At 42.8% G+C, this 72,089-nt stretch overlaps 2 protein-coding genes and 1 long non-coding RNA gene across 3 annotated transcripts; 1 reads left to right on the plus strand and 2 right to left on the minus strand.

The window, feature by feature from the left end:
- Positions 1-3,465: 3,465 nt before the first annotated feature.
- On the plus strand, positions 3,466-9,014 carry dusp6 (dual specificity phosphatase 6). Its single transcript, XM_034175891.1, has 3 exons — positions 3,466-4,248; positions 5,075-5,503; positions 6,779-9,014. Exons 1-3 carry the CDS (start codon positions 3,846-3,848, stop codon positions 7,090-7,092), a joined length of 1,146 nt encoding a protein of 381 aa, XP_034031782.1. The 5' UTR covers positions 3,466-3,845; the 3' UTR covers positions 7,093-9,014.
- Positions 9,015-31,859: 22,845 nt separating this feature from the next.
- Positions 31,860-46,196, minus strand: LOC117515046. The gene is made up of 3 exons (XR_004562013.1): positions 46,186-46,196; positions 40,876-40,890; positions 31,860-31,932 (listed from the first exon to the last, which is right to left on the minus strand). It is a non-coding gene; the product is annotated as an uncharacterized LOC117515046 (long non-coding RNA).
- An 8,126-nt stretch (positions 46,197-54,322) lies between these two features.
- LOC117515047 (THAP domain-containing protein 2-like) lies at positions 54,323-56,305 on the minus strand. Its single transcript, XM_034175582.1, has 4 exons — positions 56,172-56,305; positions 55,593-55,788; positions 55,215-55,361; positions 54,323-55,033 (listed from the first exon to the last, which is right to left on the minus strand). The coding sequence occupies exons 1-4, from the start codon at positions 56,279-56,281 to the stop codon at positions 54,995-54,997; spliced, it is 492 nt and encodes a 163-aa protein (XP_034031473.1). The 5' UTR covers positions 56,282-56,305; the 3' UTR covers positions 54,323-54,994.
- Between the last annotated feature and the right edge of the window lie 15,784 nt (positions 56,306-72,089).

Raw genomic sequence — 72,089 nt, forward strand, 5'->3', positions numbered from 1 at the left:
TCAAAATGAGCAAATATTTGCACAAAAACAAAAAAGTTTATCAGTCTGAATATTAAATATCTTGTCTTTGTGGTGTATTCAACTGAATATAGGTTGAAGAAGATTTGCAAATCGTATTCTGTTTTTATTTACATTTTCCACAATATCCAAACTGCATTGGAATTGGAGTTGTAATACTGCGGCTTTGATGGCGGACTCGCTGCTGTTTCGCCTCCTAATCTGATGAAGTTATTAGAGTCTGTAGAAGTTAATTAAACCTTGTGAAGCAGCCGTCACACTGTAATATCAGATCAACAAGCTGTCAGTTAATCCTCTGTGGACATTTACACGGCTGTGAGGCACTGATGGTGATTAAACAAAAACAACCGGTGGAAATGGTTCTTTTGTTTACTGTTTAAATGCATTTAGTTTGGGCGGACACCACATTAACAGGTCGATGGGAAGCAATCAGCTGCCCTGATGACTCTACCAGGGCTGATGGCTCATTTCTGTTTGCGTTGAAAGGGTGTGAAAGAAGAGATCCGGTCTGACTGAGGTGAAAACATCCACCAGGACTGAGGCAAAAATGTCCTTTAACCTTATAAAAAATAATCACAGCAATCCTGAAACGGACTATGACAGAGGTGCCGACCTTCAGTGATGCCACGGTCTAATAATGGAACATATTCACATTTATTCGAGAATAAACTGTGATCATATGTTCTTCAATAGCATGTTGTAAGTTTTTAAAATAGGTGACAGTCTTTATTATCAGTAATTATCGAAATAGTTTTATAATATTAAGAAATAAAATTTTAATGGTACAGAAAAAGTTTTGAAATGATGATATACATTCATTGGTTGTACTGTTTACAGCAACTTTACTGCAGAAATCAAGATGTTTACAGCCTGGTAAAAAAAAAACAACTGTCTGTCTGTCTGTCTAGTTTCCCTGTTCATGACCACTGAGGGGTGTAAATAACTCATCAGATTATTTTATGCCATTATGAATAATTAGGGATGTATTTGCTTTGAGTGACAGCTAGTGCACCAGAGAGTCCAGGGTCCTGCAAGCTACGCTGCTGCTAACCGTTGCCGCTAGCTGCGGTGGAATTAACTGTGCTTGTCTTTTGTAGACTTTAATTACAAATATCTGAGATAATAGGGATAATATGGCTTACTGCGTAGTTAATTGTACACCACTAATTAGCAAGTATTGATATCTTCAAGAGATTAGCGATGGCGTCACACTTAAGCAGTGTATGAGGCTGTACAGTTTTTAATACCTGCACTCTAGTCACTGACAACCAAATTCATCACCCAGTCTAGAAATATATGTGTTGAACAAGCACCCAATCAAAGGTTAGGATATGTCAACCCAATCTCTGGAACTTCAAGATGGGGGTTTCATTCGTCTTACCCAAGTCATACCAGTCTTGACTGTGTTCCACCTCTATACCCATTTATGGGTTGGCTGGCAGTTAGTTGCAGTCAGACACAGGCAAGATGGCTACAGTTGGACCTGTCCCAAGTGAGCTTCAAGTCCACTCTTCAGAAAATGATGACATGCGATGTCAAAGTGATGTCATGGAGGGTCTAATATACGCACAGTCTATGGATATCACACAGGCAAAACAAAGTTACTCTTTTGACAGATGTGAAGCATCAAAGGCCACCAGACACAATAGTGTTTGATTATATTATATCATTATATTTTATTTAAATTTTTTGAATTACAAAATGAGATAGAATAGACTGACTGGCCAAGACTCAAAAGGCAAGTTAAAGTTCTATTGATCCATGTCCAATATCCGCAGGGTCACAGGGGCATTGGAGCCTATCCCAGCAGTCATAGGGCGTGAGGCAGGGTACACCATGGACATGATGCCAGTCTATCACAGGGCCACATACAAACAAACAAAGACATTTACACCAACACACACACCTATGGTCAATTTAAAGTATCCAGTTCAAAACCAAAGAAGGCAAAGAGCTATGTCTGTCTTGGGTTTTTAATTTTATTTTTTGTTCTTTTTGTTTTCTTTCTGGCCTCCACTTTCACTCAACACACATGCTGTACTGCACATCCAGGTACTTTGCGTCATGCTTGCCCTCTTTGGTAATGGCGGCCATGGGCCCATGTAGGCACGGCAGCATTACATTAGTGGTATAGGGAGTGTGCACTCTAGCTTTCATATATGAAAATTCAGTAAGGTATATCTTATATATTATATTCCAATTCTAAGGCGGAACTATGCTAGTATACTAAGGTATATCTAAATATCTAAAAAGGAAGAGTAAAATAGAAGAGTAGGAAAGAGTAGAGTAGAGCCACTTAGGTGCCTGGTCTTGAGAACTAGGGTTGGTAGGTTGAAAAGCTTTTTTTATCCCATGGGAACTCTCCCTACCCACCCAAGTGGCTCAAGAAAAAAGTATACATAATAAAAAATAATAAGACATAAGAAAGATAAGACATCACAAGAGAAGATTGTAGTATAGGTAATTTAGTATGTAGACTAGTAGCAAAATTAAATTATATTTAGTAGGCTGAGCTATAAATCTGGGATTTTATTTTAGAAACAGAAGCTATGAATGTATGAGTGTATTGGTATCTATCTAAAGTCTCTCTGCTAGCATACTATAGGAAAATAAAAAGCATAATCATCATGCTATCAAATGGAAACCTAAGAACTTAGGTACTATATGTTGATATCTTTAAAAGAACACATAAACTGATGAATCATTAAAAATCTACACCATGTAAAATAAAATTGTAAATAAATCTGACAGTGACTTATATACAAAAAAAATTATATATATATATATATATATATATATATATATATATATATATATATATATATATATATATATATATAAGTTAAACAAGTTAGAAAAATTACCATATACTTGCAACAGGATATAAACTGATTAATAGTACAAATAAATGTCTTGGCTAGCTTCAATAAAATGAGAGAATAAAAACTCCAGTTATTTTTAACAAACTTTGACTCAGGCAGTCTAATGGATAGCAGGAAAGGTCACACCGGATATTTATTTTTATTTAAACTTTAATTGTCATTGTTCTTTTTTGTAATATTTTATATATATATTTTTAATTTTTTATGTTTGGGGACTGTTTGATAAAACTGGATTCAGAATTATTTATTTATTTTTCTTACCGTGTGTAGAAAACATTTTGGCTGTTGATTTGATATTTTACAAATGTAATAAGAGGCCTGCAGTCTCTCTCTCTCTGAGTTAATCTATCACTCGCTGCCTGCGGTCTTTCTGTTTGTTTGCACTCACTTGATCCGGAGCGGAAATTCCTCCCCGTTTTTGTGAATGACAAACTCATTAACAATTCGTCAACAAACGGGGGGTAGGGGCGCCTCTCCATCCAGCCCTCGTTTCCAAGGCGACGGGCGCTGGGCCGCCTCTGATTGGCTGCCTGTCCTGATGTATCCTGTGAAACGCCTCCCTCTCGGAGCCATTCAGCAGAGTCCGTGTCGCAGCGGCGGACAGACGCAAGAAGCGGAGCCGCACAGCGTGAACGGCGCGCACACGGCACATGCACGCTGCCGATCCACGGACCCCACTCTGAGACACGCAGGAACAGGTCCGCATGTGATTCATTGAGAAACGACACGGACAGAGCGCATGAATGGACCGAGAGGAGCGCCGATCGGCCTCAGCGCACAACGCTCAACTTCAATTTTTTTGATTTTATTTATTATTATTTTTTTACATTATTATTATTTTTACTATCCAGATCTCAGTAACCCGCTGAGGAGCTGATTATTCGCTTGTCAGATTTGTGCGATCCGCACTTCTTCTTGCTGATTTTTTTCCTCTCCTGCTTCTCGATGCTTGACAAGCTCAAGCCCGTCGTCCACTTCGACTCGGTTATGGCGATCAGTAAGACGGTGGGCTGGCTGCGGGAACAGCTGCAGGCGCGGAAGGACGGGCTGCTGGTCATGGACTGCCGGGCCCAGGAGCTCTACGAGTCCTCGCACGTCGAGACGGCCATCAACGTGGCCATACCGAGCCTGATGCTCCGCCGCCTGAGGAAGGGCAACTTGCCGGTCCGCTCGCTGCTGTCCGACGGCGAGGACCGCGAGAGGTTCGTGCGCCGCTGCAAGACCGACACGATCGTCCTGTACGACGAGTACAGCCGCGAGTGGAACGAGAACGTGGACGGAGGGTCCGTGCTGGGTTTGCTGCTGAGGAAGATGAAGGATGAAGGCTACAAGGCCTTTTATCTGGAAGGTGAGCGCCCTTTATTCAGCCTGAAATCTTATTTACCACATAATCAGAAGTGAAAGTTCACAAACTCTGTCATTTATTATAAATTAATTCTTAAATAAATAAATAAATTTCCAAATTTGGCACGGCTGTTTTTTTTTTTTTGTTTTTTTTTACGTGGCTGTAATTGAACGCCTCTGCAAGCTATTTTTTTTTTTCCTTTTTTTAACGTGGCTTTGAACTCACAATTTACATTTTTTTTCCTTGTAGAAAAATTTGCCCCTCCAAAAAAACAATGTTTGTTGATGTTGAGATTCAGTTTGAACTTGAAGGCCGGTATGTTCTTGGCGGCAGAACACTGAAGGCTTTTATGTTGAAAATTCTCCAAATGCTCACGCGACCGGAAATCATGCAAAAATAGATTGTTTACCGTCATGTAAAAATATGGTTTTTCACGGAGCCACAATGCAATGCGCGTTTGGATTAGGTCCTTCAACAGGAGTTAACATTAATATTAACATTGTTTCAAAATAAAATTTAACAGTGGATACTTGAAACAAAGATAATTAAAAAGAAACAAACGTTTCTTGCAGATTTTTGGATGTCAGTGTGATGGAGGCCAACTTGTTGAAATTTCAAACACCTTTGTTGCCTCAGAAAACTTAAAGAGACCCAATTTTCACTATTCCCCACATGCAAGGAATTATGGGTCTCCAAAATCAGGAATAGCCACAACCTTATCAATTGTTACGTGCATAGGCTTACTTATTGTTCATGGATTTGTTTGTTTGTGTTAATATTTACAAATTTCTTGCATGTTGAATCTCTTATTTTTGTCTTTATTTTAAAGGTGGATTTAGCAAATTCCAAGCTGAATACCCGACGCTGTGTGAAACCAACTTGGACGGCTCCTCCACCAGCAGCTCCCCCACCGCTCAGGTGCTCGGCCTGGGTGGGCTGCGGATCAGCTCTGACTCCTCAGACATCGAGTCGGATATAGACCCCAGTAGTGCCACAGAGTCGGACGGAAGCCCGCTGTCCAACCCCCAGCCGTCCTTCCCCGTGGAGATCCTGCCTCACCTCTACCTGGGCTGCGCCAAGGACTCCACCAACCTGGACGTCCTGGAGGAGTACGGCATCAAATACATTCTGAATGTGACTCCCAACCTTCCCAACCTATTTGAAAACGCAGGGGAGTTTAAGTACAAGCAGATCCCCATCTCGGATCACTGGAGCCAGAATCTGTCGCAGTTCTTCCCGGAGGCCATCACCTTTATTGGTAAGCCAAAACCAACGGAACAGCCAGTTCTCACATTGACTTTACACTTTCTTATATTATTGTTATGTGCATATTCAGACAAAGTGCCTGAGCCGGAACTGTAGTGTACTCAAGGACATAATCTTATTAAGGAGATAGGCCTTATCACTGCCAGGAAGTTCTTAGGTTCTTATTGTGCAGTTCAGATTAGATGAGACGCCCCTGACTGTGTTTTATCAGTCATTCAGGGAGACGCACACGGAGTCGACAGATTAAGGCCATTGCGATAAAGCAGGGGAGTAGAATTGCGCATCTCATCTGGGCTAAAATGTGACATGTTGAAAATGATTTGACTTCAACAGGAGACATCCTGGCCCATCTGTTGTGTAAATGCAACACAAAGGGCAACACTGAAACAGGAGAACGGGGGAGAGTGAATGAGGGAGGGCAGTAATTTGAGTGCAACAGGAAGGAAGTGGCATTGAAAAGTAATCTAGGACATGGCATTGCCCCTGTCCCCCTCCCTCTCCCTGCTGCATTACAAAAGGAACCATTTACAAGCGCTGTTAACATCCTGTTCGCCTTGACAGGGTGCCCTCATGACTCCTACGTTTACACGCCCAAATGGCACCATTGTCAGAGTAACCCCGGCAAGCGGAAGAATGGTTTAATAGACCGTAATAGTCAAGTTCCCAGCCTGCTACTCTGGGCCAAAACTGAAGAATGCTGCCTCTGTTTATGTGCTGTTGCCATGTGTTGACTGACATGCCTGAGAGATAGTCAGGGTAAAAACATCCACCACAGCTTGTCTGAAATGTCAAACACTTATTGCAAGTATTGTCCTGTTTGTGTTGCAAAGGGCAGTGCGTTTTAGACAAGCCAGTCTCACGACAGTTCGTACGACTAGGTTACGAAAAGTACATAAATCTATGGGTTCGTGATGGACAGAGGTGGGAGTAATTCACCATCAAGTCACTCATGAATTTTCACTCATGAATCAGAAAGTCCCAAGTCAAGTCTCAAGTCAGCTGAGACTTGACTTTGGACTTGCTAATTCATGACTTGAGAGTGACTTGATGGTGACTTACTCCCACCTCTGGTGATGGGGGTACGAAAATAGGGTGTTTTTTGTAACAAGCGCACACATTCATGGGTGAAGGGTGGGGGGGGTATGTGTCACGAAAAGCGCCCACGTTTCATGACGGGGACACGAAAAAATAAAAAAAACAAGATGTGAGACTGGGCAGTGTTTTAGAGGACTTATATAACCTCTGTTCATTTTTTTTCTTCTACCAGATGAAGCTCGAGGCCAGAAGTGCGGCGTTCTGGTGCACTGCTTGGCAGGCATCAGCCGCTCTGTGACAGTGACCGTGGCCTACCTGATGCAGAAGCTCAACCTGTCCATGAACGACGCTTACGACATTGTCAAGATGAAAAAGTCCAACATCTCCCCCAACTTTAACTTCATGGGCCAGCTCTTGGACTTTGAGCGCACCCTGGGCCTCAAGAGTCCATGCGACAACCGCATGGCGGCACCCAGCCAACAGCTCTACTTCACCACGCCGACCAACCACAACGTCTTCCAACTGGACCCTCTAGAGTCGACGTGAGGACGATGCCCCCTCCCTCTCTTTGATGGAGGTGTTTAGGCCTCTTAATGGAAAAAAATCTGCAAAAAAAGTTCCTCTTTTTCCCGTCGGCTGTCATTTGATGGCGTTTTCGCAGTTATTGATGCAGCTGGTTTGAGGCAACAGCTGCCAAACGCTGCTTGTGGAGGGCCAATGTTGGCTGGCGAACACCACGGTGCAGCTGCCACACACAAAATGAGGAGAGAATAAAAAGGGACAAGTTGTTTGAACAGTGCAGATACTTTCTACAATCCATTGATGGACTCGTGGTCTTTTCTATTTGTTGTTGTGTCTGAGGAATATGATTTGTTGGACATCTACGTGCTATGTTTCAAAGGTCCCAGGCTGGTGTGCCAAAGAGACGTGATTGTTCAACCTGGACAAATCAGTTTTTAATGTTTGTTTTTTGAGGATTTTTGAATCTAGTGCCGGTTACCTTAAGACTTTGGGGTGTGTTGTCTCCATCGTCTTCTGTGAAGACTTGCCTGTGTGGGTTTACAATGGCCCAGATTTAGATGGCCCACTTTAGTGAACTCGATTTTACACTTGTGGAGTCTTTTAAATACCTTTCTACATTGTGTGTATATATCTTAATATAAAAGACAATACAGTAAAGCTACAGTAAAGCCTTTCTCTACCCTTTGCAATAAAATCAAATCTTTGTTTTTTTTTCATATTCTATACTTTTATGGAAGGAAAAGTGAACTGAATTACTGTTTTATGTTTGGAGTTGATCATGCCAAAAATTAAGCCGGCTTTCTGAGAATTGTGCAAAAATCTGTACACATGTAATATATTTGATAATTGCTTTATGTGTGAAATCAGCCGGAGGGCCTTGTTTTACACCCGCCCTCTCACCAGTCAGTCACCTTGGTTGTTTGCCTTACTTTGCGCTCAGAAGGTTTTAAGGTACATTAGCCTCCAGAGGAATCCATCATCAAACAAAGCAAAACAGCCAAACCTGGATCAGTTTTTAGAAGTGCTGAAAAAGTTTTTAATTTGCTTGTATGTGATCTCTTATTTTTATTTAAAGCTACAGTGCGCAAGATGTGGGGCTGTTTATTAACAGAAATGGAGGATAACATTCATAACCATCTGTTCTTTAGTGTAGAATTACTTGCTACAGTAAATCAGTGTGGTCTTTCACATTTTACAATGCAACCAGAAGACCGAAGGAAAAAAAAGAAGAGAAATGAGTATTTGCACCCCTGTACACTGTTTGCTGGTTGCTATTGTAGGCTAACAAAATTTGACAAACCAAATTTTTGTGTAATGCAGGATCATACATATTGTTTATCACAAAAGAAGGCAAATGAGCACGAATCCCCATCACCAAAGAAGCAAAAAACATGAAAGCAAATAAAATCATGACCAATAATGCAATCTTCAACCTTACCACTAGATAGCAGTAAATCCTACACACTGTAGCTTTAAAGAGACACTCCCTCTTAATCATTCAAATGTAAAAGTTGTAGTTTTTGGGTTTGCAATGTTGCTTTTGTTTTCAAGTAGTGCACAACCACATTGATTGTTGCGAAACAAGAAAAAGATGATGATTTGGGGACGCTGTTCTGCTTTTGAAGACACGCGGAACAGGATGTGTGAGTCAGAGAGGTTGGCTTTGTGTTTTCTTGTCAGGGTCTCTGAAGGCTAATGTGAGTATAGGTAATTGTGCAAGGCTGAAACGTCTCTGACAAAGCAGGACGCCTTGCTAATGTCTTCAGGGAAAATTTTGCAAAATGCTTTTTTTTTTTTGGGTCAATTTGAAAAAAAAAATCCACAAGTTGTGAGGGTTGTGTTGCTCTTTCCACAGAGGAAGCCATCTGGGTGACCTCTGCCACCCCCACATCCCTTACGAATGTAAAGAAAAGATAAATTATTAATAAATTGTTATTTTGTCTATACCCCATGTCTCTTTCATTGACTTTGGTGTTTTGACTGCGTCCACAGTGACACGTTTGTGTAAACATGCCCTTGCTGGCAAGTACAAGTTGAGTGTGAACCAGCAGGCCGAGTCACGACACAAAAACCAGTTCGTGGCCGTCGTGAATCACGAGGCAGTCCACAAAGCATTTATTATTCATTAACCACGCCGGTGACACATCTCACAAAATACTTACCAATTCCGGACTGCAGTGTCGTGTCACGCCACACTTTGATAGCAAAGTGGCCCGCACGCTGTGCTCCCCGGGTTAGCATGACAATCATTCACAAAATGTGAACTGGTCCACAGCCAGTCGGATTTTAGTCACGCTGAACGCAACCTGACTGGTTTTTCCAGATGCTGTGCTGCAGTGAGGCCTTTGGGTTCACATAAACACGCCCCCAGGCCCTGACTGATGGCGGCGCACAGCCAACCAAACGAGAACACTGCACAGGCCCAGGTGGGGTGTTACGTGATAGCTGTGGTGCTGGTGTGTACCTGTTAGACCTGGAGGCCTGTGAGGTGTTCCTGGAAGTGACAGAGAAGGAGGCGCGGGTGGAGCAGCGCCGTGCTCTCACGCGAGTGGCTTCACAGCTCAGGACATGATTCTCACACACGCTGGTGAACGCTTGTTAACCCTCTGCAGTGAGGAGAAAGTGGTAATCTATCTATCTATACAGTATATAGATATATACCTATATTATATACTATATCTAGATATAGATATCTTTATCTATACATAGACAGATATAGATATCTATCTATAGATAACTATAAATATATATATAGATAGATCATTTCAGCAGTAAAGATGCTGCTTGATACTGTTTTGTAATTCACATGATCCTCCTGAGACACAGAGAAATAAAATTGCTGCAGTTTTTGCTTTTTTTTTTTGCATTATTTTGGGTGAAAACAACATGACACAACAGCTTTTTTTTTGGTCTGAAACTTGTTTTTTTTTTTTTCCATTTTTTTAAAGTAATGTCTGAAATAAAACAGAACTCCTGTCGCTTTCTGTAAAGTAATAACAAATGTAATACATTTGTTACATTTTTTTCTTTATGTTTTGCTTTGGAATAGAATAAATAGAATAGAATCGCCCAAAACAATTTCGATACTTTTGTCAGTGCGGAAACCTCGCCTACGTTACTGTTTCCTGAATGATACTTTTCTACAGATAGTAATATTTACATTCATGATTTTTAACAATAAGAAAGTCATTACACGTTAGAAGCCTTTGTTTCATTTTTGGGCGCCATGCACATACAAAGCAGTTTCAGAACATAAAATACAGAAATTGTTTGTTTCAGCCCTTATGTTTCACCATCACAGCATTTTTTTCACCTGACATACAAACTATATCGCAAAACAGATACTTATTTATCACAAGTTGAACTTCTGATAACATAAATAAATAAACAAACAGAATTGGTAAGACATTACCATAAGAGTAGATTAATTAACATGGTTTAATACAGTAATAAGAATTAACAGTGAATTAGGAGTTAACTGTGTTAAGTATTTATTTATTAATGGTGCTAATGATAACTGAGGTATTTATTATGTACATCATTTATTACCGCATAAAGATACTGAGCACCATTCATACATTACTTAACATTAATTAACTCTTAATTAATGGTTAGTTAATGCTTATTACTATAATAAGTCATGTCAACAGCTGGCATCAAACAGAACTTGAAAAGTGAGATGACTGCTGAACCTCCTGAATTAAAACAACAACACAAACATGTGAGTCTGTTCACTGGTGCAGGGTTTTCCCTTCATTGACGTGTTTGTGTAATGTTGTGTTAGCCACCCAATCACCAGCATTCTTAGATGATGCTACAAGGGCACCTATGTGATTATATTGACCCATGGACACAGTTACTTTAAGAAGTTACTTTATACAGTTACTTCATTAGCAGCTGTGGGCAATGGTGAATGTAACTAATATAGTAACTTGTATCTAACTTAGTTATTTTTAGGATTGAGTACTCAGAAAAGTAACTATTAGTTACTTTATTTTGTATCACCAGTTATCCATCTTCATGATGAAGTGGTATAGAGGAGGATTTTCTTAAAAAGAAGACCTGAAAGTTTAGCTACAAATTGCCAGAAGGTACATCTGAGATGCAAGCCTGGATTTGATCTGTTTTGGTGATAGAAAATCCTTCTCTGCTCTACTCCACTAAGAAGCTAAGAGTAGTGATGCAAAATGCAAAGCTTGCACTTGTGCATAATTTCTCCAATCACAGCCACGTAAGCCCATAACATCTGGGTTGTCTGGGTGTCTTGGTGGCTTTCCTCACTCTTCCACTTCTTGCACAGTCACTCAGTTTTTGAGAACTGCCTACTCCATGCAGATTTACCATAAAGTGCCATACTGTTTGTATTTCTTTGTAATTAATGTAAATAAAGTCCAAGACATATTCACTGGCAGCTTTACCATCAGAGAGCCTCGTCCACAACTACCACAAAAGACTCCAAGCTGTCATTGACGTTAAAGGGGGCAATACACAGTATTTAGAACAGGGGTATGTAAACTTTGGATCAGGGTCGTTTGAGTAGTTCTCTTGTCATTTTGATTTAAAAAGAGGAAACACAGTTGTTTGACAATAAATGGCTTCACCCAACCACTAACCATGAGTGAAAAAAAGGTTTTGTGTTGTCATGCATATTCTCTTAAAAATGGCCAAAAAAGCAAAAATTCTGCCAGGGTATGTAAACTTTTGAGCACAACTGTACCATTATGAAATTTTTAGAGGTTTCATATGATAGACAAGAACTGATTCAGTTTTCAACATCATAGGTCAAAGTCGGAAAAATTTTAGCATCCTTTAACATTGAATAAATTTGAAAAAATTCATAACTCTGTTAAAAAAGATCAAATTACTTTTATATTTGACAGTATTATATAGGATGTATCCTTTATAGATTGACAATGTTTGATCTGGATCTGATCAGGATTATAGATTTTGTGGCCACTTAAATTTATCATTGAAATCCCCATTTAATGTATATTTTACCTTATATCTTAATCAAATGTGGCCCAATCACGCTCATATTTGAAAGTGAGGTGCAGACTGGCACTTACTATCGCCTGACAAAGTTTGATCCGGATCCAGTGATGCCGGTAACGCGTTACTGTAATCTAACCACTTTTTGTTAGTAACGAGTAATCTAACGCGTTAATCTTTCCAAATCAGTAATTAAAGTTACTTCTCCAAGTCACTGTGTGTTACTATTATTTTTGCATTGTGGGTCGATAGCAGCATTAAACTTGATCCGTGGGCAGGGGGTCGGGGTTTGACTGAACTGCCCACTTTAAGCGAGCTGTGAGCTTTTCATCCATGGTTTTCTGCAGCAGCTCGACTCGTCCTCACCTCTTAAAGCACGGTGACAACAGCACACCTGCACTTAGCTTTACAAAGACATTTTTATGCTTTTTTCTCATTTATTTAGAATTACGAGTTGAGCTGCTCTGTATCTGCTGCTAAAAACAGCTGATCCTCCGTGACCCATCAACAACTAACACTATTTTCCACTCAAATGCACCTAAACACTCTCTCTGAGGACCACATGATGTGAAAATGCAATAAAACTTTCTTCCCTGTAAATCTGGTCATGTTTTCTGCATAAATAAATGTTATCCATTCTTTGTGCTCAAACGCCAAAGCAGGGGCAAATCCAGATGGAATGGGGGGCATGGGGCAAGGATGTGCCCCCCCACAACACCTCTAGATTAAAGGTCCAGTTTTGAAGCCTTTTTTTTTATTATAACTACTAATACTACTTATAATAATAATTTCAACAAGTAAAATGTTTAGAGAGAATTTAAATGTTAGAAAAATGTTAGAAAGAATTTAATAGTTACATTTATAAACAATGTAGGTTAGAAATAGCAAGTTTTACTGTTACAGTGCTGTCAACAGTTAAATATGAGGTCAAGAAAGAGGTCTTTATTTTACTTTTTATAAAACAAGTATTTATTTTCATTGAAGTCAAGAAAGGGTGACTATAAACTGTGTTTTGGCAAAATAAGTATCGTTGTCATGTTGAGTTGGCAGAGGGTTGTTGTCAGCAGCTGGGGAAACTAACTAAAAAGTAACTAGTAATCTAACTTAGTTACTTTTACAATTGAGTAATCAGTAAAGTAACTAAGTTACTTTTTTAAGGAGTAATCAGTAATCAGTAATTGGATTACTTTTTCAAACTAACTGTGGCAACACTGTCCAGATCTGATCCAGAGTGTGAATTTAGTGGAAATTTAAATGTAACGCTGAAAATGTTGTGAAGGTGTCGTAGCACGGACCCACAACAGGGGGCGCAAATGAACGGACAATGAGTAAGCCAAAAAGTAACAATTTAATGTTGTGATAATACACAACTAAATTCACAGAATTTGCACAGTCAATTAACACCAGGTGACGTGTGGGCAGGCTCGAAGATAGAAGACCCCCGATGAGAGAGAAGCCGCGTCCCACACGGCTTCCACCACCAACGGCCTGAAGAACACCGGAGCCGCCAAGTCCCAAGTCCCCAAGTGGCCTCTGTCTTCGGCTGTCGACCCTGGTACTGCTGGCAGAAAGCAGAGATAAGATGTATGAGTGTGAGTCCGCACACTCAGTAATCCACAGTCCAAACACAGTTAGGAGGGAGCACCTCCACCTCCAATCACACACACTCGTGCAGCTCCTGGTCAACCACTTATCTGGGTTGGGGTGTGAGGCGAAGCTGTCGCTGTCACACCAAACGCCAATCCTCCAGATAAGGCAACACTCCAGGAAAACGGCTGCAATAGAAGTTCAGGTTATTACACACAAAGTGTCTGTCAGCAGAGAAATTACCTTTCCAATGGTAGTCGATTTCTCGGCGGGGAGGTGGAGTTGCAGTCCGGCTTATGTACTGGTGTAGATGAGTGACAGCTGGTGCGATGAGTGACAGCTGTCACTTCTTCTGGGTCTGGCGCCCTCTCGTGCTTGGAGCCCGCACTCCAAGCAGGACGCCCTCTGGTGGTGGTGGGCCAGCAGTACCTCCTCTTCAGCGGCCCACATAACAGGACCCCCCCCTCAACGGGTGCCTCCTGGCGCCCGACCTGGCTTGTCCGGGTGTCTTTTGTAGAAATCGTCCAGGAGGGCCGGGTCCAGGATGAAGCTCCTCTTCACCCAGGAGCGTTCTTCAGGTCCATACCCCTCCCAGTCCACCAGATATTGGAACCCCCGGCCCTTACGATGGACGTCCAGGAGCCTGCGGACTGTCCAAGCAGGCTCCCCGTCGATGAGCCGGGCAGGAGGCGGCGTAGGTCACGGAGCACAGAGGGGCGAGGTGTGGTGTGGCTTCAGACGGGAAACATGAAAAACAGGGTGAATCCGCAGTGAAGCCGGGAGTTGGAGCTTCACTGCGGCCGGGTTGATGATCTTGAGGATACGGAAGGGACCAATGAACCTGTCTTTCAGTTTTGGGGAGTCAACACAAAGAGGGATGTCCTTGGTCGAGAGCCACACCTCCTGCCCGGGCTGGTATGTGGGGGCCGGAGAACGCCGGCGGTCCGCATGGGTCTTGGCCCTCGTCCGGGCCTTTAATAGGGCAGAGCGGGTGGTCCGCCTGGACCGGCCTGGACCGAGGGCACACCGACCTCTCCCTCCACCAGCGGGAACAATGGGGGCTGGTACCCCAAACATGCCTCAAAAGGGGAGAGGCCGGTAGCAGACGAGACTTGGCTGTTATGGGCATACTCGATCCAGGCCAGATGGTGACTCCAGGCCGCTGGGTGCGCGGAGGTGACGCAGCGAAGGGCCTGTTCCAACTCCTGGTTAGCCCGCTCTGCCTGGCCGTTTGTCTGGGGGTGGTACCCGGACGAGAGACTCACGGTGGACCCCAGCTCCTTACAGAAACTCTTCCACACCTGGGAAGAGAACTGGGGACCACGATCTGATACAATGTCCGATGGTATCCCATGCAGCTGGATGACGTGGTGGACCAGGAGGTCTGCCGTCTCCTGGGCTGTCGGGAGCTTCGGGAGGGCCACGAAGTGGGCCACCTTGGAGAACCGGTCCACTATCGTGAGAATAACGGTGTTGCCCTGGGATGGCGGGAGGCCCATGATGAAGTCCAGGCCGATGTGAGACCAGGGGCGATGAGGCACCGGCAGGGGTTGGAGGAGTCCCGAGGTCCTCCGATGGTCTGCCTTGCCCCTGGCGCAGATGGTACAGACCTGGATGTAGTCCCGGACGTTGGTTTCCAGGGACGCCCACCAGAAGCGCTGCTGGACTACTGCCACGGTCCTACGCACTCCGGGATGACAGGACAGCTTGGACCCGTGACAGAAGTCCAAAACGGCAGCTCTTGCTTCTGGTGGGACGTACAGTCTGTTCTTGGGGCCGGTCCCCGGGTCTGGGCTCCTTGCCAGGGCCTCCCGGACGGTCTTCTGCACGTCCCAGGTGAGGGAGGCCACGACAGTGGACTCGGGGATGATGGTCTCGGTGGGGTTCGACAGCCCCGCTTTGGCTTCTTCTTCGTGCACCCGGGACAATGCATCTGGTTTTTGATTTTTGGTCCCTTGGCGGTACGTGATCCGGAAGTCAAAGCGCCCGAAGAACAGAGACCAGCGGGCTTGCCTGGGGTTCAGCCGCTTGGCGGTCCGGATGTACTCCAGGTTCCGATGGTCCATGAAAACCGTGAAAGGCAACGATGCCCCCTCCAGTAGGTGTCTCCACTCTTCAAGAGCCTCCTTCACCGCGAGGAGCTCCCGATTGCCGACGTCATAGTTCCGTTCAGCTGGGGTCAACCTGCGGGAAAAATAGGCACAAGGATGGAGAACCTTGTCATCCTCCACACTCTGGGACAGTACGGCTCCTATCCCTGAGTCAGAGGCGTCCACTTCCACTATGTACTGGCGATCAGGATCAGGCTGCACCAGAACTGGTGCAGTCAAGAACCGGCGTTTCAACTCCTGAAACGCGGCTTCGCACCGATCCGACCAGGTGAAGGGGACCTTGGTGGAGGTCAGGGCAGTCAGGGGGCTAACTACCTGACTGTAGCCTTTAATGAACCTCCTGTAGAAATTTGCAAAGCCGAGGAACTGCTGCAATTTCCTGCGGCTTGTTGGTTGGGGCCAATCTCTCACCGCCGCAACCTTGGCCGGATCAGGGGCGACGGAGTTGGAGGAGATGATGAACCCCAGGAAGGACAAAGAAGTGTGGTGGAACTCACACTTCTCGCCCTTCACAAACAGCCGGTTCTCCAACAACCGCTGTAGGACCTGACGTACATGCTGGACATGGGTCTCAGGGTCCGGGGAAAAGATGAGTATATCGTCCAGATATACGAAGACGAACCAATGCAGGAAGTCCCGCAAGACGTCATTTACCAAAGCTTGGAACGTCGCGGGGGCGTTAGTGAGGCCGAACGGCATGACCAGGTACTCAAAGTGACCTAATGGGGTGTTAAATGCCGTCTTCCATTCGTCTCCCTTCTGGATCCGAACCAGGTGGTACGCGTTTCTAAGATCCAATTTAGTGAAAATTTGGGCTCCATGCAGGGGCGTAAACACTGAATCCAACAGAGGTAACGGGTATTGGTTGCGAACCGTGATCTCGTTCAGCCCTCTGTAATCAATGCATGGACGGAGTCCGCCGTCCTTTTTGCCCACAAAAAAGAAACCAGCACCCATCGGGGAGGTGGAGTTCCGGATCAGCCCGGCAGCTAAAGAGTCCCGGATGTAGGTCTCCATTGATTTGCGTTCCGGACGTGAGAGGTTGTACAACCTACTGGACGGGTACTCAGCGCCCGGGACCAAATCGATGGCACAATCGTACGGTCGGTGTGGGGGAAGAGTGAGCACCAGATCTTTGCTGAAAACGTCAGCAAGATCGTGGTACTCCTTTGGCACCGCCGATAGATTGGGGGGGACTTTAACCTCCTCATTAGCCGTCGTGCCGGGAGGAACCGAGGATCCTAAACACTCCCGGTGGCAGGTTTCGCTCCACTGCGTCACAACCCCAGACGGCCAATCTATCCGGGGATTGTGCTTCACCATCCATGGAAATCCCAAAATCACTCGGGAGGTAGAAGGTGTTACATGGAACACGATCTCCTCCCTGTGATTTCCAGACACAACCAAGGTCACTGGTTGTGTCTGATGTGTAATTAATGGAAGCAGGGTGCCATCTAGTGCTCGCACCTGCAATGGTGCCGGCAGAGCCACCAGGGGGAGCCCTACTTCCTTTGCCCATCCGCTATCCAGCAGATTCCCTTCCGACCCCGTGTCTACCAGTGCTGGGGCGTGAAGGGTTAAATCCCCACAAAGGATCGTTACTGGGATTTGTGCAGATTTGCGGGGTTTCCCCGCGTGCGTGTTATGACCCACCCTTAGACAAGTTTCTAAGGACGGGCGTTGTAGTTTGACCGTTTTGGGGCAGTCCTTCTGCATATGCTCACAAGAGCCGCAGACAAAACATTCCCCGCGGGCCAGCCTCCTTTGTCTGACGTTTGTTTTTATTTTGGCCCTGCTCGTGTCCATAGCCTCCTCAGCAGGGGGAGCTGTAGCCACACGGAGCTCTCTGGCAGTGAAGCGTGGGGACGATGTCACCCTTTCGGAACCGGAAGGGGGAGGGACGGCTCGTGCCCGGTCACGCCCCCCGGCCTGCTCCCGACGATGCTCATTCAAACGGTTGTCTAAGCGTATAACCAAATCGACAAGCCCGTCAAAATCCCGTGGTTCCTCCTTGGCCAGCAGGTGCTCCTTCAGGACCAGAGACAGTCCATTTACGAAGGTGGCGCGGAGCGCAACGTTGTTCCAGCCGGACCTCGCTGCCGCGATGCGGAAGTCGACTGCATACTCGGCTGCGCTGCGGCGCCCCTGTCTCATTGACAGCAGCACGCTCGAAGCGGTCTCGCCTCTGTTGGGATGGTCAAAAACTTGTTTGAACTCCCGTATAAACTCAGCATAAGACGTTAGGAGCCGTGAATTCTGCTCCCAAAGCGCCGTAGCCCAGGCGCGTGCCTCTCCTTGAAGCAGACTAATAACATAAGCCACCCGGCTGGCGTCTGACTCGTACATGACAGGACGCTGTGAAAAGACGAGCGAACACTGCATGAGGAAATCTGCGCACGTCTCAACACAGCCTCCGTACGGTTCCGGAGGGCTTATGTATGCTTCAGGGGACGGTGGGGGGGGGGTCGTTGAACGACCAGTGGAACGTATGTTACAGGCCCAGGACCAGCCAGAGGAGTGGCTGCAGCAGCGCTCTGATCGCGCGCTTCCACCCTGGCGGTGAGAGCCTCCACCCTCCGGTTAAGGAGAACATTCTGCTCGGCCACTAAATCCAGCCGAGCCGTGAAGGCGGTTAAGATTTGTTGCAGCTCACTCAACACGCCTCCCGCTGACGCCTGGGCTCCTGGCTCTTCCATTGGCTGTTCAAACTCGGGTTGATGCCCCTCGGAGTCCATGACGATTGGCCGAGAAATCCTGTTGTGAAGGTGTCGTAGCACGGACCCACAACAGGGGGCACAAATGAACGGACGAGTAAGCCAAAAAATAACAATTTAATGTTGTGATAATACACAACTAAATTCACAGAATTTGCAGAGTCAATTAACACCAGGTGACGTGTGGGCAGGCTCGAAGATAGAAGACCCCCGACGAGAGAGAAGCCGCGTCCCACGCGGCTTCCACCACCAATGGTCTGAAGAACACCGGAGCCGCCAAGTCCCAAGTCCCCAGGTGGCCTCTGTCTTCGGCTGTCGACCCTGGTACTGCTGGCAGAAAGCAGAGATAAGATGTATGAGTGTGAGTCCGCACACTCAGTAATCCACAGTCCAAACACAGTTAGGAGGGAGCACCTCCACCTCCAATCACACACACTCGTGCAGCTCCTGGTCAACCACTTATCTGGGTTGGGGTGTGAGGTGAAGCCGTCGCTGTCACACCAAACGCCAATCCTCCAGATAAGGCAACACTCCAGGAAAACGGCTGCAATAGAAGTTCAGGTTATTACACACAAAGTATCTGTCAGCAGAGAAATTACCTTTCCAATGGTAGTCGATTTCTCGGCGGGGAGGTGGAGTTGCAGTCCGGCTTATGTACTGGTGTAGATGAGTGACAGCTGGTGCGATGAGTGACAGCTGTCACTTCTTCTGGGTCTGGCGCCCTCTCGTGCTTGGAGCCCGCACTCCAAGCAGGACGCCCTCTGGTGGTGGTGGGCCAGCAGTACCTCCTCTTCAGCGGCCCACATAACAGAAAATCCCATTTAATATATATATATATTTTACATTATATGAGGTCTATTAGAAAACTAACCGGCAGTTTTATTAAAAAAAAAAAAAAACTATATGGATTTGAATCATGTGCGATTACACCAGACATGCTTGAACCCTCGTGCGCATGCGTGAGTTTTTTCACGTGTCGGTGACGTCATTTGCCTGTGGGCAGGCTTTGAGTGAGCACTGGTCCAGCCCTCTCGGCTGAAATCCTTTGTCTGAGACGCTGCTGGAGACGGCGCGTGTTGCTTTATCAAAATTTTTTCAGGACCTGTGAGGGATATCTGAGTGGACACTATTCGAGAAATTCAGCTGGTTTTCGGTGAAACGTTTAACGGCTGATGAGAGATTGTGGAGTTTCTTTCGCTTTAAGGACAGCTCACAAAGTGGAACGGCGCGGCGCGGTCGGAGGTGGCGTCCGTCTGGCTGTTTTGAGCTGAGATCATCCTAATTTAAGGCTCTGTTCACCCAGGACGTCGTCAGAGAACAGAGAAGTTTCAGAAGAAGTTGGCATGAGGAGTTTATGTGGACATTCCACTGTTAAAGGAGATTTTGTAATGAAAGAACGTGCGGGCAAATTCGCCGAGTCGGTTCCGTGACAACGCCGCAAATCTGTCTGCGCCGCGACAGGAAAAACACCTCCGTGTTGAAAACCATTTGTAAAATTCAGGCGGCTTTTGATGGCTTTCAACAAGTGAGTATATGAGAAATTGTTTAACAGTTGGGCATGTTCCAACTTGTCCGTTAAGGTTTCCAACGGAGGTGTTTTTCCTGTGGCGACCCCCCGCGGTCGGGTCCGGCCCGACATGCGACTCTGCCCGCACATTCTTGTTATGTGTCGACGCGGATTGAGGAGCGAACCTGCGTCAGACAGGACCCAGCGCTAAAAATAACCAGAAAGCGGTTCCAAACAAAAACTATTTATTATACACCTGTGTTTAAAAGTGTAAAAACATAAAAAAACAACGTCCCTCTGGTGGAGTGATCCGCGGCTCGCTCTCCAGCGCCCGCAAGGATTAAAGCCGGCGCTCCTGGACTTCCTACCACCGCCAAACACCCCCCAGGTGGACACGACAAACTGATTCTCTGTGAAGCAAAGAGACGGTGAGGTAAGTCAACAGATACAACTATATCTTCCAATAAACACACGCTGCCAGCAACACACTCAGGTCAGTGTCCTTTTTTTTACTTTATGCAAATGAGCAGCTTCTCACAACAAGTGGAGGATCACTTATCCTTCACGCCACAGCAGTGAGAAGCAAACTGCGCAATTCTCTTTACAATTCCAGTATACTGTGTAACAAAACACCAAGTTACTATCAACAAGTACCTAAACACTTAATTACCTTTCGTGTGTGCTGACAGCATGTGTCCTCACCCCTCTCTGCTTCACGGGCTCGATGTGTCAAACCCAGGAGCGGTCCTCAGCGTCTCACAAACGAACGTCACAAGGTCGAGTTCCCGGCAGTTCTGCTTGAATCACACATGACTTAAATGCAGAACGCCATCCAATTATCTGCTTCAGCTGCAAGTCGTCCAGGTTGCACGTGAGCACCAAGCACAGGTGCTTTCCATGATGTTGATGAGGGTGAAGACTCTTCAGCCAGCACCTTCTTCACAGACAAATCAGCCCTCATGCCACCTGGAGAGCAAAGAAAAGAAAAGAACACCAAAACATCCAGCCACGCCCCCCCCAACACACAACAATTCTTTCATTACAAAATCTCCTTTAACAGTGGAATGTCCGCATAAACTCCTCATGCCGACCCCTTCTGAAACTTCTCTGTTCTCTGACGACTTACTGGGTCAACAGAGCCTGAAATGTGGAAGTTTTCAGCTTGAAACAGCGAGACGCTGCTGCCTCGGAGCGCAGATCGCCGTCAGGCACCGTGGGCCGTCCTTAAAGCGACACTAACAGACCAAAATCTCTCATCAGCCGTTAAAATTTTCAACGAAAACCAGCTGAATTTATCGAATGGTGTCCACTCAGTTGTGCCTTACAGTTTTTGAAAAAATTTTGATCAGACAAAGCAGCAGTCTCTGAGCCATTCCTAAACAATGAAAAAATCGACGAGAGGGTGGGCGACTCCTCACTCAAAGACTGCCCACAGGTGAATGACGTAACCGACAGGCGTGAAAAAACTCTCGCATGCCCACGAGGGTTCAAGCATGTCTGATGTAATCACACGTGATTGAAATCCATATGCTTTTTGAAAAAAATAATAAGGTCGGATACTTTTCTAACAGACCTTGTATCTTAATAAAATATGCCCCAATCACTCATTTGTGACAATGAGGTGCAAACTGGCACTCTCAGTAAATAGACTGAGTTTGATTTGCATCTAATCCACACTGCAGACATTTGATTTTAACACTGATATATATTTTAGATTATGAAAATCCACTTCTAACAGGACTTTGACCTTAAACATTTTCCAATGTAAAAATTTGTGGAATTGGAAGCTAGTGTTGGTGGAGGTTTTTGCACTATATGGAAGTTGCTTTAATTAGTCCTGTCATACAACTACTGTCCAGTTACCGCACTGTTTATTTTTTGGAATGCATGAAGCTAATGAACAGAATTCTAGTTCCAGTATGTAATATTAAGTGCTTGTTTAAAAGTTTTTAATTAATCAGTATTGCAAATTTGTACCTAAGAGTTCCCAAGTCGACAGAACATATTTCAGCTTAGCAGAAACATTTATGAATGAGTGTAGGGCTTCAAACCTGTGACCCTCTCTGCAAATGGGCCTCTTTAGTTACCGCAGTATCATCCATCAAAGTTAAACCAAGCTAAGCACATGTTCTTAGAACCTTCCGCAGTGATGTCATGGCAGGACTGTGATTGACAGGTTAGTGGTGGGGTATGCATGGCATGCTGCGCACCCCGGGGGTCGTACGGCTGTTCTTCCTGTCTGTGGCCTGGTCTTTCGTGCCTTCAGAGCCAAGGATTAAAGGGCACAGGAAACTACCAGCACTAATTTTAAACAGGCATGTGGATGGGTTTGGCAGACCTCATCAGCACCTTCATCAGCACAGTGCTGCGGCTGTGACAGGGAAGGCCTTACACGGATTGGGAAGCATGTGTGACAGGGTCACGGTCAGGGCTGTCACAGGGGTCGGCATGCGGCCATATGGTGATAAGACTGCAGAATGCAGGCCCAGATTTAAAGCAGTGGGGGGAAAAAGCAAAGGTGGGGAGGGGTGCAGCTTTGTGGAGTGATGTGAGCTGTGCAAACATCTTTCAGCTACATGCTGTAAATGTAAAGGCACCAATGGGACTTATGCACGGAAAGCCCTTAGATTAGACCATAAAATCCAAGTTAGAAGGCTCCATTCAGATTTGGAATTCTGCTGTCTTGCACAGATAAATGTGCAATGTTGTGATGTTAAAACAGGAAAATAGATAAAATCTAGGCTTGGGTTTGTGCCTTCTGGTGAACTGCTGCTGAAATTTTACAAGTTCTAAGAGCAGAAGGGTGTTGTTTTTACTGGTCGGTGTGTGTTTGTGTGGACAAGATAACTCAAAAATAGCTTGACGGTTTTCCTTCAAACATGGTGGGAACATTACTTGGATAGAGATCTACAGGTGCTTAGATTTTTGAGCAGTTTGGTCAAACGTGAAGGTAATGGAAAACCATACTCACATTTAATTGAAAAGGAATGTTTGTCCAAACTTATTTTTTAATTTTGTCATCAAAGTCTGTCTGTCTGTCTGCACATCTAGGCTTTTCCAAATATGAACAGGCTGAAGTGTTTTGGTAAATTTGTGTGTATTTTTCAGAGACATTCTGTAATATTTACTCGAGTGTCTGCGTTATCTTCACACAGACAGCAGATGTGGTGTAATGGGTCTGTTGTCAGGATTGTAGTTTCTTTGATGTAATTCCAACCAATTACAAAACATCTCGCTGCACTGCCACATTTCAATGAAACTCCCACTTATCTGTGCCACTTTTTGCTGAGTTAGTCAAATAACAACAACAAAAACTCAAAAAAACAACAAAAAAACAAAACAAAAAACAATTAATCATGTTACACCTGCAAGGAAAGATGGCCGCAGAGTCTTCAACCGCAATGAAGAGGTACATTTGATGAGAACAGGGAGAAGGCACATCTACGGATGGATGATTTTTTTCCCCCTGCACAGCAACTTAGTGTCAGTATTGTTTTTTTTGTGTGTGTGTGTGTGTGTGTGTGTGTGTGTGTGTGTGTGTGTGTGTGTGTGTGTGTGTGTGTGTGTGTGTGTGTGTGTGTGTGTGTGTGTGTGTGTGTAGACAACATTATGCAAAAAAAGTGGCATGGGGTTCCTTCAAACCTGGTGGGAATATTACTTGGATGGATATCAAGAGGTGATTACATTTTGGAGTATTTTAGTCAAAGGAAAAAAACAGTCCAAAACCACATTTTTTTTCATATCTCAAGAAGTCTAAATGGATGATCTAAAGCATGCATTGATTGGTACGAATGACTACATATTGACATCGCATAAGAGACTGCCAAGGCGGGCGGGTGCCAGGCACCCGAAGCGGTAGGACCCGTAATGCAGACTCCCGGACTAGGCTTGGGTGTAAAAGAAATCATGGTCTTTAATTCAGGCTTAGGTTCGGTACACAGGTGATCAGTTAGCGAAGCAGAAATACAAACAGGGTGAGGCAAAAACACAGTCATGGCTGAGCAGGGCTCAGAGGAACGAGTAAACACAGACATCAGGGATGAGGCAAAAAGGCGCATTCAAAAACATGACGCGCGATCTTGGTACACGGCAAGGCAAAAACAGGACTGAATAAGCGAAGTGCGCATGCGTGGGTCAAAAGAGGTCAAAAATTCCAGCTACCAAACGCACACCGCTACCATTGAATTTCGTATATGGTAGCGTTAGCGGACAGTGAAAGTTAAGGCTTACAGCAGGGGTGGGCAACGAGGGCCGAGACACTGCATGTTTTCCTTGCAACCAATCACCTCAGCAGGTGGGTTGCTGATGAGCTTCTCCCTTGAACATAAACACCTGGTTGTCAATGAAATCACCTGCTGAAACACCTGAACATTAATGAAATCACCTGCTGAGGTGATTGGTAGCAAGGAAAACCTGCAGTGCTTCGGCCCTTCATGGCACATGATTGCTCACCCCTGGCTTACAGGGATTGTTTCAAAGGCTTTAAGCCTTAAGCGACGCATACAATAATGACAGGTGTGCATTGTGCTGTTTTCAAATGCTTGAACTGAATTTATAGGCTTGAAAGTTGGCTGAAAACACACGATTGCAAGGCCCCGCCGAGTCCACACAAAGACGGAAAGAAGAAGAAATGTGGTTGTAAACTTCCATTCATGCTACACACTTTCCCCACAGAAAAGAAATATCCAGACAGACGTAAAAGATGGACTAAAATTGTAAGTTTCTTGCACACATTTATTTTGTCAATATCCTGAAACCATGGGGGAGTTCAGAGCAGCGACTCTACTCCGAGCTCCCCACAAAGTTCGGTCATCCGTGGGGAGCTCGGAGTAGAGTCGCTGCTCCTTCACATTGAAAGGAGCCAGCTGAGGTGGTTTGGGCATCTGGTAAGGATACCTCCTGGGCTCCTCCCAAGGGAGGTGTTCCAGGCACGTCCATCTAGGAGGAGACCCTGGGGAAGACCCAGGACTAGGTGGAGAGATTATAACTCCACACTGGCCTGGGAACGCCTCGGGATCCCCCAGTCAGAGGTGGTCAATGTGGCATGGGAAAGGGAAGTCTGGGGTCCTTTATTGTAGTCATTACGAAACTGGCGGAGTATCGATTTTCCATCCCTGCTTAGTAAATATTCTGCAGTATCCACCGTTTCAGACTCTGGACTTCGTCTAACCATCCGTCAGCTGCCTTCAAGGGGTCAGAAATTTGTTTGTCTCCAACTATCAACAAGGACTGGTCATTTTTGACAGCAGCTCTCTCTTCCTCCTTTATCAGCCCCAACGGTAGTTTCTGTACCGATGTAGCACACGCAAGGGCAGCCAGCTCTTCTTTCCATTTCTCTCTACTGCCGTATGCAGTCCTGGTTGTAACAGGCAATCCGCGGAGCTGACAAAAACGCTTTAAATCGTCAAGTTTCCAGCGGTTGAAATGGTCCAAATCATAGCACTCCTCGCTGCTTTCCGCCGTCTTTGCATGTGGAATGGTAGCCGAAACATTTAGCGTACTCATAATGCACCGCGTGGCCCGAGATGTGCACTTCACTTATACAAGAGCTGGTGAGTGTGCAAAGACAACAAATGAGCAGTGGTGTGTTGGCTGGGAGGAGATTAAATAAGCAGGAGTTAACAAGGTGCACAAGGTGAATGATCTAGGAAGGGGGTGTGGCTAGTGAACAAAGATTATGCATGGTGCAAGATAGTGAGGAAGGGCAACACAAGGTGGAGTGATGAAAGACACAAAGATGCATGAGCAGGTGCAAAGAGTGTGAGTGGATAGAAACACAAAGCAGAAAGAGTCACAGAGAGATGAGGACACAAGAGCTGGTGAAGTGGCATGAAGTGACAACACAATCAAATATGAGTGAGGGACAAAGACATGATGGCAGGTGCAGGGACATGGAGTGGAAACAAGCAAATGCCAATCAGGAAAAAACAGAACAGAGCTAAAACGGAAACTGAGGGCAGAATGTAATACAACAACAAACTGGGTATGAACATGAGAACACAACTAAACTGGAATTGACAAAGAAAACAAGGTGGTAAAACAAACTATAAGAAAAACAGAAACTACATGATGACAGAAAGCAAAACCCGACATTACAGCATAACTGTTAACACAAATGAGAAAAGCAAAATAAACAAGTGATAAACTAATGAACAATAATGCAAACACACACCGGCTGAAGAAAACTAGAACCCTCCTGCTTACAGGTGGGTCAAATAATTTTCAGATTCTGTACACATTTATTAAATATGACTTTATAATTTGCTCCTCACTGATAACAACTGCAGCTCTGTTCATTTTTAGCTGCCCTGAAGTCACTTGGGGTCATCACAGTGGATCCAGCTGAGAACCACACTGGGATTTGGTGTAAACTTTACACGGGATGTCCTTCTTGACTCAAGTCCAGTTCTACATGGAGAAACACACACAACCCCCCCATGTTCCTAAAGGGTCTCCCAGCCGAGTACTGCACAGGACTGACTTCGCTTAACTTCTGAGGTACGATGGGACCAGGTGCACTCAGATAAACAGCAGCTCATTTCCAACAATAAATAGTCACAATTAAAAACTTTTTACATTTGCCCACATAGACATTGTTTCCCTTTGCAATCAGTGATGTGACTGTAAAACTAATATTTGAGTTGGCTGCAGGGACCAATGACCATCAGCAAACACCTCAGAAATACTGTTCACTGGGACTTTGTCCTTTGTCCCAGCGTAAAATCCTAAAGTACTACTTCCGTTCACTAATATGGATTTCACATCCGGCTGTGGGCGCCATGCTGAGCTCCACTGCCCCAGTTCCCACTGGCCTTTGGCCGTGAAAATAAAGGCAACGGGCTGCATGGCTAAACTTGGCGCGCCTGCTAATCCTTAGCTAACGGTTCCTGTCCCTCACTCTCAAGCGACGGCATGCTGGCAGCAGTTTCCACATCCCCTTAACCCCCTCCCAAGCCTTCCACCTCTCCCTCCTCCTCCTCCTCTGCCTTCATCCCCCCATCTAACCCCCCACCCACCTGTCTCATGTCACATTGCGACCCCCCCTCCATACACTCCAGCAATTTCCTGTGGCCCTCACAGATTGTGTTGCAAGTTCCCCAAAAATGCAAAGCCGCACATGCACATGCCGTCTCTGCCAAGCACACAGGCTCCAAAACACACTGACATCAGAAGGTGCAGACATGTGCACAGCGTTCTCGTGCACACAGACACACACTCCCTCTTGCATGCCAGCAGTGCATCATTGCCGATCCCCACAATCTCATTGTTGACTACATCTCTCTCTGACCGGATTAATAATCCTACTCAGGGAACAGGCCGTGACCAAACCACGCTAGAAGCAACAGATGGCCAGGACCAAATGGCCAGGATCTATCCTGAGATCACACACACACACATGGCTCTCAGCCTGTATCACTTTGTCACATTAATTGTAATACAGTGTAATTGGATTTGGCCTGAGATGAAATAATTATGATATATATATATATATATATATATATATATATATATATATATATGGTGGTATCTGGATAACGGCCGCTTTCAGCGGTACTTTCGCCTCTCCAGGACCCAGTTTGAGGACCTCCTGTCCTGTTCACGCACGCACATGTGAACAAAGAAAAAAAAACTGGCTGCTGCTGCAGTTCCTCGCTCTCCCCTCCAACTCTGTCATAACTGTGTTATAAACCAGTCACCATTTGTTTTATTATACATCTGTGAGGTGTACAGAGTAGAGGTAGGCGGATCGATTCTAATATCGATAATATCGATACCAACGCTGGTATTGATATTGAACTCATGTAAAAAGATCGATACTCAAGCTTTTTTCTCTCCCGCACACACTGACTGCTGCACACACAGATTCATCAAAGTCTACTCTCTGTCTGTAAGAGCAGCGCTGTGCTGTGTCACACAACACGGAGCAGCGCACCCTTGTATTGTGGTTTGTCAGCCCTCTACCTCAGGAGATTTTGTTTTAAGTGATATTTTTTTAAACAAAAATGTTGATTGTGATAGTAAAGTATTTTGTTGTCACGTACAATGTTTGGCGAAATTCTATCCTAGGTCTTTTGGATCCTTTGGATCTATGAAGCTTAAATATGAAAAAGTATCGGTATCGATATCGGCGATACTGGGCCTGTATTTACTTGGTATCGGATCAATACCAAAATTCCCGGTATCGCCCACCTCTAGTACAGAGGTCCAAAGTGTGACATCACATATCCACGACAATTCCCCAGCAGGCTCTGTCCTGTCTTCTTTCTTTTTTTTTTTGAAGACCACTCAGAGCAGTGGCTGGACTTTTTTCATCCTTGTGTTCAGCGGAGATGGATTCAAAAGTCAATGTATCAATCATCAGTTTGGTGACCGAAGTTCAAGTTAGTTTGCACCCGGAGCGCTAGTAAACTCTGTGCTATGTGCAATCCTTCTTCCACCAGGTTTACACTGGCGGTACAGCAGGGTTTTGCCATGTTTATGGTGCTACATGGGAGTTTGCTTTGGAGCTGTATTACTTGTATGTACAGGATCTTCTCATTCACATCCACCCCAGGGCCAACAAAATGTGCCAAAGACTTAAACCTTCAACGGATCAACGTGGAAAAAATGGTGATTGCAGTTGGAAAGCTTGAGAGAGGAGATCCAGGACAACAAGCTAAGATTTATTAGCATGTTACCTCTGTGATCAGTGGATGCAGGCAACAGTGGATATGAAGATGGAAGGTGTGCTGAGACCTGTAAGGCATATTGACACTTGCATGAATTTGATCCCGTGTTTTCTTCCACTTGACGTCACGGTATATAAAATAATAATTTCATAGCCGATGACGCATTTACTCTCAGAACTTGGTTGATGAAACCATTCTCTCATCGCTTCCAGAATCACAGAGAAATTATCTACACTCTAAGAAATAAAATGTTGAATTTAATTGATAAAGCTAAAGTAACTTTTTCCACATAACATTGTCAATTAAGTGCAAAACAATATTGTAGTTGAAATTAATTAAATCAAATGAAACATTATACTTAAATCCCTAAAATTAACAATTGCAAGTATATTGAAAATAATAGTATTAATTACATTTGTTAGAGTGTACAGCTGCAGGTTGTCTCATGCATGTCGTGTGCTGGAGAACGCATTTGGAATCTTGTCTCAAAGATAATTATTTATAATATAATAATAATATAATATTAAATATAATATATATAGTAATGGTTTGGTAAAACAGTTGCATGTTCATTCCTACTTTTGAGTTACGTAGATAACTTCTCTGTGAAGTTATGTTTGTTATAGATGTAACAGCTCATCATAATCTAATAGGTTCAGATGCCCTGTGCACAATGACAAGCACTGACACGCAGTGTTTTTGAATAGGTTGTGTAATGTTCACAACTAGTTTATGCAAGTGGCATGAAATTTATGCATGCTAGAAATTTTGACCATTTCAAAATTTTCTTTGTACACCAGCACACCACCATGCGGTCCACGCAAGTTTACAACAGTTTACGAGGAGTTTCATTGGCACGCAAGATTGTGCGCCAGTACGGGGGTCAAATTCATGCACGTGTCAAGGTGCCTTTAGATTTAGCAACATTCCTTCGGACACTGAGAAGCTCACTCAAGCAGATAAAAACTACAAGTCTCTCTCTTGCTGTGCATTTGGGGGTGGGTTCATTAACATGCTGTCCCACTGTTAAAATCATTAGTGGGACATTAATTCCACCTACACCCCGTGGAATGTAGGGAAGGAATGTCTGGAGTAGGGGGAAAGTCAGAATGAAGACCTTTGTCTGGGTCTCACTGGTTTGCTCTTTCTGTGTCCCTGTGTGAGGTTGGTAGTGTTCTCCATTCTAATCATCAAACCCACGTGAGTTTCCACCCCGTATTTTGTAATCGGAGTAGACTTTGTTCCCAGACAGCGACTGTCAGCATGACTAACAGGTAATTTATTTATTTTTTTAACATGCTGCTGGAATATTCCTGCCAGGCAGATGCAGCTGAGTCATTTGATCCAGAGCACTTCATGTAGTTTGGTGGGTTTAGTAACTCTAAACATCTTGCGTTTCAGGATTTGTAGGGCTACATAGCAACTTCAAAATTTAAAACATATTTTAGAATCTAAATAATGCTGGAAATTACGGAATCATATTGCATTCACTTGATAAATTTATTTATTTATTTATTTTTTTTTTAATTCTGAGTAATTAATTTTTTGTCTGTTTTTCTGAATAATTACTTCTGTTTTTCTGAGTAATTATTTTTAGGTTTGTTTTTTGACTATTTTTTTTCTGTTTTTTCAGGTTTTTTTAAAAACTTTTTTTTTTTTTTTACCATTTTTCCAGTTTTTCTGAGTAATTATTTTCCTGTTTTTCAGAGTTATTATTTTTGTTGTTGTTGTTGTTGTTATTTGTGGTAATCCCCCCCGTTTTTCGTAGTAATTTTTTTTCTCTGAAATAGTCCTCAGGTGCCTGTGTAGAGTCGACAAACTAATGATAAAACCATCTATATGATTTAAAGACAGGACAGTCTCCCAGTGTCTTAAACCCAGATCAAAGTAAAACTTGATTAAACTGAACAATGTCATGTTTGTTACCAAATCAAGCTCTTAATGAATGAATGAATGTGTCTTCAAATGCTCTCTAAACTCTGAAAAAAAATTGGTCTGAAAAACAGAAGAACAAAAATATTCAGAAAATAAGGAAGAAGATGCCCATACCATAAAAATAAATTACTCTGAAAAACATAAAAACTGCTGGAGCCTATCCCAGAAGGTATAGAGTGTGAGGCGCCCTCGTCAGGATGCTATGACCATATATAGACAGACAAACTTATTCACACTTGTAGGCACACCTGTGGACCCTGTTTAGACTGGGGTTGACAATCTGGTGTCGATGACCGAACGCCCCCCCGCCAAGAATCAGTCCACCTTGCCTTCACTGCCAACCTGGTCTCACGGCAAGTCGTGATTCAGCAGCACAAAATATGGGGATGGCTGCACGAAATTAAAATTGAAACGGGGGAGTCGGGTTGGTTAAGGTTAGGGTCGGGGGTAGGAGTAGGGTTAGGAATAGTGAGTTAAAAAACCCCGTCACGAAAACTTGACATATTTCGTCACGGGAGCACGAAAAAAAAAAACAAAAAACAAAAAACATGAGACTAGGATGTCACTGCGCATGCATCATTTCAGAGCGTCAGCAGTGATTCACCAATTACCGCCTCCTTTCTGCTTAAAATGGCCTTGCTTCTGCTTAAAACTGACATTACAATGCTTTAAGTGGTTTTACTTTGTCATCTGATGGTTAATAATCACATTATTCCCTTTGATCGCTTCGGGTGCAGAGAGTCAGACTCAGAGATTCAGTCTCAGTTGTGCTGCTGTGGCGCGCTGATCACTACTGTCTTTCATTATGAAATAATGGTGAATTTATGTGGGAAAGATTGTTGTACAAAGCTTCAGATATCTGTCACTGAGATAGATGATGACTGGAGTGCAGTTTGAAGCAGAAACAAGGTGATAATCTGTGAATTGCTGCTGATGCTCTGAAATGATGTACGCACAGTGAAGGTGCAGTGAAGGCAGGGTGGACCGATTTTTAGGGGGGGACCATTTGGTCGAGCTGGATTCAGTCTGGATTGCTTTCTCGCCAGACAGTGTTTAGACCTGCTTTTCAAATCCAGCTCATCCAACAAACAAATCCAAACTTAATCCAACTCAGGCCAAATTCAAGCCGTGTGTGTGTGTGTGTGTCTGATTAGACAGGGGGCTGTGTGTGTGTGGTTCTGAACGTCAGAGCACATTTGATGGATTTTCTTGACAAGAAGGCACAGCAGGGAAAAAGTTTGAGTGCCGCCCCAGTGGAGAGAACACTGTGACGCCTGTGACATAGTGAGGAAGTGTGATGTCATGATCCTTGAGCTAGCCGGATTTTAGCCACATTTGCATTCAGACCTCAACTTAAATCAGATGTGCACTGTTCACATTCAGGAGAAAACCTATCTGGCTTGAGGTGGATTCAGCCCAAATCCTGCTCAAACCAGATTTCCAATTCCAGTGTGAATGGGGTCTCAGAGTCAGCTAATCTGTATGTTTTTGGAAGCGAGAGGAAGCCGGAGCACCCAGTGGGAACAAACACAAACTTGCAAACTCCACACGTAACAGACCAGGTGGGAAGCGATCCCACGACCTTCTTGCAACAGTGCTCATAACTAAGATGGCAAACCGCCTTGAGCGGGAAGCGTGTTGAGCGGGATTTGAGTGTTATTCCCTGAGGTCTGGACACAAATGTGGCTAGAATCCGGCTCGCTCTGGGATTAAAACATCAAACTTCCTCACTAATTCCTCAGTACATCTGTCCGCCCATGGCATCTTCTCCACTGTGGCAGTGCTCAGTGTGGCTGCAATGGTGCGAGGAGAGTAAACGACCTTCTGCATTCACATGTCGGTGGCAGAAAAACTGTCACAGCAGTCGTTATAGCTGAATTTCTGAATCAGCAGACTGCATGTGACGCACGGCGAGATGCTGTAACTTCTCAGTGAAAATGACACAGACAACAAGAGCAATCACAGATTTCTGACATCCACCAATCCAGATCCGCATCACCTCTAAGTCTTCCAGGCCCTAATATGTATCTGTGGTGCAAATTTGGTGAGAATTCATAAAGTAGTTTTGAAATAATCCTTAAAAACCTATATAGAATCCGGATCCAGATGAGCCCAGAGGATCCTCTGTTCAAATCCCATCTTGGCCGGAAATTCACTAAGGGCCCTTGGGCAAGGTCCTTAATCCCCTAGTTGCTCCCAGTGTGTAGTGGGCACCTGACATCGGATGAATGTGAGGCATTGATGTATAAAGCACTTTGAGCATCTGATGCAGATGGAAAAGTGCTATATAAATGCAGTCCATTGATTCCAAAATTCAGTGGAGTCTTCCATGCCCTAATATGTATCTGTGGTGCAAATTTGGTGAGAATCCGTTTTTGTTATGTAATCCTTCAAAGCCTACACTAAAAAAATGACTCAGTGGATAAACTCAATTCAGTTATGTGCAGGATTTCCATCTAATAAATATATGTAGCTCAAATAAATAAAGCACATCCATGCAAGATAATTTAATTTAATTTAGGGACCCTAAATAATAATAATTTAATAATAATTTAATTTAGGGACCCAGGGTATATAGGGAGAAGGATGCTGAGGATGGAGCCACCAGGCAGGAGGAGAAGAGGGAGGCCAAAGAGGAGGTTTATGTATGTGCTGAGGGAGGACATGCAGGTGGTTGGTGTGACAGAGGAAGATACAGAGGACAGGGTGAGATGGAAACGATTGATCTGCTGTGGCGACCCCTAATGGGAACAGCCGAAAGACAAAGAAGAAGTTGGCACTACATATATTCAATGAGTCAGTTTTTTGAGTGAGGGAAATTCTGAGCTAGAATCCAGATCCGGATCACCTCCAAAATTCACTGGAGTCTTCCATGCCCTAATGTGTATCTGTGGTGCAAATATGGTGACAATCTATCAAGTAATTTTGACATAATCCTCCAAATCCTATATAAAGTGAATTTTGATCCAGGATCCGGATCACCTCCAAATTTAATGGAGTATTCCATGGTGTCATGTGTATCTGTGGTGAAAATTTCATCAAAATCCGTGCAGTGGTTTTGACATAATCCTGCTAAAGACAGACAAATAAATAAATAAACAGCTGTGACTTTATTACAACCTTGATAGACGTAATAATGTCCTCACTGAAAGATACAGCAGAGTTTTAGCGTTTTGCACGGCGTTATGGCCACATCTTTCTGCTGGCCACGTTCAGAAAGAGATGACAGAATATCAGGTAATCGAACACAAAATTCTGTTGGAGGAGCGACTATAATGCTGAGATGACATACAGGTGTCTCAGCCAGTGTTGTATAGTAACAAAGTACTTAAGTACGTTTTGGGAGACTTTGTACTTGAGTTTTTAAATTCAGCTTACTTTCACTTTTACTTCACTACATTTTCGACCTTAATTGCATACTTCTACTCCGATACATTTTCTATGTGCCATGCCATTACTCATTACAAAAAAAAAACAACACACACACACACACACACACACACATGAAAAAAGTTGTGTTTTCACCCAGAGACACCACTGATTACTAGTGACTGCAATGAAGTCAGGCCGATTTGTCATGAGGCTTGTCCGGTAGGCTCTTTTGCAGTTGTGGGGTGTTCGTCAGGAAAATTATAATTTCTCTGCATTTATTACAGACCTGCAGCGGTTCTGTAATCAACGTTTCTGCAGTGCGGCTTTACTTCGAACCTTGAACCAATCGAAGCAGTGATTCGCAGGTCGAAGCAGTGCTTCAATCTACAATTCCTGGATATTATTTAACTTTATCCAAATTTTTTTCCCGCTAAAACCCTGAAGAGCATATGTCTGTGAGTAATATTTAATATTTTTATGTTAAACCGACCTGTTATGGTCTTCTGAAACAGTTGATAGATGTATTTTATAACTGAAAAACAGGACCGATGCTAACGCGTTAGCATGTCTATGGCATTTTCAATGTTAAAGGTAGCATTAAGCTGTTCGCATCAGCACGTTTGTGTTGATTTGTGTTCGTTGTCATAAAAGAGTCAAATGGTAATTTTTTAAATTTATTTTTATTCATATATTATAATAATAGCAACAACAATAATAGTCTACATAACAGACAATAATAGTCAATAATAATAGACTAATGTTACAATACAATTTTAGAGAAAGCGACAAAAAGAACCTAATGAAACAAAACAACAGAAAAGATAAAACCATGTAACAATAAAAACAAATAAATACATACAGAAAAAATAACTGTTTTCTGTGAACACCTAGTGAGTAGCCTACTCTTGTTTAGGTTTTGAAACCTTGCTTCTGAAGTGTTTTTGTGTGATGTGCACAATTTTCAGTATTTTGACTAATACTACCAGTCATTTACAAGCCTAGATAAACTTTTATTAAAAAAATCAGTCCGTTTTTTATTATTAACATTTACTTGTACTTTTACCTTCAATACATGAGTACATTTAGTTGTACATTACTTGTCATACTTAAGTACAATAAATACTAGATACTTTAAGACTTTTACTTGAGTAGCATTTCAATCGGTTACTTGAACTTCTACCAAAGTCATTTTTTTAATGGGTATCTGTACTTTTACTTAAGTGTGATTTTCCGGTACTTTATACAACACTGGTCTCAGCAGACAGAATACTGACAATGAGTTTCGTATTTAAAGGCTGCAATCGGAACAGGATCTGCATAAATTTAACAAGGTGTAACAGTTGTGTAGTTTGCCGAAGAGAAAAATAATCTTCATGTGTGTTTTTAGAACAGATACAATTTTTGCTATCCCAGATTCTCAGGTGTTTTGCAGCAAATATCTCTCAACACAAGTACATTCATGGCCAGTTCTTTTCTGTGTAGAGGCTGTGTGTTGTCTTTGTTTCGGATACTCATGTTTTTTCCCTCCTTCCATTAAAACGATGTACATTATGCTTTTTTTTTTCCCCTTTGACCTGGGGTTGCATCAGGATGAAGAAAAAAACCCTTGTGCTAAAGCATTTTATGCACATTATGCATCCTGATTCTCTCCCCTCAGCCCCAACCAGTCCCAGCAAAAGACTGCCCCTCCCTGTGCCTGGTTCTGCTGGAGGTTTCTTCCTGTTAAAAGGGATTTTTTCCTTCCCACTGTAGCCAAGTGCTTGCTCATAGGGGGGCGTTTTGACCGTTGAGGTTTTTCTGTAATTATTGTATGGCTTTTGCCTTACAATATAAAGCGCCTTGGGGCAACTGTTTGTTGTGATTTGGCGCTATATAAATAAAATTGATTTGATTTGATTATAAAAATCCCTTTTATAATGGAGATGATGGTGATGATGATCTCTTGTGGCAACACTGAACAAATGAGGGCAGCTGCAAAAAACGACAAAAAATGCTCAGTGTTACACATTGTACTGGTCAACATGATTTTCTTTCATGGAGTTTTTCAATAGATTTTGGGTAATTTAGGGGCACTGAATCCAAATCTGGTGTTAGTTTTTTGCCAATCACATCATGTTTTTGATATATGAAAACATATTTCTCATATCAAGCATTGAAGTAAAAGTTGCAGTCTCATACACCTTAAACAATCAGTGTTGTCACAGTTACTTTGAAAAGTTACTTTATTAGTTACATTATACAGTTATTTCATTAGCAGCTGCTGAATGTAAGACTGAGTTTCAGAAAACTATTAGTTACTCTGATGATTACTCAGTCTTAAAAGTAACCAAGTTAGATTACTTGTTACTTTATTAGTTACATTACTTATTAGTTACAAGTTGTCGACAGATGCTGATAAAGTAACTGCATAAAGTAACTAATAAAGTAACTTTTCAAAGTAACTCTGGCAACACTGTAAACGATATTACGGCTCTTGTTCACATTTTGCGAACCTGATTCAAAAACAATGCTTTTGAAGCTGCTTTTGTGAATGATTAATGGCGTCAAACGCGTGACTGAATGAGCAACTTTTGTGAAATCCATTAATATGGAATCAGCACTCCAAAATTGCCCCAAATCAGTCCTCAAAGTCCATGCAAGATTTTTTTTTTTTTTTTTTTGACCAGTGTTATTGGGACATGAAAATTCTTCAGCTCGCACAGCACTGTGGATGTTGCGTTTGACACATTTACTGCTTTAATTCAACTGGGAAGGTGATTCTGTATTGAAAATGTGGGCTGTCCTTCAGCAGGTTTGAAACCACCGTGACATGAAATGACTGAATCTGCTCTGTTTCTTGTGTCACCTTGATCTCACCAGTGTGCAGCAAAAGAAGTTGTCCAAAGAAACTTTTATTTTACACTACGATTGCTTTTAATGTTTGTAGAGAAGCTTGAATCTTCAACTGGACTGGGTTGCTTGACGTGAGGACGTTTTGCTTCCTCAGCTAAAATTCTTGCTCTGGTAGTCTGACTTCTGTCTTGACTCTTGTAGAGAAGAATGTTAATGTTTGTGTTATTTCTCAGTCTAGATGAAAAAAAGAGTCTCTTTAAAATATGTCCAAATTCATCTAAATGGTAAATGGACTGCATTTATATAACGCTTTTCCATCTACATCAGACGCTCAAAGCGCTTTACAATTATGCCTCACATTGACCCCAATGTCAGGGTGCTGCCATACAAGGCACTCACTACACACCGGGAGCAATGGGGGATTAAAGGCCTTGCCCAAGGGCCCTTAGTGATTTTCCAGTCAGGCGGGGATTTGAACCCATCATCTTCTGGACTGAAGCCCAACACCTTAACCACTAGACCATCATACATTAATCTATTGGTTCGTGATATTGTGACGAAAAGCGCCTCATCTTCGTCATGGCAGCACAAATTCATTCTAATACATTCCGTGATGGCTGCACGAATTTAAAAGTGAAGCGGGGGGTAAGGGTGGTTAAGGTTAGGGTTGGGGGTAGGAGTAGGGTTAGTAATAGTGAGTAAAAAAAAAAAAAAAAATCACGAAAATTTGACTCATTTCTTGAAGGGAGGATGAAAAAAAAAACTATGAGACTGGGCTTGAATTTTCAGGTGCATTTGCAAATTCCCTTACTAAGCAAAAATAAGTATAAGAATAATATTTACTTCTTGTTCAGTCACATGATCAATCTATTCTTTGGTCAAATGATCACGGCCTCCTGTCTGAAGATTATGTGGATTATCTGTCAATTTTTGTACATTATTTTTTTTTGGGGGGGGCAGCACATCCAAGAAGGACACATCCAGGTTGGACAAAATGATCAGGCGGGCTGGCTCCATGGTTGGCATGAAGCTGGACTCTCTGGTGACGGTGGCAGAGAAGACTGGACAAACCGCTGGACATTGTGGACGATGCCAGTCACCCTCTGCACACCGTCATCAGCAACCAGAGGAGCCTCTTCAGCCACAGACTGCTCCTTCCCAAGTGCAGGACGGGAAAGAGAGGAACAGTAGTAGCCAGTAAACCAGTATTGATCAGTATGTCTGGTATTTATGTTGTGGATTTATGTTGCAAACTGCTTTTGACTTTCACTGTTAGTAATCTGTGTGCTTCTTACCCTGTGTGCTGCTATGCAAAGCTGCTGGAACCTCAATTTCCCTGAGGGAGTCTTCCCAAGGGATCACTAAAATTCTATCTAATGTAATGTAATGTAATCTAATCTACCATAGCCTAATGTCCTTATGTTACAGTAGGATACTACAAGGTCTGTCCATAAAGTATAGGTCCTTTTTATTTTTTTCAAAAACTAGATGGATTTCATTCATATGTTTTTATGTCAGACATGCTTGAACCCTCGTGCGCATGCGTGAGTTTTTCCACGCCTGTCGGTGACGTCATTCACCTGTGAGCACTCCTTGTGGGAGGAGTCGTCCAGCCCCTCGTCGGAATTCCTTTGTCTGAGAAGTTGCTGAGAGACTGGCGCTTTGTTTGATCAAACTTTTTTCTAAACCTGTGAGACACATCGAAGTGGACACGGGTCGAAAAATTAAGCTGGTTTTCGGTGAAAATTTTAACGGCTGATGAGAGATTTTGAGGTGATACTGTCGCTTTAAGGACTTCCCACGGAGTGAGACGTCGTGCAGCGCTCTCAGGCGCCGTCGTCAGCCTGTTTCAAGCTGAAAACCTCCACATTTCAGGCTCTATTGATCCAGGACGTCGTGAGAGAACAGAGAAGTTTCAGAAGAAGTCGGTTTCAGCATTTTATCCGGATATTCCACTGTTAAAGGAGATTTTTTTAATGAAAGACGTGCGGACGGGTCCGCGCGTCGGGACGTAGCCGGCGCGGTGCGGCGCCACAGGAAAAACACCTCCGTGTTGATAACCATTTGTAAAATCCAGGCGGCTTTTGATGGCTTTCAGTGGAGTGAGTATATGAGAAATTGTTTAACAGCTGGACATGTTCCAACTTGTCCTTAAGGCTTCCAACAGAGGTGTTTTTCCTGTGGCGGAGCGTCACGGCGGCTGCGAGCCTTTGTTTTATTTGGGTCTTAATAATTCTGCTGTTTGTGCTGGCTAGGGGTGATGCAGACATGCTGCAGCGTAAAAGTAAAAACTTGCTTTAAGGTGAATCTTAACCCTCAACTTCTTGTCAAAAAGGTTGAGACAGTGAATGAACTTTTGTCATTTTACCTCAGTACACCACCGCAGTGCAGCTGAAATGAAGTAATCAAGATGTGTTTGTAGTGGAGGATGTCAGCTTCAACAAAAATACTGCATTAAACATTTGGAAAATTGAGGGATTGTGGACAAAATGGGCAGAATTTCAAAATAACTGCCCGACCTCTTATGGACTTGACTAACGATAAACCTTACCAAACTTAACGTCTGCCCAACGTATTTAAATTTTTGCTGCTGGGTTATTTTGGGTCTAACACCTTATTGTAGCTCTAACAAGACCAGTGCCCCCTGTGGTACAATCCCACACATACAGTGGCTTGCAAAACACATCTCAGGATGTCTTTGGAATAGGTACTGTGACAATGTACATCAGATAGTTGTACAATGGCTTGCAAAAGTATTCAGCCCCTTGGTATTTCACGCATTTTAATTTGTTTATGGCGTTTCAAATACAAAAAGTAAATCAGGCTTCTCAATATAAAAATTTCTAAAATTATCTTTCTTAGACTCAAACTGAAAACAAATCTCTAGTAAGTAATAAGTAATGGGCCCCTTTGGTATAATACCTGGAAATAATCAGTTTTATTGCCAGTTTTCTTCAGACAAGTCAGGGGATGGATACATGAACATTTCCAAGCCACTGAATATGTCTTGAACTTTATTTACATCAGTTATGAAGAAATACAAACAGTATGGCACTCTATGGTAAATCTGTGTGGAGCAGACAGTTCTGAAAAACTGACTGTGTAAGAAGGAGAAGAGTGAGGAAAGCCACCAAGACACCCAGACAACCCAGAAGACGTTTTAGGCTTCTGTGGCTGTGACTGAAGAAATCGTGCACTGTGTAAATTCTGCGTTTTGTATCTCCATTTATACAGCTTCATGATGAAGTGGTACAGAGGAGGATCTTCTTTCACTAAAACATCAAATCTAGGCTTGCATCTCATATGTACCTTCTGGCAAATTGTAGGTGAATTGTAGGTCTTTTTAAGAAAATCCTCCTCTGCTCCACTTCATCATGACGCTGTATAACTGGGGATATAAAATCCAAAACTTGCACTGTGCAATTTCTCCAATCACAGCCACAGAAGCCTATAACGTCTTCTGGGTTGTCTAGGTGTCTTGGTGGCTTTCCTCACTCTTCTCCTTCTTGCACAGTCACTTAGTTTTTCAGAACTGTCTGCTCCACACAGATTTACCATAGAGTGCCATACTGTTTGTATTTCTTCATAACTGATGTAAATAAAGTTCAAGACATATTCAGTGGCTTGGAAATGTTCATGTATCCATCCCCTGATTTGTCTGAAGAAAACTGGCAATTAAACTGATTATTTACAGGTATTATACCAAAGGGGCTGATTACTTATGCAGCCCATCATCTTGGCTTTTATATTTTTAATTAATTTATATCAGGTTGTAGAGATTTACTTCCAGTTTGAATTTAAGGAAGATAATTTTAGAAATTTTTATATTGAGAAGCCTGGTTTACTTTTTGTATTTGAAATGTCATAAACAAATTAAAATGTGTGAAATACAGGGGCTGAATACTTTTGCAAGCCATTGTACAACTATCTGATGTACATTGTCACAGTACCTATTCCAAAGACATCCTGAGATGTGTTGCATCATATTTCTCAAAATACCTTTCCAGTGTTCAGATAGGGCTGATATATCGCATGGTTGAGCTGTTCTGAGGTTCCCTGTCTTATTCGGGTACTTTTCAACACTCAACCACCAAATGTGATCAAACCTGTCAGTGTGTCTATTTTGGATGTGCCCTCAGTTTTTCATTTACACATCTTCATACACACCTACGCTACATCATTACTCCAAATCCATACCTCTAATCTTTTGCTGTCAGTGACAACCCACTTTCCCATCCCAGCAGAACCTCTTGTCACCCATCTCTCAGTCTGGGTCACGTGCATATCAGATGGATTTGCAGGGTGACGATGCAGCTGGCTGACAAGCACTGCACGTGCAACTGTGAGCTGTCCCAGATACCAGCATAACTAGAGAGAAACATTGGATTTTTATTGCCTGGATGGTTAGAGAGGATGTGAGCGTGGCACTGGAGGGGGAGAAAAAAAAACATTCTGCAGCAACCTGATTCATCCTCACAGCAAACAGTAGTGAATTCAGCAACCACCCTGTCATTGTGCACACATTCAACCTGGTCAGCATGATTGGCACGCCTGAATTTTAAAGACAGAATTTAAAATATGTTCACAGATAAATGCAAATTAAACACTTTTGTATATTCACAATGTTTAATACACAATATCCAAGCTAGAATAACAACAAAAAGGGAAAATAAATTAAAAACAGTTATTGGCACTCTTTGATAAGTTTCTAATACTTTATAATAAATCATCACTATCACAGTCTTTCAGTTTCACAGATTTCGTTTTACAAGCAGGGATGGATATATTGAAGGTATTTAATTTAAAACAAACTTTAATAAATGAAATGAGCCAAAACAAAACTGGAAATCTCAATTCTGTCACCATATAAATTATTTATAATTATCAGAAAAAAAGTAGTGACCACATTATATTAATAATTAGAAAATGAACTGTTTGAAAAAGAGGGTGCTTTCTTTTTAGGGTGGGGGTGGACAATGGTTATTGTCATCATCTTTGAATGTACTGTTGCTCAATACTTTGCTGAAGCAAGTTAAAGAAATGAAAATATTTTAGATCAAAATACGTGTATCAAGCGTGGTGGATAGAAATGGCTGGACACAACTGCATGACTCAAAACACAGCTCTGTAGAGTAAAACAGTTTAATGAAGAACTTAGCTGGGGTCGGTACATGGTAAGGTGTTCCAAGAGAAGCAATAGTACAAAAAACATCAGGCAAGGGCGTGGTCAAAAAAACTGGCGGGTGATCTGAAAACACGAGACTAGCAGGACGAGAAAACATGACAACAGAGCTGGAGAGAAGGCACAATGTCATGGACTGGGCTATTTGGCTGGTTTTTGTTTTCTTTGTTTCCCACCAGGTGGCACGTGAGCGGAGCTGAGCAATTTGCAGACCTCACCTGCAGCTAGTTGTTCCCTGATCAGGAATCTCACCTGCAGCTAGTTGTCCCCTGATCAGGAATCTCACCTGCAGCTCATTTCTACCTGATCAGGGGCTGCTGCATTTAAACCCTGACTATGCAGTGGATCAGTGCCAGAGACTCAACTTTGTGACACCGTTACGTTGGATGCTGAAGCCGACTCGGGTTTGACGTTTATGTCTCTGATGAAGAGGAGAGGATTCGTGAGGTCTGCCGTCAGACAGCACACTTCCTAAGGTAATTTGGTTTCTATAATTTTCATTATTAGAACCTGCGGGTTTGGTGTTCCCTCACGCCTCCCGGTTTGAGCTGCTATGTAAATTGTTTGATCAGCTTCTCCCGCAGCTTGCGTTTTGAACCTCCTGCCGGTGAGAATGCTGACCCTAAATTGAGCCTGGAAGTTTGTTGCTGTATAAATTCTGATTGTGAGCACCTTTAAAATATCTGTCAGCGTTGTAGAGTGTTTGGACTCACCTCCGTCTCTCCTCTTCCCCAGACTCAGCTCCGTCGCAGCCACGTGGTTCTGGTTCTGCTCCTGGTCCAACGCCGCTGTGACTTCCAGCCTCTTTGAACTGTCTGGGTAGCGGGCCGTGTCTTCCACCTCACAGACCGTCGACGTTATTATTTATTTGTTCACCATATTCACCGTTTGTTAATTAAATCTGTTTTCATTCCAACCGTCTCTGCTTCTGTTGCGCTGGGTCCGGTCAAACGCTGGGTCAGGCTTCAAACCCGCGTCCCACACATAACACACAAGGTGCATCAATCTGGCGAGAGACAAGTGCAACTAGTGTAGCTTATATACACCCAGGTGATGAACTCCAGATTAGGAACAGGTGTGTGGAAAGCACCAGAACAAGCGTGTGGCCAAACAGAATGACACGCCCACCACCAAGCACCAAGATACAGCCAAGAGACAGAGAAAGCCCAAGCAGGAAAGAGACCAGCAAGAGAATAAACACCCACAGAAAACATTCACCTAAAATAACTAAAAACAAACACAAGCACATACCAAAATCCTGACAGTACCCCCCCTCAACGGTCAACCCCCTATGGCCCAGGAGCAGCAGGATGAGTACCGTGATGAGCGAGGGATCCAGAATGAAACAGGAGGGAATGCATGACTGCTCCTCTGTGCCATAACCTTCCCAGTCCACCAGATGCTGAATGCTGCGACCATGGCCACGAGAGTCCAGGAGACGACATACGGTGAAGGCCGGGCCATCCACACACTGAGAGGTGGGGGACTGGCAGAAGGTCATAAATTGCTGGGGCACATGGGTTTGTCATGGCTGACATGGGAGGTGGGAAGGATGCGTATACACCTAGGTAGACAGAGACAGACAAATACTGGATTAATGATCTTGGAAACAGGAAAGGGGCCAAAGAACCTGGGAGCCATCTTCCTGGGCAGTCCTCGTAAAGGCAGGCAACACATAGATAGCCAGACTTTCTGTCCCACAGAATAAGCAAAAGCAGTGGACCTCCTGTGGTCTGCAGCAGACTTGTAGTAAGCCAAGGAGCGAAGGAGAGTTCTTCTGGCCTGCTCCCAGGTTTGTCGACAACGGAAGAAGAGACTGAGGGCTGAGGGTATATGGTAAATGGACTGCATTTATATATCACTTTTTCCATCTGCATCAGACGCTCAAAGCGCTTTAGACAGAAATGCCCCACATTCACCCCAATGTGAGGGTGCTGCCATACAAGGCGCCCACTACACACCGGGAGCAACTAGGTGAATAAGGACCTTGCCCAAGGGCCATTAGTGATTTTCTGGTCAGGCTGGGATTTCAACCGAGGGTACAGAGGATTGAGTGACTGGGGAGGAAAACAGCAATGGTTGGTGACCATAGACAACATGAAAAGGAGAGAAGCCGGAGGATGAGGAGGGTAAACAATTATGTGCTAATTCATTCCTTGACAGTTCACTTGACCATGGAGAAGGGAGTTGTGAGGCGAGTATTCTGAGTCCTTTTTTTAGTTCTTGATTAAGATGCTCATTTTGTCCATTGGCCTGTGGATAGTAGCCCGAGGTGAGAGTGGAGGTGAGCCCCAGGAGATGGCAGAACTCCCCCCACACCCCAGTGAGGTCTGGGTTAGATGCCGACTGAGGTGATTCAGGTTTAGTTAAACAGTTCTTATCACAGGCTGGACCCCAAGAATGAATCCAAGGTTTTGACCAATCAAAGTTAGGTCCATGCAGTTGTAACCATGTGCCATGTGCCCTAAAATGGCCAGGTGAGTCATACTGTCAAAAATATGAAAACTAATTAGTTCCAGATGGTTATCTGCACTGATCATGCGTACTGACTGCGTTCAGTGGGTTATTTTGCCTAATTTGTGGCCATCCACAGTTCCCACCACCAGAGGGCGTGAGATAAGACATACCTTAAAGCGGAGGGATCTGGTGAGAGAGGACAACAACAAATTAGCGTCTGAACCTCAATTAATGAATGCTGGCACTGACACGGGTGAATGATCAGAAATTAATTTAGCAGAGATAACGTTTTGAGCTATAGAGGAGGAAATAGAGCTTTGACTCACCCGCAAACTTGACCTGGACCGCATGGGAGCACCCCTGACTGGACAGAGATCATGTGACCAGCCTGACCACCATAAAAACACAGTCCTGCATCCCAGCACCACTGACGTTCCTCCTCTGAGAGACGAGTTATTCCCAGCTGCATCAGTTTTCAGTGCTGTGAGAAGGTGAGTCGGAGCCTGCGCAGCTGGCCAAGGGCATGCTGGTCGAATGTGAGGCGGATGAGAAGGATGATGAAGGATTTTCTCAGTGAGGATGATCCTTCAACCACCGATCAGTCTGGATGGCTAAGGCGATGGGTTCATTGAGATCTTCAGGAAGGTCGACGTGGTGCTGGATGGTTCTGGATCACCCATGAAATAACACATCACGGAGTGCTCCTGGGTTCCATTCACTCTTTGCCACCAGGATGTGGAAGTCCATGGCATAATCAGCCATGCTGATTCATATCCCGGGGACATGTGCTGGAACACCTGCGGCAGTCTTGTGATGAAAGCCTGGAGAGAAGAACAAGGGGGAGACTGGTGACTCCATTCCGCTGTTGCCCATGCTGTAGCCCAACTGGTCAGGTGAGTTATTATGAATGCTATCTTCACCCTCTTTGATGGGAACACTGCTGACATAAGTTCAAAATGTAACTCACACTGGGTGATAAAAGGTTTCACGTCTCCTGTCTTGCTGGAGAAGCACTCCAGATGAGAAAGCTGGTTACAAAACACTGGTTCAGAGATGAAAGCCGGTGAGGCTGCTGATGACCCTCGAAGTAGAGTGCTGGTGTCGCTGGTAGTCGTCTTTAAGCTGGCCTGATGATTGAGTTTAGACAGTAGTTGCCCTATCTGTGTGCTCACAGAAGACATGAAGGATTCTTGGTATTTTGCGAGTTCACTGAATCATGTGCTCAGAACAGTGAGCTGGTCTTCCTGCAATGCGAGCTGCTGGCTGTGATGGCGTACTGCCCGCTGAAAAGGGTCAGAGTCGGCTGTGTCCATACTTGGCCAGATCGATCTATCAAGTGTGGTGGACAGAAATGGCTGGACCCAAGTGCACGACTCAAAAACACAGCTTTGCAGAGTAAAACGGTTTAATGAAGAAGAAGGCAGTCCAAGAGAAGCAACAGTACAAAAAAACATCAGGTAAGGGTGTGGTCAAACAAACTGGCAAGTGATCCGAAAACACGATGAGACAAGAAAACATGAGAACAGAGCTGGAGAGAAGGCACAAGGTGCATCAATCTGGCGAGAAACAAGTGCAACCAGTGGAGCTTATATACACCCAGGTGATGAGCTACAGATTAGGAACAGGTGTGTGGAAAGCACCAGAACAAGGGTGTGGCCAAACAAGTGACACTCCCACCACCAAGCACCAAGAGACAGACAAGAGAAATAGGAACAGAGAAAGCCCAAGCAGGAAAGAGACCAGCAAGAGAGTAAACACCTACAGAAAACATTCACCTAAAATAACTAAAAACAAACAAAAGCGCATACCAAATCCTGACAACATGTATGATTAAAGCCAGTTACGTAATTGAAATATGTATTTACTGTCTTTCAAACGTCATCATCAACATGCTTATTATGCAGCAAAGCTATGGGGCCATTAATGTAACAAAGGGATTTACAAATGTGTATTTTGATGTGTGTATGTAACCACATCCACAAATGTGTAACAAGATCCACATATGTGTAAAAAAAAAAAAAATGTATGTATTTTGATTTGTGCGTGTGTAACCAGATTCACAAATGTGCAAAAAACAAACAAACAAACAAACAAACAAACAAACAAAAAAAACAACAACAAAAAACTATGTGTGTGTTGGCTGTTTTCTTAAATGTGACTTTTGCTACCCATGTGACATTCTCCGGGCTTCAGGATTGGCTGTGAGTCAAAGATAATCTAGAACAGGGATTGAAACTACAGGTGACACTCTGTAGTTTCAGGAAGTAGTCAAATGAAGTATGGTACATCTGGAAAGTATTCACACCGCTTCACTTTTTCCACATCTTGTTATGTTACAGCATTATTCCTAAATGGATGAAATTCATTTTTTTCTTCAAAATTATACACACAGTACCCCATAATGACAAGGTGAAAAAAAATTTTCTTTTAAGATTGTTGAAAAATTATTTAAAAAAAGAAAATACCATTTACATAAGTATTTACAACCTTTGCCATGAGGCTCATAATTGAGCTCAGGTGCATCCTGCTTCTACTGGTCATCCTTGAGCTGTTTCTGCAGCTTAATTGGAGTCCACCTGGGGTAAATTCAGTTGATTGGACATAATTTGGCAAGACACACACCTGTCTACATATACGGTCCCACATTTGAGCATGCATGTCAGAGCACAAACCAAGCATGAAGTCCAAGGAGTCATCTGTAGACCTCCGAAACAGGATTGTTTTGAGGCACAAATCTGGGGAAGGGTACAGAAACATTTCTGCTGCTTTGATCCAATGAGTACAGTGGCCCCCATCATCCAAAAATGGAAGAAGTTTGGATCCACCAGGACTCTTCAAGGGCCTTAGTCATGGAGGTGACCAAGGAAGGTCACTCTGTCAGAGCTCCAGCATCAGAGGAGAACCTTACAGAAGGACAGGCATCTCTCCAGCAATCCACCAATCAAGCCTGTATGATATAGTTGCCAGACAGAAGCCACTCCTTAGTAAAAGTCACATGGCAGTCCACCTAGAGTCTGCCAAAAGGCACCTGAAGGACTCTCAGACCATGAGAAACAAAATCCTCTGGTGTGAAGAGCCAAAGACTGAACTCTTTGGTATTGATGCCAGGGGTCATGTCTGGAGGAAACCAGGCACCATCCCTACACTCTGAAAAATGAACCACTGACTCTGTTGTGTGTTGGGGGGTTTGGCTGGGCATTGTTTTGCTGTTTTTGTGTTTATTTTCCTCCCAGGTGGTTTGGGGCTGATCTCTGGGGAGAGTGTGCTGCAGAAGAGTCTCTCACCTCTGTTACGGTGATCTGCTGCACCTGTTGCACTCACGTGCGGCTCTCTATCAGGACGATCTACGACACCTGTGGCATTCACGTGCAGATCTAAGGACTCTCAGCTGGTGCCAATGAAGAAATGAAGAGCTGCATTTAAGCCAACAGTGATCAGGGCTGAATTGCCGGAGAATACGACCATGTGACGATCGTTTGGGGACGCTGAGGGCCGCTCCAGATTCTGACATTGCGCCTGTGAAGGAGGATGAGGGTGAGAGGCAAATGCGGTCAGCACACGTCAGAGGTGATTATTTTGCAAGGCTTATCTGTAATTGTAATTTGCTGTTTTTGCGCAGCTATAATTAAATATTGGTGAAAATTGTCTGGTTTGCTCCTCACGGCAGTGGCGCGCGGATTGATTATCCTCCACTAGCTGTGAGCAGCAGCCCTTTTGAACTAAATCCGAAAGCAGACCTGAACGTGTAGCTGATAAGTGTGCCTCTAAATAATATTTCGTGGTAACAGTGTTGAATAACCTCACCTCTGTTCCTCCTTCACAGAGTACAGTCCTGGGAAAAGCCACCTGGGGGGGTGTCGACAGAATTCCTGAGTCCAAAACGTTCGGGCTCCGATCTATTGAGACGCTGATAAAGCGCGCCGCCTCTTCACCTCACCAGTTTTGTTTAGTATTTCATGTACAGCGCTAGGTGAAAAAAATTAAACTTGTTTCTTTTGGAACTGCTTCTGGTTATTTGATGCTGGGTTCAGTCAGATGCTGGCTCGCTCCTCAATCCACGTCCAAACCATAACAGGCTCAACAAGAAAAAGTGATGTAATAATTTGCATCGATTATTATTATTATTATTATTTTTTAAAGTTTTTTCATGTTGGTGTTTTGAGTTGAATTTTGAGTGGAAAAATGAATGTACTTCATTTTGGAATAAGGCTGTAACATAACAAAATGTGGAAAAAGTGAAGCGCTGTGCATACTTCCCGGATACACTGTATCTGTGCCATTTCTTCTCAGATTTATTAACAGAGACATGACAAACAACAGAGTTGGATGTACGGGTACATTTATCAACCTCAGAGGGTTAATGAGGACAATCGATGGGCAGCAGTACAGAGCGTCAGCATGTTTTAATCAGGCAGATGAATTAAATTATTGTCCGACCACGGTTCTGTTTGATATAGACAGACATTTTTTTTTCGTCTCGACCCAGGTCCAAAGCAACTTTCACAATTACTGTTCTGGTTTTAATCAATGTGGAAACTCCAAACATCCACACCAAACAAGGTAGCTGTGAAAGCACCCTTAGTGTTTTTTTTTTTTTTTTTTACCAAACTGATTGGCAGTTAGTACTTGAAACATGAAGGAGTCTCAGCATGAGACACTGTAGTCATGTCAGATAGTTTCCCAGTCCAACACATAGGTCTGGTCATTGTTGGGAACTCCAGTGACTGAACGAGATGATGTATCGATTGCCTGTTTCAGATACATGGTTCGGTTTGTGAGTGATTGATGGAACACTGGTCTTCCTGGGTGGTTGCTAGTCAGGAACCAAAGCAGTTCTGTGTAAGATGTTGGATTTGTCAACCTGCGGTGCCAGTGGGCCCTCTTGAACCTGAGCCTAGTTCAGAATCAGAATCAAATTTATTGGCAAGTAAGTTTTCACATACAAGGAATTTGATCTGGTGTCATTGGTGCATAAACAACAATAAAAGAAAATACGTAATAATAATAATAAATCTGATTTATAATGCACTTTACATTTACAATAAATCTCAAAGTGCTACAGCAATTAAAAGGAAAGATTGATAAAAACAGAAACAAAAGTAGGCAGATTATTAAAACAATCATGAAAACAATAGCAAAAATTCAAAAATCAAAACATCGGGTAAAAAGAAAAGTTTTAAGGCTCTTTTTAAAAGATTCCATGGTCTGTGGTGCCCTCAGATGAGGAGGCAGGGTATTCCACAATTGAGGGGCTGTTTGAAAGAAGGCACGGTCTCCTATGGTGCGGGATCGAGTCCTAGGAGTGAGAAGAAGGTGGGTGTTGGAGGAGAGAAGAGAACGTGCCGGACAGTGAGGTGTAAGTAGTTCTGTGACGTTAAAGTACCAGTGGACATTACCGTATAAACATTGAAAAGTAAGCAGCGAAATTTTATATGTGATCCAGGCAGAAATGGGAAGCCAGTGAAGTGAACGGAGGATGTGAGTGATGTGCTCATGCTTACGCACTCTCATCAGGGCCCAATTACTTTTGTAAGAAGTAATAGGTGCATAAACAACAATAAAAAAATACTTCTGTAGGAAGTAAAGAGGCCAAATAGATAAATGGGCAAACCTAAGTTTACTGTCAAATAGATATAGTGGAATAGTGAAATGGGGCTGTGCGGGCATCCAGATGAACAGTACAGGGATGATCAGTCTGTACTTTGTAGGAGTGAGGGGTGGGCAGGGTAAATGGGGGTCTCTGGCATTATTTATAAGTCTAGCCGCAGACGGAAAGAAGTTGTATTTGTGTCTTGAGGTTTTAGTCGTCATGGACCTCAGCCATCTGCCAGAGGGGAGGGTGACAAAAAATTTGCGCCCTGAGTGAGAGGGATCGGCCACTATCTTCCTTGCTAACTTCAGGGCCGTGGAGGTGTACAGGTCCTGAAGGGATGGCAGATTGCAGTCGATCACCTTTCAGCAAAGTCCAGCTTTTTAAATAAAATGTGTCAGAGATTTGTTTCTTCTCTTTGTTTCACTTCAACTACTCCTACTAACAAGTGAAATAAAGAGAACCTGCTGAATCTAAAGAAGACAGAACTCTGACTCTTCTACAGTAAGGATCCAAACTACAGCTGGTTCGATACAGTACAGCTGTAACTTCAGCTAATGCCCTTAACAACATGACTCATATTGGAGTTTTACGAAACTTTTCCTTCTACAACTATCTTTAGCTGCTTTATAACCTTGTCAACATAATCTTCCCCCCACACAGCCTCTATTTGAAGTGAATGCACGACTCATCCATTATCACTCTGCTGCAAAAGACAAGAATGACACAAACAAGTAAGAAAGAGAGGTAATTGTTGATAAAAGACAATGTTTAACTGCTGTGAATCATCTGAACTGTCTCCACTGAGCCCATACAGCCCAGTAAAGAGGACTATAAATAGTTATTATCATTGAAAAGGCATTTTAAAAGAAAAAATAGGAGAAACAAGGTGAGCAAACATCACATCAGCCCACACAGACCTGGTGTCAGCACTGCTTCACTAATGGAGTCCCCCCACTGTTGTCCAGTTCCTCCTCTTGTATAGTTTAGCACAGTGTTACAGCCATCACTGAAATAATAAGCCGGCAGCAAGCACATAATGTAGTTCTTTCCATCTGTGTATTCCATTTCATGGTCATTTTAAAATCATTGTAGCCACTTATGCGCAATATATAAAAAAATATGCATATATAACATATAAAAACATTAACTCCACCAGTCTTGTGGGCTGACTGTTCAACTATGTGATGGTGTTAGCAAATTTTGTACCATGTCTGAAAGTAATTTCTTTTGGCTTCTTTTTTTTTTACTTGGGGTCACCCCAGTGGTTCTGATATGGATCTGCATGTTGATTTGACACAACGTTAATATAGAAAGAATGACTGTTTATGAGTTGCTGAGTTGAATGAGACATTTCATTTTTCACCAAATGAACTATTCACACCATTGAACGAATGATAAAACATTCATTATTTTTTTCTTATATAACAGATAAATAGATCCTTGTCATTTTATATTATTTTCAATTTTCAATTTATTTCATTTATATAGCACCAAATCACAACAAGGTTGCCTCAAGGCGCTTCACACAAGTAAGGTCTAACCTTCCCAACCCCCAGAGCAACGGTGGTAAAGAAAAACTCCCTCTGAGGAAGAAACCTCAAGCAGACCAGACTCAAAGGGGCGGCCCTCTGCTTGGACCGTGTGAACAAATTACAAAACAATTCACAAAATGAACATACAGGAAATGTTGCCGGTGCACAGGACGGTTTCTGGAACAGATACCACACCCATCTCTGGATGGAGCTGAACCTCAAACAGAGAGAAAAGGAAAAATGCGAATCAAGCATCAGCAAGACAAATACAGTGTAATTTGTTATCATTAAGTAACAAGAAAAACAGAAGAAATACTAAGGTGATCGCCAGCCACTACCCTTTTCTGTTGTTTATATTAATTTATAAACAACAGAAAAGGGACTTAGATTTTGGTGTTAGTCACTGGTGCTTTAATATCAACAGTCCAACATGAAATTTAAATAGGAGTCCAAAATTGTTGTCAGTCAGCTTGGAAAAAGAGTCATATAGTTCAAAAACAATTCCGACGATGTAGTCCGTGATGCTTTCCTCAGTGCAGCGAAAAATTGCACCAGAAAGTTGCCCATCTTTTCATCCTAAATTCATCATCTTCATCGTAACAGCTCCTTCATGCCTCCAGACGGCTTACAGTGTTGTGGATTTGTTTTTTATTGTGTTTACTTGTCCGTCAGTAAAACAAACTCCACCATGTTTAGCTAAACACCGTCCCCACTAGTGTGCACATGCGGGGTGTGCCTGTGGTGGTTGCAGTGTGCAATGGTACAAAATGGATGGAATCAAATTTGCACGGTAAATGCAACGCAACACAAATGGAATGAATAATCCATGTCATGTGACATACATAGCACCAATCAACTGACAAGGATCCACTCAGCCGTTATATTATACCCCAATGTCCTTGACACAACTCCAGATGTGCAACGGTGAGTACTCAGGTGTGACTTCAGTGCAGACAGAAAACCAGATCATTATGTCCAAAAATCATATTTTATTTCACCCCTATGGGTCCAGAAACATAATAAAAACCCATTGATATGGACCTGTTGGCCCCAAAACAACAAAAACAGGGATGAGTCCAAGGTCATTAACTCATGAGACAGTCCAGGAACTAAAAACAAGTTCCCATGATGTGACAGACTGAACAGTAACTCAGGATACAATTAGACATCAGGACCATGGGGGATCAGTCCAAACTGGCAATGGTCTTTCACAGGAAAGTGGCAGAGGGTTATCCAAAAGCAGGAAGAGTTTAGCAACAAGTGGTACCATGCAATCAGTCCAAAACAGCAGGCAAACACACAAACAAATAAACCAAATAAAGTAAAGCAAAATCAGGAACACAAGACATCAGCAAAGATCTGTAAAAGACAGACAGTGAAGTCAAACTTGACATGAAACACTGGACACATAACAGATCTCTCAAGTCTCACTCATTCAGAGTGAGACTCAACATGTTGTCACGCTCTCATACTAATGCATGACATTCTCCAACATTCCACCATTATGACCTATAAGACAAGATTCGGCGGAAAATAACTCCTTTGGCGTATCTCAACTAGAAAGTTTTGCAGTCCAGTAAAGACGGTGACAGTGGAAGACATAAAAATTCTATGAGAGAAGATGGAGAATTCAAATCAGAGTTGGAAATTACTAACTGGATACACAAGACACAAGGCACATAGAATAACAACTCATACAGAAAATAATGTAGGCTTAAATACTGAACACCAATGAACAAATGAGTGATAGGTGTGGAGCAAATAGGGGAGGTTGGAACACAACACACGTACAGAGATTAACACACACAAGGTGACCCAAACACAAAAGAAACCAAAGACATCACAATACTAATATTCAAACTAAAAAGAGAATCACAACATAACCAAATACAAAACCAAGATAACAAAGGTAAAAAAAAAAAAAACTGACATGGAACTCAAAGGTGTACAGAATGCAGACAGGGAAGAACAGCTCGACTGACAGGCAGACAGGGGACAGAACACAATGACAAATGACATAAGGGCACAGACAGAAGCTAAACCAGAAAAGCACACCCTTCCTGCACAAGGGACGGGGACGGGGGGAAGAAAGGCCCACCCACAACACAAAAATGAACCCACAAAAGGAACAGGGGAAGCAAGACAAGGAGCTTCTGCCAGGGTATGTAAACCTTTGAGCACAGCTGAAAATACGGCAGGTAATGAGGGAGAAATGAGGAGCAGGTGTGATGGAACCACTGACCTGTATTACTGGATAGGACGCTGCCTATTCGCTGGCAGTGAGGCCGGCACGACGTCACTGGAGCCACCATCTTGTGTGGCGATGAAGTTTGTAAACAATTACACATGGCCTGCACTGCTGTCTTTCCCAGGCTCTAAAGTCACTAATTTTCAACCGATTTTCAAAATTTAAACTTCTATACAAAGGAAATGAAGAGTTCTTCCTAATGACAGAGCGACATTTAATGTAGGTCTAATATTAGCGCCGTAGTCCGCGCCGATACGGCTGTCAGTGTCAGTCTAATGTCAGTAATAATAGCATCAACAGCAGCAAGATACTATTTTTAAGGGTGCTGCAATTTACGGGTCTTTTTGTACTGATACAATTTTGCATCCTTTTATATATTTACTGTAATGAAAATTCTTATAATTTCATTCCTGCTGAACTGGTATCCTGAGCTAAGATTTAGAAAAGTAAAATCAACACTTGACTACTCAAGAACATAAACATGTTTATTTTTTCATAGGAATTTGCTGTATCATTAGAATACATACAAGGCTCCATACAGATATTTTGACAGAATTTGCTACTGTACAGCGTACACTAGCTTCTTTTGTATTTACAGCTCAAAGTTTATTACAATTATGCAAGGTTTGTAACTAACACTCATACACGTTTACATACATTTCAAAAGCTGATTGCCTAGGCCAAAAACCACCTAATGTGGGACAAAATGTAGGTATATACAAGTTTGAGGTTTGTAAGCTATAACTGCCTAAAAATTATACAATGCAGTTCTCCACAATCACCATTTACCATACATACATGTACAATATAGCGTAGGCCTAAAAGCCACTTAATGTGGGAAAAAAAGGATAGGTACCATCAGCTCAAAACTAAATTATGATCATCCAGTACTGACTTAGCTGACAACTACTGTCCTTTGAAAAGGACAACTTTGTTATATTTTTGCCGAATGCTTTTACCCTGGAGCCATAGGTTCTGCAGGCGTGCCATGTGATGGAGACGGACGTTGTAATAGATGTGGACCAGTAGCCTGATGAGGTCGTAGTAGTGGTTGTCAAGACCTTCAGCTGTCGCAACTGCATGAGAACTCAAGTCGAACAGATCAGTGCCTACATCTTTTAACACGTGGGTTTGAAGACGTAGCTCTGATGCAGTTACTGTGACTTTCTTCGGGTCATACAGCAGACGAAGATGTCTTTCAGCAGACAGCACCACTACCACAACATCTGAAATTAGTCTGTATGTGTTGATACAAATGAACTTTTACCTTTTTTGGTAAAATTACATAAATTTATTAAATGTTAGGCCTAAAATATAAAAGGCTATAAATACAATTCAGAAGGAATATCTGATTGAAATTAATACAGCAATGTTTAAAATAACTATACAGTATACGGTAGAACAAAATAACTATGCACCATCTGAGGGGATCTGCAGTCCTCCAAGGTTTTTAATACTGAGCAGCATGAAGGCCTGCTTGAAACGGACAGATGGAACCGTTGCCACAAGGCACTCGCGACAGGTGTCACAGACAAGGCCCTCCAAAGCCTTCCGTACAACCCAGCCTAAAAGGAAAAGGCATAACATTTTATGCATTGGCAAATGCCAGAGGTCAATATCAATATATAGAGATACTGCTTGATAGAGCTTGCCCACTTGTAGTTGATGTCTTTTTCCGTGGACTCTTACGCTGCAATGATTCTAATAGATCAGGTCTACGATTCAAATAGCTCTAGTGCATTCTAGTACCTGATTACAGTACACGTAAGTAATTGATAATGTGATCCAAAGCTTACCTTGAGATGTTCTGGCAGCTCAAAGACATCAGGAACAGCATCTTCTGCTAGATAGGTTCTTTCCAGGGTTTTACTGATGTACTTTGCCTGGAAATGTTTACTGCATATACGAGCATGCGGTGATGGCTCTGTATCTCTCCTGCAATTTCTAACCCATGCCTGGTACAGCTGTGGCTTCTTATCTTTGTCTGGAAACCTGAATGATTAAATAAAATATTATTGAATACACTCACAAGTCTGTCTGTGCTAGGGTTTGTGGCTTTTACTACTTTTAGGTCTTAGATCTAGATGACATGCATTGGTATGATGTGACATCATGTCTGTGCTTATCTTGCAATTTACAATCACATATGCACTGTGTCACTATATGACATGGTTTAAGATTACAATTATATATACACTCAGACAAAGTAGGCCTACTGAAGTTCCACATTCTTTCATTACAATTTTCCCTTCTACAAAACTTGATGAGAAAAAGGTAGGCCTATAGCTATTCATTATGTATTAGGAGCTAATGTTTTGTTTACAACTGACACAAACGTGATAAAAAAAACCCCATAGTTAACACATTTTACTTACTTGTGGAATGTGATTCCCTTTGCCTTGCTGTCCTGGTTACGATAGGAAAGACAGTTAATAGCAAAGCACTGAGCTCCTTTAGTAGCCAGTTTTCTCTTTGCTGTTGACATCTTTCATGCTAGCAGCCACACAACATGGCGGCCCCGTGCTGGCTCGCCCAGCCAAAGGGCAGCATCCTATCCAGTAATACAGGTCAGTGGATGGAACATTCAGGAAAGAGGCGTGGCAAACAAAAGGAAAACACACCCAGACCCAAAGCCCAGACACAAGACAAGAGAGTGCAGTTACCAGAACACAAAGCAAAACAAAACCCAAACCTGAACACAAAGCAATAAAAACCCAATCATGAACATAAAGCAAAACAGACTCCAACCATGGACATAGTCCCACATGACAGGTAATGATGTTGATGAGGACGCCTGTGATGCATTTATAGGTGCTTCTCACTTTCCTTGTGATTTTGCTGTTGCTCAGTCATAACAATGCTAATTCTTATGTTGCTACTTTCATCACTACTACTACTGATAGTTACGTTCATAATGATAGTGATAATGATACTACCTTTGATGCCACATTTACTGATGATAACATCACCACTCATGCTGCTGTTACTGATGGTATTATTACGAATTATTACGACTGCTGATGGTCACCTATAGACTTTACAAATGTAAATACTCAGCTATATTATCGATGCTCCTCATCAGGATTCCACCTTCTCTTCGGCACCATTCTGTAATATTCAAGTCCAGCTTAAAGGGATACAGTTCCACATCATGCCAAACTTGGGCAATAGGTGATTGCTTGCCTTTATTTTACTGGCACATGCGGGGCCACTGTAAATCATTCACGGTTTTAGAGTATCCTAGAATCCTATGCACGCTGGGGAGGGAGGTTTGATAGTGGCTCAGCTTAATGCTAACTTTAACATTGAAAATGCCATAGACATGCTAACACATTACCATTGGTCCCATTTTTAAGTTATAAAATACATCTATCAACTGTTTCAGAAGACCATAACAGGTCGGTTTAACATAAAAAAGGTAAATATTACTCACAGACATATGCTCTTTAGGGTTTTAGCGGGGAAAAATTAAGATAAAGCGAAATAAAACAATGAACGAGGCAGCAGATTGAAGCACTGCTTCATTGGTTCAAGGTTCAAAGCAAAGCTGCGCTGCAGAAACTGTTGATTATACAGACCCGCTGCAAGGTCTGTAATCAATGTAGAGAAATGATCATTTTCCTCACAAACACCCTCAAAAAACAACGGCCACTCTGAAGAACCGATAAGGGAATCGTTAAGCAAAAAGGCTATTGATGTCGATGGATCGAATCATTTCTTAACGATACCCGAAAAGAACCGGTTCCCAACATGCAACCCTAACAGCAACACACTTTTTTTTAATAAAGCTCACATTAAAGACTCACGATTATCTAAGTTAAACACCTAAATACATATTTTGATGGAACTCACCTCCGTAACGACACAATATTGCAAACAAGTTGCTTGTTGCTTGTCCACTCCACCACCCACAAACGCTTGTTTACACTGACGAAATCTCAGCCTCCCCAGCAAGAACGTGATTACGTGCGAAATTTGATGTCAAAAGGCATCTATAGCCCATGCATTCTTACGAAATGTAGGAACCTCTTAATGCTTTTTAGCAGTTCTCAGCCATGCCAATTTACAACAAAAATGCATTTGTACTTCTCTGCTGTCTCTCACCAGCTGTGATTCATGTATAAAAAATCATTTACAGTAATTACCACATATCTCCTACTAAAACACGAGTTACATGATCCTCCAAATCACTTCCTCTAAAACTAGGCAGGTTATGGAAGATGCAACAATTTCCCAGCTACCCCTCAGACTCTCAACATTGTGGCCTGCAGGCCAGTGCTGATGGTAAGCCTCGCCTCCACCCCAGCATCCCTTCTGGGGACCATCCAATCTGGGGACAAAAGTGTGTGTCTAAGGCCCCAATCTGGGGACAAAACTGTGTGTCTAAGGCTCCAATCTGGGGACAAAAGTGTGTGTCTAAGGCTCCAATCTGGGGACAAAATGTATGTCTCTAATCATCACTTCTTCATGTCTCAAGCAAGCATTGGAAAAGTGTGATGATGCTCAGAACCCATCTGCCAAACTCAGACTATGTGCTGCTGTGGAAATAAATCTACATGAGTTGTCTGACTGAAATAAACCTGAAAAACATTTTAATGGTGCTGTTTTAAAAAATATGGCATTCAACAATTACGATATGAACATCTTTAGATGTGACACCGTGTTTGTCTCAGCAATTATACATTTCTCAAGGCATCCAAACTCAAGTTACGCCCAAAATGTGACAGTTTTCATCATAAAATATCACGCATTAACATGATGCTGCCTTCACATACTGACAGTACAAAATCATCATACAAGTCATTATAGCAGATTGTAGGTGACAACATGAAGCATTTTTCATTAATGAGATGGACAGTAATTTACTTAATTGAAAGATACATCAGATTTATTATTTTGCACAGTTATATTAACACATGAAGCTCTGGAATTTTGCTTAAAAAGTCAACTTTTTGCATCACTATGACTTAATTTCTTACTGTACTATTGCATATGTTATGTGTCGGACGCAGCTCGGAGAACCGACCAGCGTTTGAAGGACCCAGTATGAAATAAGCAGAGCACGGTACAAAGGCTAACTGAATTTAATACATAACAGTGATACAAATAACAGAAAGTGCGGTCTGGCGTGGTGCGCTCCCAGCAGCGCTAACCGGTCCGGAGCCAGAAGCTGTTCGGACCCAAGGACCCCGCCGACACCCCCCAGGTGGCCGCAACAACCGAGTCTGTGAAAGAAGGAACCATTATGTGAGTCCACACTCTACACACAGAGAGAACACTTAAAGGTGTACAAACAGCAAACACTTCCTGGCTTGATTACTAATCAGCTTCCCAACCTGCAGGCATGGAACATCCAGTTCACAAAACTCCACTGCAGTGGAAGCCGATACATGACTAACATACAGCTCAATATAATAAAGGTGTGAGGGACACCACATTTACTGACTGTATAAATGTTAGTCACAAAATCTAACGTACCTCAGGAAGTGTGCTGACGAGCGTGAGACCTCACCCCCTCCTCTTTCACAGACCGTGCATCAAACCCTGGACGTTCTCTGCATCCACTGATGATGAGATGGCTCCTGAGACGACGATCTCACCCGTCTGGTCACAAGGTCGAGTCTCTGGCAAATACACACTGTATACTCCAGTCTTAAATGCCACCATGTTCCAATCCATATAGATGCACCACAGCTGTGAGTCCTGACGAGCTGCAGGTGATCAGGGTGAGGTCCTGATAACCTCAGCAACACAGCCACTCAGTCCCAAATGCAAGCCACCTGGAAGGAGAAACAAAGGACAGAAACAAAAAGGCAGCCAGGTCCCCCCAGCCATATAACAGCATAATTCAAATGATCATATCAGCGTACTGGAGTGCCCCAATGCCCCATGCCATCTGACCACCCCATTTTCCATGAAAGTTGCTTAAACACCCACCCTAAATGAAAACAAATTTTGTGACCCAAACACATCATAGAAAGCACAAAATAATGAGTTTCCACAATGTTTTTGTCTTCGCTTTCCCATCTTACTTGTGTATGACAACAGTGGTTTGGCTTTTCGTCAAACTCAGAGCTCAGCTACCAAACCCTTGTTAGTCGCTGTGGTGGCTAAATGTTGTGGAGGGCCGTGTCTGTTCTTTCAGAGCATTTTATTACAAATTACTATAATAATATATCTTGCTGTGTGTTTAACAGTCCTCTGTATCATTTATCATCATCATCATCAGAAGTCTGTGCTCCAGTATTTCTGTCGATTGAGAGTACATTAAGGTAATTAGCACCAGTTAACAATTTTAGCAGCTGGTGGTAGCTTGATGACTTTAAGTCCAAAAAATCCCAGAGCACTGAGGAAATAAAATGGTTAGAATTTTTCATAGGCGCACCCAAACTGTTATGAATACCACTGCCAGCTCCCAAAAATATGCTTGAATAAACCACCTGAACCAAGAGGTTAGCCCTTTAGCTGCAAGTAACTCTAACATGGGCCAAGTTTGAGCTTCATTCACCCCACCCAGGTCACGCATGGTATCGCCAATACTCCACCTCTTTACCCATTTATGGGTTAATCAGGATGTGATGAGCATTTCTTCAAATGTGAGGGCTCCTTCACTCATAACACAATTGAGGCAGAATGGCGCACAAAGGAGTCAAATGCCAGTCGTGAAAAAACAGAGCCGCCTCAAACGCCTCGTACAGCTGCCGCCACAACCATTCGCACACACAACTGGCTGAAAGACAGTGAGTGCCATACGAGTGCCCATTCGAGTGCGAAGTCGAGCCCATTCTCGGCGGGTGTCGGTCAAATTCCAGGTGTTGCACGTGCTCCCAGGATGAGATTAGACAGCAGGTGACCACATTCAAGCTGTCTGTGAAAATTGGCTAAGTGCAACACGAGTGTGGCATAACCTAGCAAAATATGGGTGTGCCGTCGTCTTTGCCCCCCCCAACACACATGGCTTATGGAGTGTGTGGTCACCCCCCCCCAACACACACACACACACACACACACACACACACACACACACCATGAATCCAACATTGTCAGCTGTGGCTGAGGGTCCCAGAGTCCTGTCGCTGTCTGGCGTAGTGTGCTGCTGAAACAGCTAACCACTGTGAACTGCAACTCAGCTGGTTAACACGCAATGCACATGTGTGGGTGGGTGCTCATGCCCTCATGAGGACCAGCCAGCGTCTGACCACGCGGCACAGTGTGAAGCCGGCTAGGCAGGCTGATGTCACTTCAACCATGTAAATTGTAGTTTACACAACAAAGACAAAGAGTGGAGATTAAAGAAAACAAATAAGGGTAAAGATGTGAACTCAGTTATGTCTGAACACTTTGCTCATACTCTTTCCTGTGGACATACGGTGCCTGTCAGCTTGACCTGACTGTGCACGCAAGGTGTTACATTCAAAACACAGACATCAGACAGATGCAGGACAAAATAAATAAATAAATAATAATACATGTGTAAAATAAAAAAAAACCCCCGCAGAAGACAGGAACAGAGAGTGAGCCTTTTTTTCTGTGATTTGAGGACGGCCGTAGACAAAGGTGGAGTGTGTCCCCCTGTGACCTGCAGCTGTTCAGATATCATAAGTCACAGGGGAACACCTGTAGTGGCTGGTAGAATATGAAGTCGCATAACTTCACCATGAAGCGGGGACGTCGGCATGCTGTCCTCATGTGGAAACAAATTAAAACACATATCGCTTCAGCTGACTGCTGCATCAGCGCACCGCAACGCTGGTGAATATCGCACGATGCTGTAAATCACCGCATAGCGCGTGTCACTGCGGTATTTCCCCACATTGTAATAATTAAAACACATATCACATTTGCAATGCGGTCACCAGCGGAAGACTGTGCGCTCGACACGCCATGTGGGCTGATGTGTTCATGAAATAGGAGCTGACTCTTCATGAGACGAGAGCCTGGCTGTCTTCAGGTAATTGAGGTAAAACATAAAAGGGAAAACAGTAAGGGCTCCTTCACACATAACATGATTGAAGCCGACTGCCACACGAAGGAGAAACTGCATGTCACTTATGAGAAATCACAGCTACCTCAAATGCCTTGTACAGCTGTCGCCACAACCAGTCGCGCACACAAACGGCTGAAAGACAGTGAATGCCCTGCAAGTGCCTATTCGACCCCTCTCTCAGCAGGTGTTGGCCAAATTCAAGGTGCCACACGTGAACATTTAACACTGCTCACCAGGCAGTTAGAAAAGGAGTGGCCATTCGCGCTCCCGACACAATAGCAGACAGCAGTCGACCACATTCAAGCTGTCTGTGAAAAGTGTCTAAGTGCCACACGAGTGTGGCGTAACCTAGCAACACACATGTGGCATGCCAGAGCGTCGGCTCCCCCCTCAACATATATGGCATGCATGTGTATTGCGCGGGCGTGCATGTGCATGTGAGACCACATCCAGGACAGGTATGTAAACAATTAATACAATAACTACATACACAATTTCAAGTACATAACAAATAAAAATGAATGATCACAGAACACAGAAAAGGAGAGTGACACTTTGATCTGTGGGCTGGGCGTGTCCGTGCGTGCCAGCTGCTGTTGAGATCTCTGGACCTGGATGTCGCAGCTGGAGAACATAAACTTTGTTTTGAAGGACATGGCCTTACAACTGTCCACTGTGAGGCATGTGTTTGCCTGCTGTCCTCACATGGAAATCCATAAAATATATATCGCCTTTGTGACGGGCTGCAGCGGCTGCACAGCGCGCACCTCAACAGGCTGTGCCAGGTGAAATGAACCGTCAGATCATGTGTACACTCAGCTACTGATCTGAATGTCACATCATCCACATCTGAGCTATGGTCCATATATATGATGTGGTGTCTGTCCTTTGTTGTGTTTTATTAAGTTTTTGCTCCTCTGTTGTCTGTGCGACTTTTGATGTGCTCGCACTGTGTTCATGTGCGTGAACATGAGCGTGCATGCCTGTCTGACCATGCCTCCCCCCCCCCCCCCCCCCCCCCATCAGCAGGTGGAATGTTTTGCGGTTCCCCATTTTGTTTTTGGTTCACTGATTTTCTTCCAGTTTCGGCATCTGTCGCCCAATGTCGTGTTATGTGCAAGGTTGGGTAGGATTACTTTGAAATGTAATCCAAAAGTAATCAGATTACAAGTAATCCAAATGTATGCACATACATACATGTATTCAAATCAAAATCAATTTCAAATCAATTTTATTTATATAGCGCCAAATCACAACAAACAGTTGCCCCAAGGCGCTTTATATTGTAAGGCAAAGCCATACCATAATTACGGAAAAACCCCAACGGTCAAAAAGACCCCCTGTGAGCAAGCACTTGGCAACAATGGGAAGGAAAAACTCCCTTTTAACAGGAAGAAACCTCCAGCAGAACCAGGCTCAGGGAGGGGCAGTCTTCTGCTGGGACTGGTTGGGGCTGAGGGAGAGAACCAGGAAAAAGACATGCTGTGGAAGAGAGCAGAGATCAATCACTAATGATTAAATGCAGAGTGGTGCATACAGAGCAAAAAGAGAAAGAAACACTCAGTGCATCATGGGAACCCCCCAGCAGTCTAAGTCTATAGCAGCATAACTAAGGGATGGTTCAGGGTCACCTGATCCAGCCCTAACTATAAGCTTTAGCAAAAAGGAAAGTTTTAAGCCTAATCTTAAAAGTAGAGAGGGTGTCTGTCTCCCTGATCTGAATTGGAAGCTGGTTCCACAGGAGAGGAGCCTGAAAGCTGAAGGCTCTGCCTCCCATTCTACTCTTACAAACCCTAGGAACTACAAGTAAGCCTGCAGTCTGAGAGCGAAGCGCTCTATTGGGGTGATATGGTACTATGAGGTCCCTAAGATAAGATGGGACCTGATTATTCAAAACCTTATAAGTAAGAAGAAGAATTTTAAATTATATTCTAGAATTAACAGGAAGCCAATGAAGAGAGGCCAATATGGGTGAGATATGCTCTCTCCTTCTAGTCCCTGTTAGCACTCTAGCTGCAGCATTTTGAATTAACTGAAGGCTTTTCAGGGAACTTTTAGGACAACCTGATAATAATGAATTACAATAGTTCAGCCTAGAGGAAATAAATGCATGAATTAGTTTTTTCAGCATCACTCTGAGACAAGACCTTTCTAATTTTAGAGATATTGCGCAAATGCAAAAAAGCAGTCCTACATATTTGTTTAATATGCGCATTGAATGGCATATCCTGATCAAAAATGACTCCAAGATTTCTCACAGTATTACTAGAGGTCAGGGTAATGCCATCCAGAGTAAGGATCTGGTTAGACACCATGTTTCTAAGATTTGTGGGGCCAAGTACAATAACTTCAGTTTTATCTGAGTTTAAAAGCAGGAAATTAGAGGTCATCCATGTCTTTATGTCTGTATGACAATCCTGCAGTTTAGCTAATTGGTGTGTGTCCTCTGGCTTCATGGATAGATAAAGCTGGTATCATCTGCGTAACAATGAAAATTTAAGCAATGCCGTCTAATAATACTGCCTAAGAGAAGCATGTATAAAGTGTATAAAATTGGTCCTAGCACAGAACCTTGTGGAACTCCATAATTAACCTTAGTCTGTGAAGAAGATTCCCCATTTACATGAACAAATTGTAATCTATTAGATAAATATGATTCAAACCACCGCAGCGCAGTGCCTTTAATACCTATGGCATGCTCTAATCTCTGTAATAGAATTTTATGGTCAACAGTATCAAAAGCAGCACTGAGGTCTAACAGAACAAGCACAGAGATGAGTCCACTGTCTGAGGCCATAAGAGGATCATTTGTAACCTTCACTAATGCTGTTTCTGTACTATGATGAATTCTAAAACCTGACTGAAACTCTTCAAATAGACCATTCCTCTGCAGATGATCAGTTAGCTGTTTTACAACTACCCTTTCAAGAATTTTTGAGAGAAAAGGAAGGTTGGAGATTGGCCTATAATCAGCTAGAGAGAAAGTGTCTAACCAAATACCAGCATTACTGAAAGCAGCCAAAGATAACGATACGTCTTTGGGATGGTTATGAGTAATTTTTGTTGTGTGTTGGGGGGTTTGGCTGGACATTTTGGTGCTGTTTTCTTTTCTTTGCTCTCCAGGTGGTATGCAAATTGTTTTTTTCTGTGGAGAAGGTGCTGGCGGAAGAGTCCTTCACCCTCATCAGAACTATTGGCTGCACCTGTGGAGGATGTTCACGTGCCAACTTAAAGACTTTCAGCTGAAGCAGATAATGAGATGGCGTTCTGCATTTAAACCATGAGTGATTTGAGCAGAATTGCCGGGAACTCGACCTTGTGACGTTCGGTTGTGAGACGCTGAGGACCACGCCAGGGTTTGACACATCGTGCCTGTGTAGGAGGACTTGTGAGGGACACATGCTGTCAGCACACATCAGAGGTGATTATCGTCTGAATGATCATTAATAGTAATTTGGCGTTTTGTTACGCAGTATATTTGAACATTGATGAGAATTGTGCAGTTTGCTTCTCACTGCCGTGGCGTACGGATTGATGATCCTCCACCTGTTGTGAGAAGCTCCTCATTTACATAAAGCTTAAATTCAGACCTGAATGTGTTGCTGATAGTGTGTGCCTCTGAAGGATATTTGTTGTAGCTCTGTTGACTTACCTCACCTTTTCCGTCCTTCACAGAGTCAGTTTGTCGTATCCACCTGGGGGGTGTTCGGCGGTGAATCTGACTCCAGAAGTGCCAGGCTTTGATCCATTTGGGCGCTGGAGAGCGCGCCGTCCTTCACCTTGCCAGACAGCTGAATATTTCTGTTGTACACGAATTATTGCACATGAGGGGAATAAATTTGTTTCTTGGAACCGCTTTCTGGTTATTTAGCGCTGGGCCATTGTCAGATGCTGGTTCGGTTCTCTGACCCGCGTCAGCACATAACAAATTTTTTCTCTAATAGTTAAAATTTTATTAGCAAAGAAAGTAATGAAGTCATTACTAGTTAAAGTTAAAGGAATACTCGGCTCAATAGAGCTCTGACTCTTTGTCAGCCTGGCTACAGTGCTGAAAAGAAACCTGGGGTTGTTCTTATTTTCTTCAATTAGTGATGAGTAGTAAGATGTCCTAGCTTTACGGAGGGCTTTTTATAGAGCAACAGACTCTTTTTCCAGGCTAAGTGAAGATCTTCTAAATTAGTGAGACGTCATTTCCTCTCCAACTTACGGGTTATCTGCTTTAAGCTGCGAGTTTGTGAGTTATACCACGGAGTCAGGCACTTCTGATTTAAAGCTCTCTTTTTCAGAGGAGCTACAGCATCCAAAGTTGTCTTCAATGAGGATGTAAAACTATTGACGAGATACTCTATCTCACTTACAGAGTTTAGGTAGCTACTCTGCACTGTGTTGGTATATGGCATTAGAGAACATAAAGAAGGAATCATATCCTTAAACCTAGTTACAGTGCTTTCTGAAAGACTTCTAGTGTAAAGAAACTTATTCCCCACTGCTGGGTAGTCCATCAGAGTAAATGTAAATGTTATTAAGAAATGATCAGACAGAAGGGAGTTTTCAGGGAATACTGTTAAGTCTTCAATTTCCATACCATAAGTCAGAACAAGATCTAAGGTATAATCCACATGTATTCTTTCAAAGTAATCCTACCCAACCTTGGTTATGTGTGAAGGGGCCCTAAAATTGACCATGCACTCATGTGTTCTCCCACGATCTTTTTAGGCATATTTAAAAGCAATATGCCCCGGGCATTCCAACGCGAGCAAACAGTATTCATGTTTAACTAATTACAACCGAGTGCCTCCAGCAGAAAAAGTTGAAAATGCCAAATGCAACAGTGCAGTAGTTGCGTTCACTGCCAGTGGCAGCGAAATTGTCCATCATCCTCTCAATGACAATAATGAAACATCTGGTTTACTGTTCGCTGCTTTCAGGCAACATGTAAATGCATCATCTGCAGTTATGTCTTTGTAAAGATGGACACAAAATAAATACAACCCCAACTCCAATGAAGTTGGGACATTGTACAAAATGTAAATAAAAACAGAATATAATGATTTGCAAATCCTCTTCAACCTATATTCAATTGAATACACCACAAAGACAAGATATTTAATGTTCAAACTGATAAACATCATTGTTTTTGTGCAAATATTTGCTCATTTTGAAATGGTTTTACACAATGTCCCAACTTCATTGGAATTGGGGTTGTATATTCTGAAATTTGTTTACAATTTTATGGATTTAACTTACTAAGCAGTTAAATTTGTTCCTTTAAAACCTGTAAATGCACATATGGTAATTTAATAATATTCCTTGATTTGCACAACATGAACAAATCAGGGTTCTCACCAGGATTATTTCACAGCATAGGGGAACTAAACAAGGCATAGCCACACGGTGAGTGTTGCATGTGTATGTATTTCCTGCATTCTGAGTGCCACTTTGTGTTGCTAACTGGTACATAAATAACTTGTGACAGGCCTTTTAAAAAAGAAAAAACAAACAAACAAATAAACAAACAAAAAACAGAAAAGTCCCCCTATGGTGGTTAAATCACAGCATAGGGTCCCAAACCACGGCATAGGGGCCTCCTATGCTCAACTGCGCTGGGAAGAACCCTGCATGAACGCTTTGATTTTGAACATGTACAAATTGTACGTAAGACAATATGATTTTAGCATTGTGCTATATTTAATACATTATACAAAAATAATAATGATCGCAATTTGCATTGACACTTTTAAAAAAAATACTAGACAGATATGATATTGTAAATTGTGAGTGTGACATCAACTGTGGAACAAAGGTGCAGAAAAAGCAGCCGTGCATACATTTAAACTTGTATATTCACCATTTACATTGATTTGCTATGACAGTTACTGAAACTCCTTGAATGTTCTACAGACCTAACACACCACTGCGATTTGAATTTTCTTGTCTTATGATAATATTACTCAATATCATTAAAGCAAGAGATTTCATGCATGCCAGCATGATCTCTGTGTGTAGGTCCTGAAGAAGATCCTATCAATACCAGACACCGCTGACAAAACATTCCAGCCAGGAGCTCTTCCTGGCTCACAAGTTTGAAGAAAACCACTATAATTAGAATGAACAGTGCTGCATTCCTCTGCGCTTTCTTCTCACTCTGCAGATGTTATATATATGGGACTAACAATACAATTGTCATGTGTTTCTTCCCCTTTCTTGCTGGTTCAACTACTCATCAGTGTTCGCCCATGGCAGGTTGTTGGCACATCGAGGAACAGGAAGTGGAAGTGGGTGATTAAGTCAGATCCAGCCCAGGTATGAGTAATACTGCTGACACAAATGTCTCAGAAAAAGAGCTAATAAAGGAGAGTGTGGGAAGAAACAGCACTTCCTCCTCCCAACACGCTATGAAAGGACCTCTGGACAAGTTTGATACGTCATCAATGTTCAAACAATCAAAACAAATAAAATCTCTTTCTGTGCAACTATAAAACTAGAACAACCTCTACTTCATTCAGAGAAGCTGAAACTGGTGGTTCTGGTAACTCTTCTCCCTTCTACAGTGCAATGTGACCGATAGAACTTTTTCAAACATCAAGTATTTTCTGCACAGTGCTGCCTGACGAATAATATATAAAAACTTCATAAAACTTTGTTAAACTTTGTAAAAATCTTGTAACTGTTAGAATGGCCTAAGGAGAGGGTCACCCCTCTGAGTCTGGTCTGCTTGAGGTTTCTTCCTCCATATCATCACAGAGAGTTTTTCCTTATTACTGTCGCCTGTGTGCTTGCTGTAGGGGTTGGTAAGGTTAGATCTTACTTGTGTGAAGCGCCTTGAGGCGACTTTGTTGTGAGTTGGCGCTATACAAATTAAATAAATTGAAGCGCTGTAGTGTGATTGACATCTTTTAGCTTCATGTAGTATATTTTCTCTCAACCATTAGATGGGTTTCCATTAAATATTTTCACAAAAGTTAAGCAATATTTTCAGAATGCTGACAAAATGCTACAGTGCGTTTCCACTGACTGTCTGAAAGCATCTACTGGGTTTTGTCCTCTCGCAATAACGGGCATTCCAACGAGACTCTCATGAGAGCTGTAATAGACGCGGTGCGGCGGCACAGGAAAAACACCTCCGTGTTGATAACCATTTGTAAAATCCAGGCGGCTTTTGATGGCTTTCAGTGGAGTGAGTATATGAGAAATTGTTTAACAGGCAGGACATGTTCCAACTTGTCCTTAAGGCTTTCAACAGGGGTGTTTTTCCTGTGGTGGAGCGTCGCGGCGGCTGCATCCCGACCCGTCCGCACGTCTTTCATTAAAAAAATCTCCTTTAACAGTGGAATATCCGGATAAAATGCTGAAACCGACTTCTTCTGAAACTTCTCTGTTCTCTCACGACGTCCTGGATCAATAGAGCCTGAAATGTGGAGGTTTTCAGCTTGAACAGGCTGATGATGCCGCCTGAGAGCGCTGCGCGACGTCTCGCACCGTGAAAAGTCCTTAAAGCGACAGTATCACCTCAAAATCTCTCATCAGCCGTTAAAATTTCACTGAAAACCAGCTTAATTTTTCGAACCGTGTCCACTTCGATGTGTCTCACAGGTTTAGAAAAAATTTTGATCAAACAAAGCGCCAGTCTCTCAGCAACTTCTCAGACAAAGGAATTCCGACGAGGGGCTGGACGACTCCTCCCACAAGGAGTGCTCACAGGCGAATGACGTCACCGACAGGCATGGAAAAACTCACGCATGCGCACGAGGGTTCAAGCATGTCTGACGTAAAAACATATGAATGAAATCCATATAGTTTTTGAAAAAAATAAAAAGGACCGTTACTTTATTGACAGACCTTGTATATATATATATATATATATATATATATATATATATATATATATAGTAACGAATTGGTAAAACAGTTGCATTTTCATTCCTTCTTATTAGTTAGATAATGTATCTGTAAAGTTGTGTTTATCATAGATATAACTTCTCATCATAATCATTCAGATGCCCTGTGCGAAATGACACGGACAGAATAGGTTGCATAATGTCATGACTAGTTCACACAAGTGGCAACTGGCACTGGCACGCAGCTTTACCACAGTTTATGATGAGTTTACTCATTGTCACGCAAGATTGTGTACCAGTGCTGGGGTCAAATTGGTGCCAGTGTCAAGGTGCCTTACATTCCGCAAGATATTTCCATTTTATTATTTTTAAAAAACCTAATATTGGCATAATGTCATCTCTTATAGCGTTTAATAAGCTCTCTTCCTCTATCCACACATACAGTGTCATACACTTTATGTATGTAATGTGAGCTGTAATAGCCAAAAATTGGTTTCCATTGCCATTTTTCATAGAAGGTTTTTCCCCTATATACATGTTTTTAATTTAGTGTACATTCAATTCTCTACCTCAAATTGCACAATTGAAACACACACATTGATGAGTTCTACTGCAACTGATTTGTTACCGTCATGTCACTGTTTTTATAAATGCCCAAACTACAACATTTTACTTTTGATCCTTCCTTTCCTTGCCATTGTCCAAAAATATTTCACATTAGAGTTCCTTTTCTGAATTCTGAGTCACCCCAAATAGATGTAATTTGAAAAAATCAGGTACACACCTGTCTACATATAAGGTCCCACAGTTGACAGTGCAGACCAGAGCGCCAACGAAGCATGAAGTCAAAGAAATTGTCTGTAGACCTCCGAGACAGGATTGTCTTAAGGCACAAATCTGAGGCAGGGTACAGAAACATTTCTGTTGCTTTGAAGGTCCCAATAAGCACAGTGGCCTTCATCATCTGTAAATGGAAGAAGCTCAGGTCCACCAGGACTCTTCTGAGAGCTGGCCTTAGTCAGGAAGGTGACCAAGAACCCAATGGTCACTCTGTCAGAGCTCCAGCATTCCTCTGCGGAGAGAGGAGAACCTGCCAGAAGGACAACCATCTCTGCAGCAATCGACTAATCAGGCCTATATGGTAGAGTGGCCAGACAGAAGCCACTTCTTAGTAAATGCCACATGGCAGCCCACCTGGAATTTGCAAAAAGGTACCTGAAGACCAGGAGAAACAAAACTCTCTGGTCTGTTGAGAGAAAGATTGAACTCTTTGGTTCTCCTTTACAATTCCCCTTTTCTTTAATGAAGAAGGTACACAAGGACTGAGTTATTACCGAAAGCTGGAGCAAATGCCTTTTCATGTCACAATAACCTGCTTCCCCGTCACAGTGAGAGAAATTTCCATTACTGCTGTCTGTGAGAACGGCAGCTGCAGCTGCACATGATGGCTCTATGTGTCGTCAAACATTAAACATTTTCAGCTTTTTCCACTCATCATAGGAACAGGGACAAACCAGTTTTGTTGACTGTATTATTGCAGAGTGCCAGAACTAAGATTGTGGGCTTAGATGAGTTCCTTTCATGATGACACTGATTTACCACAACTCTCAGATGAACACGCTATTGATAACTGATAACTGCTTGCATTATAATTCCATTATTCCATTATAAAATTACAAGTTGGAATTGTGACATTCCTTTTTTTGCGGCCAAATTTTAAAGGACCCTATTTCCTAAATTAGGAAGAAATGTAAGCTAATATTTCGCATGGTGGGGAGAAACATACATATCTTTAGTTAAGATTTTTTTCCAATTAAATCTGAGGGGTGGTCTGGAGACCCCTAGGTGATTTGGTATGGAATGACCCTGCAGGAGTTCTTCATGTTTTAATGCCTCAGAGCTTGGAAGTACCATCCTCACCTTTGTGCATGCAGTGTTAAATTTTTAATTCTGCCCCGTGTTTTATAAATGAGACCTCATGATAAGAATCATTGATACATGTACGAGAACTTCCCACTAGCCCGAGGGTCCACTAGTCCTAGGGTCAGCTACTCCTTGTCCTAGTATTAATGAGAGCATGTTGAAGTGTTTTTACAATTATGGTAGGCTATATGTTGCACTAAAATAAAGTGTGTCAATTAAAGAAAAAAAATTTAATTATGGTGAATTACCATTATTTGTTTATTTTTAGTTCAACAGATTTATAGACAACAGCACAATTAAAGGTGAATAATGGTGTATGTCAATAGAATCATGTTTTATTTTTTGTAAATGGAACAAAACTGGATCTGGTTTGTTAGCTATTTTAAATTATTACATTTATTTATGAGCTTTAAAATAAGTTTGAGGTTGTAGTATACCCCATTAAATAATATAAAGAGGTTAGGACCAGTGGACTCTCCCCTACATGTACATATACACGTGGCTGCAGCAGTGGAAAATGTTAAAAATTTTTACCTTTCAGTGAC

Source organism: Thalassophryne amazonica, chromosome 8, assembly GCF_902500255.1.
Source record: "Thalassophryne amazonica chromosome 8, fThaAma1.1, whole genome shotgun sequence".
NCBI classification, from domain to species: Eukaryota; Metazoa; Chordata; class Actinopteri; order Batrachoidiformes; family Batrachoididae; genus Thalassophryne; species Thalassophryne amazonica.

Excerpts from the sequence above, each read along its gene's own strand:
- dusp6 (XM_034175891.1), top strand. The coding sequence starts at position 3,846 with ATGCTTGACAAGCTCAAGCCCGTCGTCCACTTCGACTCGGTTATGGCG. Across the intron at positions 4,249-5,074 it reads CAAGGCCTTTTATCTGGAAG|GTGGATTTAGCAAATTCCAA; the intron begins GTGAGCGCCCTT and ends TTTATTTTAAAG. Across the intron at positions 5,504-6,778 it reads GGAGGCCATCACCTTTATTG|ATGAAGCTCGAGGCCAGAAG; the intron begins GTAAGCCAAAAC and ends TTCTTCTACCAG.
- LOC117515047 (XM_034175582.1), bottom strand. The coding sequence starts at position 56,281 with ATGTCAACAGCAAAGAGAAAACTGGCTACTAAAGGAGCTCAGTGCTTT. Across the intron at positions 55,789-56,171 it reads AAGGGAATCACATTCCACAA|GTTTCCAGACAAAGATAAGA; the intron begins GTAAGTAAAATG and ends TTAATCATTCAG. Across the intron at positions 55,362-55,592 it reads AGCTGCCAGAACATCTCAAG|GCTGGGTTGTACGGAAGGCT; the intron begins GTAAGCTTTGGA and ends TTTTCCTTTTAG.